Source organism: Castanea sativa, chromosome 5, assembly GCF_040712315.1.
Source record: "Castanea sativa cultivar Marrone di Chiusa Pesio chromosome 5, ASM4071231v1".
NCBI lineage: Eukaryota > Viridiplantae > Streptophyta > Magnoliopsida > Fagales > Fagaceae > Castanea > Castanea sativa.
In genome coordinates, this window is record NC_134017.1 from 54,977,481 (window position 1) to 55,049,359 (window position 71,879).

The 71,879-nt window shown below is 35.1% G+C and overlaps 5 protein-coding genes, 1 long non-coding RNA gene and 2 pseudogenes across 10 annotated transcripts in view; 4 read left to right on the plus strand and 4 right to left on the minus strand.

Annotated features, from left to right (window-relative positions):
* The first annotated feature begins 1,530 nt into the window (after window positions 1-1,530).
* LOC142633859 (uncharacterized) lies at window positions 1,531-7,426 on the plus strand. 2 transcript variants are annotated; one of them, XR_012843980.1, is made up of 8 exons: window positions 1,531-1,838; window positions 1,941-2,105; window positions 3,041-3,144; window positions 3,518-3,598; window positions 4,217-4,320; window positions 4,434-4,520; window positions 5,530-5,571; window positions 7,176-7,426. It is a non-coding gene; the product is annotated as an uncharacterized LOC142633859 (long non-coding RNA). The 2 variants fall into 2 exon arrangements; XR_012843979.1 differs by lacking the exon at window positions 3,041-3,144 and having other exon boundaries at window positions 1,548-1,838.
* Window positions 7,427-21,945: 14,519 nt separating this feature from the next.
* On the plus strand, window positions 21,946-23,343 carry LOC142635432 (uncharacterized). The gene is made up of 2 exons (XM_075809586.1): window positions 21,946-22,570; window positions 22,826-23,343. Exons 1-2 carry the CDS (start codon window positions 21,946-21,948, stop codon window positions 23,341-23,343), a joined length of 1,143 nt encoding a protein of 380 aa, XP_075665701.1.
* Window positions 23,344-27,672: 4,329 nt separating this feature from the next.
* LOC142635433 (transcription factor KUA1-like) lies at window positions 27,673-28,994 on the minus strand. Its single transcript, XM_075809587.1, has 2 exons — window positions 28,809-28,994; window positions 27,673-28,185 (listed from the first exon to the last, which is right to left on the minus strand). The coding sequence occupies exons 1-2, from the start codon at window positions 28,992-28,994 to the stop codon at window positions 27,673-27,675; spliced, it is 699 nt and encodes a 232-aa protein (XP_075665702.1).
* LOC142633527 (O-fucosyltransferase 30-like) lies at window positions 27,995-31,964 on the minus strand (annotated as a pseudogene).
* Window positions 31,965-34,299: 2,335 nt separating this feature from the next.
* On the minus strand, window positions 34,300-36,766 carry LOC142633798 (uncharacterized). Of its 2 annotated transcripts, none has more exons than XM_075808047.1 (3): window positions 36,555-36,766; window positions 36,344-36,417; window positions 34,300-34,995 (listed from the first exon to the last, which is right to left on the minus strand). In XM_075808047.1, the coding sequence occupies exon 3, from the start codon at window positions 34,971-34,973 to the stop codon at window positions 34,635-34,637; it is 339 nt and encodes a 112-aa protein (XP_075664162.1). In that variant the 5' UTR covers window positions 34,974-34,995; window positions 36,344-36,417; window positions 36,555-36,766; the 3' UTR covers window positions 34,300-34,634. The 2 variants fall into 2 exon arrangements, with proteins under 2 accessions (XP_075664162.1, XP_075664161.1); XM_075808046.1 differs by having other exon boundaries at window positions 34,300-35,001.
* A 9,870-nt stretch (window positions 36,767-46,636) lies between these two features.
* On the minus strand, window positions 46,637-46,974 carry LOC142634387 (uncharacterized; annotated as a pseudogene).
* Window positions 46,975-53,154: 6,180 nt separating this feature from the next.
* Window positions 53,155-59,757, plus strand: LOC142636010 (KH domain-containing protein At4g18375-like). The gene is made up of 8 exons (XM_075810070.1): window positions 53,155-53,289; window positions 54,244-54,850; window positions 55,419-55,910; window positions 56,457-56,696; window positions 56,784-57,050; window positions 58,066-58,121; window positions 58,226-58,322; window positions 59,191-59,757. Exons 2-8 carry the CDS (start codon window positions 54,266-54,268, stop codon window positions 59,320-59,322), a joined length of 1,869 nt encoding a protein of 622 aa, XP_075666185.1. The 5' UTR covers window positions 53,155-53,289; window positions 54,244-54,265; the 3' UTR covers window positions 59,323-59,757.
* Window positions 59,758-66,782: 7,025 nt separating this feature from the next.
* LOC142634101 (ornithine aminotransferase, mitochondrial) overlaps window positions 66,783-71,879 on the plus strand; it is a 12,872-nt gene continuing 7,775 nt past the window's right edge. The window contains exons 1-3 of one of the 3 annotated variants that reach the window (XM_075808376.1): window positions 66,783-67,151; window positions 70,501-70,609; window positions 71,078-71,308. In XM_075808376.1, coding sequence (XP_075664491.1) covers window positions 67,003-67,151; window positions 70,501-70,609; window positions 71,078-71,308 — 489 coding nt within the window. In that variant the 5' untranslated portion in view covers window positions 66,783-67,002. Of the gene's footprint in view, window positions 67,152-68,225; window positions 68,340-70,212; window positions 70,324-70,500; window positions 70,610-71,077; window positions 71,309-71,879 lie in introns of those variants that run through there. The other 2 variants (XM_075808377.1, XM_075808379.1) reach the window with 2 other exon arrangements.

Below are 71,879 nucleotides of genomic sequence, written 5' to 3' on the forward strand. Positions count from 1 at the left end.
TAACACCCTTAAAAAAATAATTGACTCACCCGACCCGGGTTGGTGTATGGGTCAGATCTGAACCCATCCCAACTAGAACTGTGTTCAGTCCTAGCAGAATCATAGTCATTCTTTTATACTGATATGTTAAAAGTTTAAACTAAAAACTTAGGCAGAGCATGAGAGTCAGTCCAACAACGATGTAATGTTCTTTTTATAGCAATTAAGGATCCAAACTTAAAATAATGACGATGTCGTTACACTTAAATCACGCTGATACAATACAAGAGACGAGAGCACAGATTCGTAAAGAAACGGTGACGTTTCTATTTAAGTAGTAGTTCCTCTTTTAAAATGAAACACGGATTCACGCGCCTCTCTATTTTTAGTCTATTGAGTTCGTTACTGATGGAATCAACATAAAAAGATATCAAACGACACCATCTTTTTGTTTGATTTTTTTGATACACAATAATGTGGCGTTTGGTACGGAGAATCCACATTACTCCTGGCATCTAGATTCCCAGGAATGTGATTCTTAGGAATCACATTCCTAGGAATATAGCTATTCCTATGTTTGGTTTTATTGGGAGATTCCCAGGAATGTGAGATGATAATGTTTGGTGTATTCCTATGAATCTTAAATGAATTATTTGTTTTTCCCATTTTGTCCTTAGATTTGAATGTGAAGTACCAAGCCCATTAAAAAAAAATCTTCCTTTAAATAAATAATGAAAAAATATATATAAACTATTAATTAGTCATTTAAAAAAATATCTTACTCTAAATAGATAGATAAAAAACATTATATAAACTATCAATTAGCAACACATTCATTAAAACTGTGATCTAACGTTTCAAAATGACAAGAATAATACAAAAATAACTATTAGCAGAGTTATTTATCCTGTTTATGTTGTTTTAGCGGGAAAAGATAAAGACAAGAGAGAAGATATTGATAATTTGTTTTATAGTTTATCTTAATTGCTTAAATGATAAGGAAAAAGGGTTAAAATTGTCAATTTATAAAAAATACAATTTCTTTTAAGTTTGGGAATCTGGATTCCCACCTGTTTTAAAAGGAATCCACATTCCTACTGAGAGGGGTTTAAGGATTCCCCTGGCATCTGATTCCCTAGCATAATTTGCAACCAAACATGGGAATCTTTAAACATTCCTGGGAATCCTAAAACATTACCCCGTACCAAACGCCACCACCAACTTGTTGTCCAATTTGATATCTTCTTAAATACGCACTATAACAAAGTGTAGTTATTTCAACCCTTTTTTATCGAGGGTTTACTAAAATCTGTCGATACAACTTATAAATAAAAATGTAGAGAGCTTTATTACTAAACTTTATTTCAAATGTTATTTGGTCCCTCAAAATAAGTCAAAGCACCCTTGAAATAAATGGGAAAAAAAAAAAACTCACTAATTTTTTCAGCCAACAACCCTTGGTAAAATATTACAAATTTTTCAGCCCTTCAATATATGGGTGCCTGGCTGATGAAATACATCCTCAGAATGCCCTTCGAAAAAAACCCACAACAAAATTTTCAACCCTTGCAAAAAGCCCACAACTAAATTTAAAACTATACCCGTATTATATAAATTTAAAACAAATTAAATAAACAAAACAAAGAGCTTATAACTACTTTCACTCTCAGAGCATAGAAATCGCAGATATTCCAATGGCTAAGTTCTCAGAGCATAGCTCGTCGATCATGGAGATCTCATAGAGCTCGACGATCATCGATTTTGTACGAGTTCATCTCCATTTTGTGACTCTTCATCTCTCTGCCGAGTTCATCTCCATCGATTTTGCTCGACGATCACCGTTTCTCAGCTCCGATTAGGTACGAATCACAAACCCTAATTTCGTCTTTGATTTTTTTGTTTTTTTGGTTTACCCACACTTTTTCATCAATTTCCCCATGATTTCGTTTCATATTTCTCAGAAAACGGAGCTCATCATCGATTTCCCTATAGAAAGCTGTGCAGCACCATCAGGTAATGATATTCCAGCAAACGGCGCGAAGGTTGAAGAAGGTCTCAGCGTCTTCAAGTCCGATAAATTCGATGCCGATTCTTTCGTCCAGTCTCGCTGCTCTCTGAACGAGAAGGTTTTTTTCTTTTTCTTCTTTTTCATCTTAATCTCTGTTTGGTTGCTCAGATAACAAAATCGAATCGGAATTGACTTTCTCTAACAATGAAATTCTGTTCATTTTCCTTTTGTTTAGTTCGGTTTAGGTTTTAACAGCTACAATTAGAATTGCAGTTCCGATTTTATGGATTTTTAGCTTGTTAGGTTTTGATTTCAAGGTTCTGTGCTTGAAATATAATTATACAAGTAGAATTTAGAAGTTCATCTCTGCGAAATTTTCTCTAGCATTGGCAATTTTCACGAAAATTGTGTTAAAAAGAGTTCTTTGGCATGTTGATTTTTGGCGTTGTTGTGAAGCTGTTTGTGATTAGAGAACAGAACTAAATATGATCTTTTCTTATACACACAAGATCGATATTTGTGTATCCGTGGCTGTTTTGGCCTCATCTTCACATTCCAATTCAAGTGATCAAGCTAGATGAACTCAAATTTAGTAGTCTCCCATATAGATTTTCGGAACAATCTGCATTGTTCGGTTGAAAATTTCATATTGGTTGTCTTCTACTGCCTGTGTGTATGACCGGTACAATGCATTTGTCAAAGCATTGAACATTTGCTTATCACCTTTGGATTAGACATCCATTTGTTTACTTCATTTTATACATCTATCAATAAGTCTACGGACACAACTTTGTTGACATGGTGTATTGTGATTGGTGCATAATAAGAGTGTTGTCATGGTGGACCTAGGTGAAAGTGATGTTGCTCTAACTATAACAGGCTATGTTGATAGTTGTAAAAAAATGATATTTTATTTTTGATAAGTAAATAGCTGTGAAACAAAGTTGTGTTCCTAGCATTATGTGTTTTTTTTTTTTTTTTTTGGGTTTCATCATAGACTATACTAACAGGAAAGAATGGGGAACTAAAGCAAATCTAATCTTATCCATTTAGAGACATCAAGCAAGAGCAGTGAAAGTCTTCTCCAGATAGTGACATGGAATCCTAATAATGCTTTTTTGTTTCAATATCTCAATTTGCTGCTCCTCCTCAGCATGGTAATATTCTTATATGTGATTAGTGTTATTGATGTGGTAATTGTTTTCTATTTAAAATTAAAAGGCTAGTAGGCAGTGTGCAAAGATCCATCTTCTGCAAGGTCTGGGAGACGTGGTTTCTTGGTTTATATGCAACATCACTCAAACCCCCCGAGTCATTTTTTTGGGGCAGAGGGCACTTGCTTTGGCAATGTGATCTATTTAAATTGCCTTTATAAACTATAGGATTGGTCTCTGATTCCGTAGGTTGGTTGAACAAAGTAAATTTGCGGATTTTGTTAGTGCTAGAATTAGTATTCTTATGGTTTGCAAGCGATTGTGTTTGACAATCTAGAGAGCTATTGACCATTTTGTCTTTTTGAATTTATTACAGAACTTGCATTTGCATTTGTGTATCGAGAAGTTCTGGCGTCCACACCCGTGACAGATGGTGCAGCTGCAAAAAGAAAAGCAGGTATATTATTGATGAGCAGGGGCGGAACTAGAATTTTAAGAGTGAGGGGGCCAAAGTAATAACAAAAATAAAATTTATCCAATTTAAGAATGCTACATGGGAATTATGTGAGATTAGGGCCTCAATGATTATCCACCAAAGAGAAGAGAGAAGGAATTAGGCAAATGCATAAGTGACATGAATCCAAATGCGATTCCTTGATAATTGAGAATGATTAAGTTTAGAGGTGATGAGTGGCTTTTATTAATAAATAATAAGTATTGGGTTGTTGTTGCATTGCTGTTGTAGATACTCCCTTAATACTATTCTTATTTTATTTTTAAAAAAGTTGTAGATGCTTCATTAACATCACTGTATCAAGACAACTAAGTTCCAGTTCCAGTATCAGTATCAGTAGGTTGAATTGTCAGAAATGACCATGGCTTAGGTGGAAAATTTGTAAGTTTGGTGCTATTGTATGCTCATTTGCCCATTAGATCAATCAAGTCTTCTGTATGATGTTGGCTGTTTGCATTTTAGTTTGAGTTGATGGCTTGAAATTTGGACGTTTTAGAGAATTTGATATATTGAATGATACTTACAGGATTTGTTCGTTTATTTCTTTTTGTTTCTGTGCAGAGGATTTTGTTTCTGAAAACAAGAGATTTAAAGGTATTGGCATTGGTGCTCCTGAGGGTCCAATCTCTCTTGATGATTTTCGAAGCCTCCAGCGTTCAAACAAGGTATCTTTATTTGGGTTACTGTTATGATTGACTATGGAAATAACTTCAGTTATGGAGTTAGATAAAAGGTCTTTGTTACATAATTTATTCACATCAAATATTCCATTAAGCAGGAACTGAGGAAGCAGTTGGAAAGTCAGGGCCTTACAATTGATACATTGCGCAATGAGAATCGTGCGTCTGCTCAGCATCATGAAAATGTAAGTGGTGCTGGTGGATTGAGACTCTCTCTCTTATGTGTGTGCTAGGATGTGTTCAGTTGTCACAAGTGAGCGAGTGCATATGCTTGTGCTCATGTTAATCTCTTCCAGTAAAAAACTTGTGTTTTTTCTTACAGCATGAATCATAAGGCCTATGAATCGAAAACTCCAGAAAGAAGATAAGGCCTATGAATCTATGATAGGTTAAAAGCCAGTATAAAATTTACACTATTATGTACATTAGTACATAGATAATTAATAGATCCACTATAGATACACAATGGGATGTTCCTCCTGTTAACTCCCTAGCTACAATAGAGTCTAACCATGGAGATGACAGAATAAGAGACCCCTTAGATGAGTTGATGGATACACAACTTCCTTCTTTGAACACCAACATTCCCTCCTTCTCAACTAGACCATCATGGCAACCTCCACCAAAATCCACCAAAATCTAATTTAATTTAAAAAGATTCCCAAGAAAAAATGCAACTTCTCAATTTAAGAAGAAAAAAAAAATAAAAATTATCAACTTCTCAATAAGTTGCTATTTTTAATTTGCTGGTTTCTTTTTAAAAATTATTTTTCAGAAAGAATTGTCTAAATTTATGTTATCTCTGTGGATTCAAGAAAAGGGCAGCAGCCAAGTCTCAAAGATTCAGTCAGATGGCTTCAAATAAAAAAAAGATTTGATTTTTACAGCTTTTAATTCTATTTTCATACAATTTCTGTATGTTTAACTACTCTATATATGATAACTGCTTTAACTTGTACTTATTTTCTACATGCCTGTGTATCAAAGTTCTCAACTTTTTGTACCATACCTCAAGGGGTGGTGTTGATCAAAGTTATTATCCAAATATTTTGGAAGAAGAAAGTGCCTTTTGAGCTGGAGCTCATTGGCTGTTATTGATTTACAATTGCTCGTGTTTGGGCATTATAGCTTATTCTTTTAAAGCCTTTTCTACCATAAGTAACCTCGCTCATACTAGTCATTTTTTCTGTGCAGGACCTACGTTCTTAGCTGGAGGAGTTGATTCCTGAGCAACAGGTATGCGTTACCAATTTTTAATTTTGATTCCCTTTTCCTCTTTGCTCGTGCAATTAAGTTATTATTATTATTTATGTTTTGGGGGGAAATTGTGAGAAAAGGATGGTCTGCCTTGGAGGTGGAAAGCCCCTGTTTGGTTCCATTTTGGTGGTTGGATTAACTATTTGAGTGACAATGTTTGCCTTGCTTATTCTCTATTGAAGTATGAATATCAATAGTCATTTAACTAAAGTTTAACTAAAGTTTTAACTAAAGTTTTTCAGCGACCCCAAATGGCGGAAAATGTTGGACAATGTTTTTTTAGGCTGATACAAATGTGGCCTAAGTGTTTATCTGCATACAGTTGAATGAAAGGAACTTATAATAGGTTGATTTTTACCCAATACTGGCTATCTTATCTGTATTGGCAGAATCTATTTACCTAATTAAGAAGGGATTTAGGTGTTTGGCTTTTGGGAGAGACTGATTATTTGATTCTTAAGTAACATCGCTGTTTTAGGAATTTGAAAGTGAACAAAAAATAACCAAAACATCTATGTTTTGGACAGAACCATCCAAACTGTTCTGACCCGCAAATGGTTCTACAAATTTACCTGTTGAGCCATTGAGTTGAGAATTTTAACAATAATTTTACTAGAACAGTTTTAGGGGGTGTGTTGAACCATTACACTGATTACAGAGACCAGTTCATGGTTGGCGGTCCAGGCCGTTTGTTTTTTCAAACACTGGTCATAACATTTTAAAGGCGGCTTTTGAACCTTTCTCTTTAATCAATGTGTATGTATTACACAAGGTAATTGGATTAGAAATCTGTGTATGTATCTGTGTTAGCATAGATTGATACCCAAGGTAATTAATTTAGAGTTTTCAATACTGTAGAAACTCTTTGGAAACCTTATAGGTAACTCTTTTAAACTTATATTCTCTTACACTACTTAATAGTTAATATAGTTGATCTATATAATAATCAAGTTTGTATAAGTCAATAATTATCTACTTATACCTCTGTTAGGTATACAAGATTAGGTAGGTATATATATATATATATATTCAACCCGTAGCACCCAATATAGAGATCAGCTTTTACCCTAAAATAACAGTTTAAAATACAGTTGATTTTAAATAATATATTTTTAAACTTTACAAACCCCAAGTTGTATTCATGGGCTAGGCTCTAGAATGAAAGTAAAAGCCCAATCACATTATGAAGATCACTGCGGAGCTTGAGAATCTCACAAACCTTCAGCCCCAAGGTGGCTGTGACGACCCAAACTTCTCTTTCCTCTTTAAGGTCTTCTTCAATTTCTTTGTTCCATTTCTTAGGGATTTTAGTCTTGACTATTTCTTGTAGTTTTACTTTTAATCGTCCAATTTCTTCATTGTGTTACTTCATTATAGTTACAAATATGTACTCTTTTGGGACTTTAGCTTTTCACAATTCACAATTCACAATCATAGATTTTAGTTTAGCTTGTAACTCACAATTGCCTTGTGGTTGTGTTCAAAGTGTAAATTCAGCCAATCACATTATGCCAATCACATTATGCTCATGTTGTTATCAAGTTCTTTCCAATATGGCTCACAAGCAATTGATTGTTTTACAGGTTCCTCCTGGGCTGGACAGCAAGGCTAGCACAGCCATAAACAAGGGGAGGATATACATATCCAAGGCCAGCCCACAAAACGTCTTAGATTCATACCTTTATAAGAATCATCGAGGGATTTGTGTAGTTTTTGATTCTGCTAAACTGATAAGTGATAGGCCTAGACCTGTGTGTCTGTTAAAGCAATGGTATATTGAAATTTTCCGGAAGGATTTTATAGATGCTTCTCTCCCCTAATGATTGTTTGATCATACAGGATTGTTGATACTTTTCACTTTGTGTATTTGGGTTCTTGTGCAGTCCTTTAATTTCTTGTTTTAAGCTTTCTTAATCAATTGCCAGGTTTATGGTTGGCATCAATTTGCCACCACTTGCTACCATGTCTAACTTCATGAATGTATATATATATATATATATATAGAGTGCATGATTGTGGTTTTTTTTATAAATAAAATAAAATTTTATTTTGAGGGTCAAGAGACCCTTTAAATAACATTATTTATCAAGGGTTATAAGTATAAATCTTTTAAACCTTGGTAAAAGGTTATTTAAGGGTCTTTTGACCCTCAAAATAAGATTAGAGCACTTGTTTTGAGGGGCACGAAGGCTCTCAAAATTTTTTTTTCGACGCTATATGTTTCAAAGGTTATCAAGGGTCGGTTGGACTCTTAAAATAATTTCTTTCAAGGTTTTTTACTACTTTTTTTAGGGGTTTTGACCCTTTTTTTAGGGGTTTTGACCCTTGAAAAAAGTCTAATTTGTTGTAGTGACGGTAAATACAAAATCTGACACGTGGCTTGCTACATGTCACAACAATACAATTCAGCTAAAGAGAAAATAAGTTGGCATTAAATGCATTAACCAATACCATTAGCATTGACACCTCTGCATAAAGAAAATATCACAAATTGATATGCTCATCATCCAATTCCCAAACTTGTGAATTAATGTATCAGATGCCTACATATCAAATTTAGAAGAAAATACTGTTTACATAAAAGAGAAGAGAGTAGTCTTATACTTTTAGAAGAACCAAACTATTTATACAGAAGAAGAGCTAGAGAAAAAGTAAAACTAGCATATATAAATTACTACAACAAAAAATATTTATTACAAAAAAAAAATAAACCGTTGCAATAACATCAGAGTCATTGCAATAATTTATGCGAAGTGTTGCAATAAAATTTGAGGTAATAGGTTTGTACTACAAAAGTATTTTGTTGCAATAAACCTTAAATATTTTAATGACAATTTTGATGTAATAATATATTTTCTGTTGCAATAAATAATTTACTACATCGAATATCTTGTAGCAATAGGCTATTATTTCACGAATTTTATTGCAATAAATTGCAAAGAATTGACAAAAATAATTTTGGTCAAATTATTCCAACGGTATCTTTATTGTAATAGATAATTGTTTTATATTTTTTATTACAATAGATTGTAAAATAATTAGTATTAGATCATTGTAATGATATATCCATGGCAGTTTTATGTTTGTTATTGCAGTAGATTGTAAAATAATTGATATTTTGTTATTGCAATGTTATATTTGTTACAATAAGTTGTCTTTTTTACATTTCTATTGCAATATATCACAAAATAATTGGTATCAAGTTATTACAATGGTTTCTTCAATATAAGTTATTGAAATTTTTTTTTAATTTTTTCAATTTAAGTTATTTCAAAAAAATTTCTAAATTCAACTTAGTATTTAAGCCTCTATTGCAAGAGCCTTAGCTCTTGCATCCTTGATGCTATTTGCTACTGCTTCTGAAAGCTCACATTATTTTATTCAGATGAAAGACTTTGAAAAAGCTGAAAATGCTTTTAAAAGGACTAGAGGTAGACTAATAGTTGCTGAATTTGACAAATTGGTAGCAGAGAGTGAGGAGTTTATAGTTCCTTGTTTCATCCCTTTAGCCTTTAGTATATGCCATATCTATTTATTGCATGTGTACGAAAGATGTTCATGCAAATGATGGGAATTTTTGCCATAAACTTCTTTGCCCCAGTATTTTTAACTTCTGTTGGTGTGTCTACCTCTACTTCTTATATTTCTTCCATGGCAGTTGAGTATACAAATTTCATTATGCTAATTTTGGGAGCTATGTTAGTTGGTCGATACAAAAGACGGGTAGTATTGTGATCTTCTGCATCTATGATGGCCTTCACATTATTTATGATATTTGGTCTGCTGCCATTGAATGACTATAGTGTAGTGTACTTTGAAGTGGATGTTGTTGTTGCCAATTCTGTTTACATGTTTTTCTATGCGGGTGGGTACGCAGTGATCGGTGGACGACTAGGATGGCTTAGTGTTCCTTTACCTCAGAGAGCTAAATATATGGGATCTGTTTTGACATTGACAATTCCCATGTTACTCTTGAAGAAATCAAATTTTTTTTGCAATAATTTGATACCAATTATTTTGAAACAGTTGTAATAATTTGATACCAATTATTTTGCAATATATTACAATAAAAATTTCAAAGAGATAGCTTATTACAACAAATATATCATTGAAATAATTAAATATTAATTATTTTACAATCTATTGCAATAACAAACATGAAGCTGCAATAAATATATCATTATAATAATCTAATACTTATTTTACAATCTATTATATTGAAAAATATGAAAAAATTATCTATTACAATAAAGATACCGTTGCAATAATTTGACCCAAATTATTTTTGCCAATTCTTTGCAATAAAATTCGTGAGATAATAACTTATTGCTGTAAGATATTCTAAGTAGTAAATTGTTTATTGCAACAACAAAAATATTATTACATCAAAATTGTCATTAAAATATTTAAGGTTTATTGTAACAAAATTTTTTTAGCACAAACTTATTGCCTCAAATTTTATTACAACACTTCGTGGAAACTATTGCAATGATTTTGATGTTATTGCAACAATTGTTTTTGTAATAATAAATATTTTTTGTTGTAGTATATCCTATATGTCAGATTAAGATTGACTGTCAATTACTTTTATATAGATCCACTATTTTTTTCACCACTCACAATCTGTTACATGGACAATTTTAACAAAAATTATGCTTTCATCTAAAACTAATTCATCTTTCAATTTAGTACTCGGAAAAAAAAAAAAAAAACCCCTCTTTGTATAGGAAATAGCCTACATATATTACTATGTATTACCAAAAAAGAATACCAGAGTTACAGAGTAAAGGACTCACTGACTATACATGTAAAGAAGGTATGAAAATTTGTTAATATATCTGTTACTTACAACCATCCAGATTTTCCCACTTGTCCCTCTCCTTACAACCATCCAGATTTTCTAGTAGTCCCTCTCTTTACAACCAACTCTTTAGCTTTCTAATTTAACATACCTATAACCCGTGCCATATACAGAAACTTTTCTTTATTATTTATTTTTAATTTTGTTGTCAACAAAACTTGTAATGTCCCTTTATTTGCAAGGCAAATAGCTAAAATCACGATGAAATCCTATTAATAGAAAAATGCATTAGATTATACTTTTAAGGATAATTTTGAATGCATTAGATTATATTGATATGAATGAATTTTTGTGGTTTTCAGATTATATGGATTTGTGGATCCTTGATGAATTTCAGATTTGGTTGCTTGGATTAGATACCAAAGTTTGTGTGTGTGTGTGTGTGTGTGTGAGAGAGAGAGAGAGAGAGAGATAAATTTCCCATTAATTTTTGTACTTAAAGATTAATGGGACAACTAAATTAAATAAAGTCGAAACTTAGAGATTTTTTTTTTGTTGAAAATTTTAGAGAACTTTTTCTTAATGAAACAAAAGTTACAAGATTTAATTAAGTTTTAGATGAAATTAAAAGATGCAATTTGTAATTTAAGCAATAAATTAATATGGTAAACAAATGACAAAAACGGAATGGAACACTGTGTTTCCTTCTATTATGATGACTTACTAACAATACAGCCAAACTTGTAGTAAGAGAAGAAATGGCACGTTAAAGTTGACACACTTACATTTATGCTTCTATATTGAATTTCACCACTTACCATTAATTTATATGTTTTGCTCATATTTGTCAAATATTAAGATGATCAAAGACTAAAAACTATTTCACCTATAAATGATTCAAATTTTAGTTGTATTTTTTCCCTCAAATATACTAAGGAATAAAATTATGAACTAGATAGTAAATAATTTTTTAATTAATATGAAATTTGTGATACATCATAATAAGTTCATGGAGAACATGTAATTTATCAGTGTGATTGACACAGTATTAATCTATTTTTTTTCTATGGTATATTATAGATAAGATGGTTTTTATTTTATAATTCTCAATCTTAATATTTGATGAGTACTAAGAAAACATATAATCTAATCAAACTAATATGGGCACAGGTTAAAAGACGAAATTATTGGTAAATACTTAACCAATAATTTAACTATACTTTAGTCAAAATATGGGTTAAATTATAACAATAATTAGTAAGGAATTAAACTGAATTTTACCCAATAATTAAAGGACCAAATTAGTAAGGAATTAAGCTGAATTTTAATATATTTTTTTTTAATTTCAATATCAGCCATTGTCAAACTCAAAAAGAAATTGTACTTATCGTGATTGTTCATGCTTTGGAATTTGGATAAGGAAATCGGATAAGTTAATTGCTTTCCAAATCAGTAACAAATGACCCACCTGATCCGTTCCATGGGGTTGGGCCCCAAATGGTCAACCCAAAGCCCATAATTCCTCCATTACCTCCATACCCAATCCACGCCTTCTACTGCACATGGACCTCATATACCCAGCCCACAATCTTCTAAAAACTCATGGACCAAACTACGACGTTCAAATTCTGCATACCCAATTAACCCAACCTTGATAAAGACTTTTACACGCATTGAAAGCTTGATGTTCATTTCTCAAAATGTCAGCTCAAAATGTACAATTAACAGAAGTAAAATGAACCCCCCCCCCCCCCCCCGGGGGGGAAAAAAAACAGAAGTAAAATGAGCTAAGAAGCATCAAAGCATGTACAATCACGATAAGTACAATTTCTTTTTGAGTTTGACAATGGCTGATATTGAAATTTAAAACAATATTAAAAGTTACGAAGGATCATGGAATGAAATTTAGAAGCTTTTGTACTCCAAAAAGCATCAACTATGTCATCTCAGCAAAGGGAGAACATATTAGTCTGAAATCATTTTTTTTAGGAAGTTGGCTTGTTCAAGTTTCTTGGATGTGCCTAGTATTTGGATAAAAAACACAATAATCATTATTGGTAAAAATGCAAAACTAACCCTCTAACTTTCACCGTTTTTCATTTCAGTCCTCTAACTTTCATTTTTGTCAATTTAGTCCTCTAACTTTCAATTTTTTGTCAATTCAAGGCTCCGTTACTGGTTTATTACTGCTGCCAACAGACCCACTAAAACGAAGCCGTTTTGGTTGTGTTTTTTTTTTTTATTAATTTGGAATTAAAATAAGAAAAAATTAAGGGGAACGACGAGTTGTTCCCCTTCCCCTGAAATCAAAAGAAAACCCGGGTACCCAAATCCCTAACCCGTGAAACTTTGAGAGAGAGAGAGAGAGAGACTGAGTTCACCACCAGCACCCCACCGTAAAATTCGCCGTGTAAACCACCACCACCCTCTTTGCTCTGCCTCAACTGAATCAGTGATGGGTGTGCTCTGCCTTGCCTTACCATAGCTCCTCCTCGCCTGTCCTTCATGGCTGAGATGCTTTTGGATCATCCCTTTCTTGCCGGCGTGGATGAATCTGAGCTACCCGCTGTTCTTAGTTCTTCTTGCATGTTTTTTCAGTGTAGCAGAACAATGATTTTGTGCATCGTTTTGATAGCCTTTGTGCATCGTTGCTGAACTGATAATGTTGGCATCGTTCTACATCGTTCTGATAGCCTTTGTGCATCTCTCTTTTTCTTTTTCTTTTTTAAAATTTCTCTGTATCTGTTTCTTTAATGATTGGAATTTGGTTTGAACAACTTATGATTTATCTTTTGTTGAATACTGTTATGATATATGGTTTTGTTGAACTCAGTCTCTCTCTCTCTCTCTCTCAAACCGGCTCACTCTCTCTCTCTCAAAGTTTCACGGGTTAGGGATTTGGGTACCTGGGTTTTCTTTTGATTACAAGGGAAGGGAAACGACGTCGTCATTCCCCTTAATGTTTTCTTTTTCTTTTTCTTTTTTCAGATTTTTCTTATTTTAATTCCGATTTTAAAAAAAAAACAACCAAAACAACATCGTTTTAATGGGTCTAACGGCAGTAGTAACAGAATAGTAACGAAGCCTTGAATTGACAAAAAATTGAAAGTTAGAGGACTGAATTGACAAAAATGAAAGTTAAAGGATTGAAAAGAAAAACGGTAAAAGTTAGAGGGTCAGTTTTGCATTTTTGCCAAAATTATTTTCAAACAAATATGAAATATATGATCTAATGCATCTTAATTAGAAAGATTTGTCTTTAATCCTTCATTATTATATATATTGCATACATTATTACAATTTTTTCAATTCAATAGTTGGGAGTGGGTGATTTTGAATCTTGGATATTTTCATTAGAAAGAAACACCAGAATGTGTCAATTAGTAGAGATACAAGGTTCTTGGCAATTATTACGTATTGATCCCACTGTCATGCATCAATTTGAGTAGTATAAGCCTTTAAATAAAATGTCATCGGGATAAGATAAACTCTAATCTTAAATTCTTGTATTTAATTTAAGAAATAAATTTAAAATAAATGTCTGTGACTAAATGTATATTTCTATAAAATCCATAATAACAAACATTATTTTATATTGACATAACAACAAATATATTTGACTATAAATTGATCTTAAAACAATTAAATTTATGGAACGATTATAAAATGAGATCAGTAGTTCTAAGCTCCTTCTTTTCGTATATCAATTTCATTCAAAGTGCAAATATTTCCATGCTTACCTACTTGCAAATAAGAGGAAGGTGTTGAATTTGATAAATGTCTTAATTTTGCTTTTAATAATTTGATAATTGAGGAAGGGAGATTAAACCTTGAACATCTCTATTAAATATTGATCTATTAAGGAGTACCGTTAAGCTAAAGGCTCTAAAATAAAATTTCTTAATTAAAAATTTTTCATAAATCTTTGTAAACTCAATGCACATTGCACAATGATAAGACCATAACGAACTTTATCTTTGACGTTTCTATGCCACTCCTTGAGTTGTTGTCATTTTATCATTTTATTTGTGGTTTAAAATGGGGGAGAGTTAGTAAAAATCTAACCGACCCGCTCAACAAACAAAAGATTGAAAAGAAGGAAAAAAAATTATTCGACATTGTTAAACCTTCCTTTTCAATTCATTTCATATGCAGATATTTGTGGCATGAACCCGGCCATATACATGAACCCGATGGTCTCTGAATACTTCTAGACCTAGACGCAGAAAACAAACCCCTCAGTCTATACTCCAAACTGAGTGGTGCCTTTTACAGCCACTTAGCCCACTACCAAGCCAAGTCTACAACCGCCCCGGCCCAGCCCCAACCATGGCAGAGTTTCCTCTTTCATTAACCTTGGCTTTGCCATCTATTTGTTAATTTTATTTTTTTCGTGATGGTAAATTTGGTTTAATCATTTTTAAGTTACTATTGCAACGACTTTTAATTTGTAAATGTGGGCTAGAGCATACATGGCAAAAAGGAGAACAACATATTCCTTGTAGGTGCATCCAACGGGCACTGATATGTAGGCCATTAAGCTCAAGAGTAACATGGAAATTGTCAATGTCAAAACAAATCCCATACATTTAGCTCTCCGATGTAAAGGAATACTAAGCCATCCTAGTGGTCCACTGATCACTACATATCCACCCACATAGTAAAACACGTAAACAGAAATGACAATAACAACATCCACTTCAAAGTACACCACATTATAGTCATGCAATCACAATAGACCAAACATCATAAATATTGTGAAGGCCATCACATATGCAGAAAATCACAGCACTACCTGTCTTTTGTATCGACCAACTAACATAACTCCCAAAATTAACATAATGAAATTTGTATACTCAACTGCCATGGATGAAATATAAGAAGTAGAGGCAGACACACCAGCAGAAGTTAAAAATACTGGGGCGAAGAAGTTTATGGCAAAAATTCCCGTCATTTGCATGAACATCTCTTGTACACATGCAATAAATAGATATGGCATATACTGGAGGCTAAAGGAATGAAACAATAAACTATAAACTCCCTCTCTCTGTTACCAATTTGTCAAATTCAACAACTATTAGTCTACCTCTACTCCTTTGAAAAGCATTTTCAGCCCTTTCAATGTCTTTCATCTCAATAAAATAATGTGGACTTTCAAGAGCAGTAGTAAATAGCATCAAGGATGCAAGAGCTAAAGCTCCTGAAAGACCAAAAGACCACCTCTAGCCTGACTTGGTCTCTGCCACTAAATAATTTATGGTTGATGACACAACGAATCCCCCCAAATTAAAACCATAGACATATTTAGTAGCTAAGGAGTTTGCATACTCAGCTAGAGCCTGGAGCAGATTCTGAAATATAGATAGGAAGAATCTACAATAGAATGTAATAGTTTACACACATCACATTGTCAACGTTCATGAAAAAATCATTATAATTAGTTGCAATAGTAACTTCAAAGTAGTAAATTATTATATTAATAATAATTAGTTGCAATAATTTATAATTTTCAGTTGTAATAGAGGCTTTAAAAATAAATTGAATTAAATTTTTTTTTTGCAATAACTTAAATTGAAGAAATCAAATTTTTTTTGCAATAACTTATATTGAAGAAACCATTTTAATAACTTAATACCAATTATTTTGCAATACATTACAATAGAAATTTTAAAGAGACAGCTTATCGTAACAAATATAACATTGCAGTAACTAAATATCAATTATTTTACAATCTATTGAATGACAAACATGAAGTTGCAATGAATATATTATTATAATGATCTAATACCAATTATATTACAATCTATTATGATAAAAAAAATATGAGACAATTATCTATTACAATAAAGATACCATTGCAATAATTTGACTTAAATTATTTTTGTCAATTCTTTGTTAGTCTACCTCTAGTCCTTTTAAAAGCATTTTTAGCTCTTTCAATGTCTTTCATCTCAATAAAATAATGTCGACTTTTAGGAGCAGTAGCAAATAGTATCAAGGATGCAAGAGCTAAGGCTCCTAAAAGACCAAAAGACCACCTCCATCCTAACTTGGTCTCTGCCACTAAATAATTTATGGTTGATGACACAACGAATGCCCCCAAATTAAAACCATAGGCATGTTTAGTATCTAAAGAGTCTGCATACTCAGCTGGAATAGATCTGAAATATAGACAAGAAGAATCTACAATAGAACGTAATAGTTTACATACATCACATTGTCAACATTCATGAAAAAATTATTTTCTCATAATCATACACAAACATCACGTACGTTAATTTTTAAAATTCTAAAATAAGAAGTAATACTTGTAGAATACTTCCTACTCCAAAACCACAAATGATTCGACTAATGGATAGGGTAGGAAGGTTCTTTACTGTTAAGAGTATGGATCCCACCAACACGAATCTGAAACCAATAACAACCAATAGCCTTCTACCATATAGCTTAGAACATACAAATGCAGGGAGGATTGACATAGCAGCAGCAAAGTATAGGCATGCAACCAAACTATTAATTTTATTGTCATAAAACGACCAATAATTGGTTGTCTTTGTAAATTGCATTTCTCGGTAAACACCAGAAAGTATGAGTGATTCCTTCGTGTTAGCAACACCTCCTAGAATCAAAATAACTAATATTAAACCCATATTCAAATGTATATATCATTTCTTTCGATGTAAAACATTTTGCTTAGCATTATTTTCCTATATTTCACTACACTAAAATTAGTCTATTACATCAAGTGTTAATTCAAAAAAATTAGTATAGTGGTATTAGACATAATATCACATTTAAAAATTAAAAGTCGTTGCAATAGTAACTTAAAAGTAGTAGATTATTACATTAATAATAATTAGTTGCAATAATTTATAATTTTCAGTTGCAATAGAGGCTTTAATACTTAATTGAATTTAGAAAATTTTATGCAATAACTTAAATTGAAGAAATCAAAAAAAATTTACAATAACTTATATTGAAGAAACTGTTGTAATAACTTGATACCAATTATTTTGCGACATATTACAATAGGAATTTCAAAGAGACAACTTATTGCAACAAATATAACATTGCAATAACTAAATATCAATCATTTTACCATTTATTGCAATGACAAATATGAAGCTGCAATGAATATATTATTATAATGATCTAATACCAATTATCTTACAATCTATTGTAATAAAAAATATTAAACAATTATTTATTACAATAAAGATACCATTGCAATAATTTGACCTAAATTATTTTTGTTAGTCTACCTTTAGTCCTTTTAAAAGCATTTTCACCTCTTTCAATGTCTTTCATCTTAATAAAAAATGTGGACTTTTAGGAGCAGTAGCAAATAGTATCAAGGATGCAAGAGCTAAGGCTCTTGAAAGACCAAAAGACCACCTCCACCCTGACTTGGTCTCTACTCTCTGCCACTAAATAATTTATGGTTGATAACACAACGAATTTCCCCAAATTAAAATCATAGACATATTAAGTAGCTAAGGAGTTTGCATACACAGCTAGAGCAGATTCTGAAATATAGACAGGAAGAACCTACAATAGAATGTAATAGTTTACACACATCACATTGTCAACATTCATGAAAAAATCATTTTCTTATAATCATATACAAACATCACATACGTTAATTTTTAAAATTCTAAAATAAGAAGTAATACCTGTAGAATACATCCTACTTCAAAACTACAAATGGTTCGACCAACGAATAGGGTAGGAAAGTTCTTTACTGTTGAGAGTATGGATCCCACCAACACGAGTTCAAAGCCAATAACAACCAATAGCCTTCTACCATATCGCTTAGAGCATATAAATGCAAGGAGGATTGACATAGCAGCAGCAAAGTAAAGGCATGCAACCAAACTATTAACTTTATTGTCATAAAATGAACAATAATTGGTTGTCTTTGTAATTGCATTTCTCGGTAAACATTAAAAAGTGTGAGCGATTCCTTTGTGTTAGCAACACCTCCTAGAATCAAAATAACAAATATTAAACCCATATTCAAATGTATATTTCATTTCTTTTGGTGTAAAACATTTTGCTTAACATTATTTTCCTAAAATAAGTCTATTACATTAGGTGTTAATACAAAAAAATTAGTGTAGTGGTATTAGATATAATATCACATCTAAAATTAAGAGTCGTTGCAATAGTAACTTAAAAGTAGTAAATTATTACATTAATAATAATTAGTTGCATAGAGTCTTTTTATACTAAATTGAATTTAGAAATTTTTTTGCAATAACTTAAATTGAAGAAAAAAAAATTCAATAACTTTTTATACCAATTAAGATTGCCACCCCTCTTGCCAATCAAATTTGTCACCCTCTCTTACCAATTAAATTGCCTGGTTTCACTATCAAAAACTTGTCAAAATATGAGTTCTATTGTAATATATAGATATAGAGATATCTAAGAATCTATAGTGTAGAATAGATGACCACTTTACTAAACGAATTCTATCTATATTATCTTTATGTATAGATTTTTTATCTTACCTATTTCTTTTACTTTACTACATGCTACTTATTCTTACGGCATGATGATCCAAATTATCCAATGGGCTTTATATTGTACTCCACCATTTATTTGGCGGCTCTGTACAGCTAGTGCCACTGAATTCCTTCTCCCTCACGGAATTGGGGGTTAGGTAGAACCTCTAGGAACTCCATAAAAAACGTTCAAATTTCAAATTACATGAATGCCTTCAAAATGTGCACATCGAATACTCTAGAATTTCAGTATTTCACGTCTTCACCTTTAAAAGCAAACGAAATATCTAAAAAAGTTCTCTTTCTCTCCCTTGTAGGAGCCTGTTCTCTCGTCAAAGTCTCTTTCTCCCACACGTTTTCCTTCGTCTGGGTTTCTTTCTCCCACACGTCCTTCTGCCGTCTGGGTTTTTCTCGAAGGGTTTCGGCCCTTTTCTCTTCCATCACTACCATGGATCAATTGGTAGTGGAGGGTTTACTTAATCTGCGTCTCACTAAAGAGGAAGAAGAGGAAATATCAATAAAATCAAGGTGTAAATCTGATCTACTTGATGAATGTTCTCTTATGGCCTGTTTGGGAGTTTAGAGAGGGAGGAGAGTAGAGGGGAGTAGAGGGGAGGGGAGTAGTGGGGAGGAGAGTAGAGGAGAATGATTACCCTCCACCTTGTTTGAATGTTTTTATAATTAGTAAGGGGGAAGGGAGTAATTAGCCCTTCCCCTTGTTTTTAACATTGTAATTTTATAAATATAATAAGGGTAAATTAGGTAATTTACTTTATAAATAATTTTATGTGCTCTACTTTCCCTCCAAATCTCTCCAATTTGGGGGAATTAAAAATGAGGGGGTTGGAGGTAGTTGAAACCCCTCCAAATCCCTCCCCCTCCTTCCTTAAAAAACTCCCAAACAAGGTAATTGAATTACTCCCCTTCCCTCTACTCTACTCCCCCTCCTTTTTTAAACATCCAAACATGCCATTAGTCTCTTTGGTAGGCTATTAACAGATAGGAACCAAAATCAGAGGGCTTTGAAGAATACGATGAGATTGGCGTGGAAGATGGGCTCGGATCTTCAGATTGTGGATGTGGGAAATAATGTCCTGCAGTTCAAATTTGGGTCTGAGTATCAACTGAAATGGGTAGAACAAAATGGGCCATGGAATTTTGACAACAACTTGTTGTTGTTGTGCAGATGGAGAAGGGGGCTTTCAGCTGCAAACATTAAGTTCACCCATTCCCCTTTTTGAGTTCAAATATGGGGACTCCCCTTTGAGCTCATGTCAGAGGAGGTGGGCAGAGAGCTTGGCAATAGCATCGGGAGGTTTATTGAAATGGATCGGCGAGCAAGGCAGTCTAAACAAGCTAAATTTATGAGAATCAGAGTTGATCTTCAGCTAGATAAACCTCTAAGGAGAGGAGGAAGAGTGGCTAGTGTTGAAGGGGAGAAATGTTGGGTAAGCTTTAGGTATGAAAGGCTCCCTGTATTCTGTTTTCAGTGTGGTAAATTGGGACATGATGAGAGGCATTGTATGGAGCCTCCAGACCAGCAAAATCCTAAACAATATGGGGATTGGCTTCGGGCTCAAGGGAATATAAGGATGGGAACAGAGAGGCCTAAGTCAACTAGCAGTGGAGAAAGAGATGGTGGTAGTAAGGATAGGACGAATGAAAATGAAAATGTTGCAACTAAGTTCTCTGCTGGTTCAGTCTCCAACGGTGGGGAGAATCACTCCGGTGATACAGGCTACCAGAAAAATTCAAATGAAGGGAGTACGGGGCAGTGTGAAGTCAAAGCAAGTGATAGTCTGCAGGGTGCAACACGTGATTTTACTGTTCAGATGGGACTGAAGGCTACAGCGAATCTAGAGTCACGTGAAATGGATCTCGTCCCCCCAACTAGCTCCCCACGTGACATAGACGAAAATAAGGGCTTTGAAGATGCATTCTCTTTAGTGGGCCAGAAAGCCCATGCAGGAAAGGAGCATCAGGAAGTGACTAGCCCAATGAAGTGCAATGCTGGGCTTAATGAAAAAGAAAGATGCTCAACTGAGCCCACGAATAAAGAAACGGTAAGGAAAGCAAAGGCAAAGGCAAATTGGAAAAGAATCGCTAGAGAGAAAGGGAAGAGTAAAAGCCCAAAACCAAATATCCAGTTTTTAAGTACTAGCTCAAAGAGGGCAGGGAAACTTGTCTTTGAGGAAGATGAGACAGAAGCACCACAGAAGAAGCAATGTACTGAAACAGTTACAACACAGAACCAATCTGATGAGGGATCGGCAGTGGCTGCATGGCAGCACCGCCGGGAGCCATGAATCCCATAAGTTGGAACTGCCGAGGACTTGGGAACCCCTGGTCAGTTCGAGCGTTGCACGACATGGTGCGACGATGGAATCCCAAAGTAGTTTTTCTAATAAAGACTAAGGCGAAAGTCCGATGAATGGAAAGAATAAAATGCAGGCTGGGTCTTGCTAACGGTCTCATTGTCCCCTGTGTTGGCCGGAAGGGTGGTCTTGCTATGCTATGGGCTAGGGAAGTAGACCTGGAGATAAAGAGTTACACTCAGAATCATATTGATGCAGTAATCAGTGATATAGAAAGGAATTTCAAGTGGAGACTAACAGGTATCTATGGCCATCCAGAGACACATCGAAGGTATGAATCTTGGCACCTCCTTGCTTTTCTAAATAATCAAATGCAGCTACCATGGTTATGCCTAGGTGATTTTAATGAGATTTCATCTAACACAGAAAAATCAGGGGGGGCTATTCGGTCTCAACATCAAATGGATGGTTTTAGGAAAGTTGTGGATTACTGTGGCTTTAAGGATTTGGGATACTATGATTCTAATTTTACATGGAGCAACATGCAGGGGGGGATGACAGAATATATCTAAGGTTAGATAAGGCTTTTGCCAACTTAGAGTGGTGTGAGAAGTTTGGGGATATGAGAGTGCATCACTTACCTGATTCAACTTCTAATTATTGTGCACTTCTTGTTTCCGCTTTTGTAACTTAAAGACAACCCTGAGCAAAGCGTTTCCACTTCGAGGCAATGTGGGTTAAAAATGCTGAATGCAAATATATAATTGAAAATTCTTGGGGTGTGGATTTTGATCTTGGTACTCCAGAGGGGGTGATGGCCAATCTCAGTAGATGTGCTACAGAATTATTGAAATGGAGCTCTAATGTTTTTGGGCAAATTCCAAAGAAGATCCAAGCAAAAAGAAATGAGCTGAACTCCCTAACTCTCCAAGATAAGGATGGAGCATTAAGTACAGAGATCAATAGTTTAAGAAAGGAAGTAAACGATTTGCTTGATGATGAGGAGATATATTGGGGTCAAAGGGCTAAGGCACACTGGCTTAAGGAGGGCGATAAGAACACAAAGTTTTTTCACACCCAAGCTTCAGAGCGTCGTAAGCAAAACACAATTTTGGGAATCGAAGATAGCCAAGGCAGATGGTGTAACGAAAGGGACAGTATTGCTCAAGTTGCCGTTGAATATTTTGAGACTATATATGAGACGAACTCCCCAACTCTGATTCATGAGATAATTGCTGCTATTCCCACTAAGGTGATTGCTGAGATGAATGAAAGCCTCAATAAGAACTTCACAAGAAAGGAGGTAGTCATGGCACTTAAGCAGATTCATCCCACAAAAGCGCCCGGCCCCGATGGTATGTCGGCAATTTTTTATCTTAAATACTGGAATATTATAGGGTGTAGCATTACTAATATGGTTCTAAATGTACTAAATGGTAATTTGCCTATGGCTAGTCTTAATAGAACAAACATTGCTCTCATCCCAAAGATTAATAATCCCAAAAGAATGACTGATTTTCGACCTATAAGCCTTTGTAACGTTGTGTATAAACTCATATAAAAAACCATTGCAAATAGATTTAAGGCTCTCCTTCCTCATATTATCTCAGAAAACCAAGGTGCTTTCACTTCTGACAGGTTGATAACTGACAATGTCCTTGTAGCGTTTGAGTTAATGCACTTTCTAAATTACAAAAATGTAGGGAATGAGGGATATATGGCGGCGAAACTTGATGTGAGTAAGGCGTTTGACAGAGTAGAGTGGTGCTTCATTCAGGCAGTTATGCAGAAACTGGGGTTCAACCCCAAGTGGGTAAATCTGGTTATGAGATGCATCACCTCGGTGTCATACTTAGTCTTAATAAATGGTGCTGCCTATGGGAATATTACCCCAACCCGAGGCCTCAGGCAAGGGGACCCTCTCTCCCCAACACTCTTTCTCATTTGTACTGAGGGACTTTCTGCCCTTATTCACGAGGCAGCCCGAAACCAGCTTTGGACAGGAATTTCTATAAGTAGGGGCTGCCTAAGAGTCACCTACCTTTTTTTTGCGGATGATAGCATCCTCTTCTGCAAAGCTAGTGCTGAGGAATGTCGGGGTTTTGAAGCACATCCTCCAAAAATATGAGGAGGCCTCAAGTTAGAAAATTAACACGGAGAAATCCTCTGTTTTCTTCAGTCCCAACACATCTCAAGAAGTCAAGGATGAGATTTTTGCTACCTTAGGCCCTATGCAAGACTCTAGACACACAAGATATTTGGGCCTCCCATCCCTCATTGGAAGATCGAAGAAGCAAGTGTTTGCTATTCTTAAAGAGAGGATTGGGCAAAAATTAGTTGGCTGGAAGAGTAAACTTCTATCTATGGGGGGGAAGGAAATTCTTATAAAAGCGGTAGCACAAGCAATTCCCGCGTACACTATGGGGTGTTTTCTTCTTCCTCAAAGCCTTTGTGAAGATATTGAAAATATGATGAGAAATTTCTGGTGGGGACAGAAACAGCAAGAAAATAAAATGAGTTGGGTCAGCTGGAAAACTATGTGTAAGCAGAAAGCAAATGTGGAATGGGCTTTAGGAATCTACATACTTTTAACAAGGCCATGCTAGCTAAGCAATCATGGAGGATTTTACAAAATCCAAACTCTTTGGTGGCAAAGGTTCTCAAATCTAGATACTTTCCTACCGGGGACATCCCAAATGCTAAACTTGGTAACACCCCATCATACTCTTGGAGAAGCATCCATAGCAACCTGGATATTATTAGAGAGGGCACTCGTTGGAGAGTGGGTAACGAGAAGCTAATCTACATTTGGGATGACAAATGGCTGCCAACCCCTTCCACTTACAAGGTAATTTCGCCTCCAAATGATACCCCCTAATTCCCAATGGTCTCATCTCTTATTGATCCTATAAAAAGGTGGTGGAATGTGGACTTGATAAGAGCATCCTTTCTGCCATTTGAGGCGGACACAATCTTGAGAATTCCACTAAGTCACACTCTTCCGGATGACAAAATAATCTAGATTGGAAATAAACGAGGTGAGTTCTCAGTCAAAAGTGCCTAACACATTGCATATAACATGATTGAGTCAAATGATCAAGGAGAAAGTTCATCTAGGGATCCATGCAAACCTTTATGGAAAAGGCTCTGGCACCTCAACTTGCCGCCAAAAATCAAGGTTTTTGCTTGGAGAGCATGTGTAAATGGTCTCCCTACTATGGAAGCCTTTGTTAGAAAAGGAATTTCTCAAAATAAGACTTGCCTTATTTGTGGCAATGAAGCTGAAAATATTGATCATGCTCTTATTGGCTGTGGTTTTGCTTCCTTGGTTTAGAACCTTTGGCCTGAAAATCCTCTTCGTACGCTCAGCTTTGGAAAGTCTTTCCTGGATTCTGCACTATTTATTCTTTCTCACTCAACGTCTCAAGACCTGGAGTTATTCTTTGCCATGGCTTGGGCCTTATGGTCAAACAGAAACAGAATTGTGCACAAGGAAGATAGCCTCTCCCCACTTCAGGTTTGGCATATGGCAAAAAACACTGTGGATGACTACTCATGCTATACCAATTGGAAGCTCGGCCTAACAAGACCAGCCCTCTCTAAATGGATTCCGCCCCCTCTTGGATCCCACAAAGTGAATGTTGACGGTGCATCTTCAGATCAGGAAAATCACTCTAGTGTGGGAGTTGTAATTAGGGACTGCAAGGGCCAAGTTGTGGCTGCCCTTAGCTTGCCACTTCAAGCTTATTATTCTGCTGAGCTTACAGAAATTTTTGCACTTGAGCAAGGTGTCCTCCTCGCTCAAGAACTACAGCTGCCTTGGGTTATAATTGAGTCTGACTCTCTGGCAGCCATTTAAACACTCAATGAAAAGGCTACGGGAAGCACCTTCGGGCACCTTATTCAGGGAATTCTTTGGGTATGTGATTCGTTTGAGTCTTATCATTTTAAGCACTTAAGTAGAAGCTATAATGCAGTAGCTCATGAACTTGCTCAATATGCTAGAAGATCTGGAAACTACCAAATTTGGAAAGGAGCTGCTCCCTCCTTTGTCTTACCGTTTCTGCTTACTGATATGATGTACTGAACTTGTTTCTCTTCCCTGCTTAGCAGGTCTCATTGTATTGACAGTTATTGTTTTAATGAAATGTTATTCCCTTTCAAAAAAAAAAAAAGCAAACAAAATGTTTTTGGGACCATATGAAGGAAAAATTCTGGTTTTGTATCTCATACAAAACACATAGCGGAAGCAACGAACAAGGATCTATTTCATTCATAGTTGATAACGTGCACTATGTAAATTTCAGAATTTAAGAACAAGATAGCGTACCTTGGTGTGGAGAAATTCAAAACCAAGATTGGAAGCACTTGGGAACACTTTTAATCTCTTCAAAATAAAAATTCTATATGTTTCTCCCTTTATAACTAACTGATTATCTAATTGGGCTGACCTATTGGGCCTTTCCAATTGGGCTTTAGTATGTGGCTTGGAGTGGGACCAAAAGGGACCAATAAGACACTAGCTCCAATGGGCCTTGGGCTTTTCCGTCAACTCTTGACAAGTCCAAAGTTACCATTAATTATATTTAATACCACTATATAAATATAATTGCACTCTAGGCCTTATTAATAAATTATATCCCAAGACTTTATTATACACGTAACCCCTTCATAAAATATTCGTAGTAACACAAAGTCATAAATGTAGACTGCCACTTTGTAAATTACTACATCTTATCCTTGAGTACCCGGTTTAATTCTTTAAAGTTATTCATTATATATTTATGAAATCCAATTTCATAAATATATATACTTTAGTAATTTCTTACTAAAGTGGTTAGGCCTAACTCTCTGAATAACTGAAACCATTAAACTTATCTCAAGGGAATATTTTATATCTCCATCAAGAGACTATGAATTCCATCTTGAGAATATATGTTCTATTAACACTAAATGTGGCTGCCCAACATACTGAGGTTTTGACCGTCACTTCAAGTCTCACTCCTGATATATCAAAGCAACCTACACTTCATGATCAGGTCCATTATTCTCTCAGGATTAAGAGTTCATGCAAATAGAAGTCGTGAGATTTATTATTCATTTGACAGTCGTTAGGAAAATAATAAATCTCACAGCGGTCCTGTTCAATATATTTTAACTCTTAAAACATATCAACATATCAATTAGAAGTTTCCACTTCCATGATCAAGACAAATCATCTTAGTTGACACGTTATAGTGTTCGCAGATAAAATGCCCAATTTCATCACCGACTACGAACTATAAATTCTGAGTTTACAAAGAACTTGTAATTTACATCTTCTGTGACTTTTCACATAAATCACATACAATGCATCTCATGGACTATATGATAATGTCCCATATTTATGTTACTATTATTTTAGATAATAATAAAATAACTTTATCAACCACAATATTAAGTCATACATCATGTCGTACATAATGTCATACATAATATCATACATAACATCACACAATAGGATTTAAGGGCACTAATCCTAACACCATATATTTGGTGCGTAAACTTCGAATCATACCTTTTAAATATTCCATTGTTTGGAAGTGCCAAAGGATTCAAAACCAGTAAACCACCATAATCCCAATGGCTCAGGGAGCGGAATCCAATTGTTTGGGATGGTGTTAATAATTAGAAGTTTCTCTTCGTGATTTTGCTGGCTAATCAGTTTCAAATGTGCACTGAAGACATTGGAATTTCGACTTTGTGATTCGAAATTATGTATTAAAACTATTCCAAGCGCTAGAATTGTTTTGGCAGTTTCCAAATAAAATACATCGCTGGCCACAAGGCAAAACTCTCCATACTGAAGTGCCATAAAAAAGATCACATCTGATCCTACTAGATGCAGAAGTCTCAGCTGGGAATTCAGCAAGGGAACAACTTCAGAACCATTTCCCTCAAGTCCCAATATACAACGGCCAAATCCTTTCCTAAACTTTGTAAATGCCTCACTTACACTAGACTCCCTAGTCCAATAACTCTTTTTATATTTGTGTTACTAGCTAATTGAATTAGTCACAAAGAGATGGATTAAATATATTTTCTGTGAATTACACATAATTAGCCACAACATCTATATGTTCGGATGTTTAGTAGTAGTACCATGCACCTAAGTCGAATGGTTGAATAGAGTAGACTGTCACACACGATCAATATTGAAGTACTGAGGAGAAAAACAAATAATATAAGACACAAAATTCAAGGACTCGAACAATGTCTCTAATGGTGGATACACTAAGATGCTGTGACCTACAAGCTAAGAACTGAATTTAGTTAATTAATTTAATTAAAAACAACCTTAATAGTCCAAAACTAAACCAAACCAAACTGCACATTATCAGTCCTGTATTAACAGTAAACTGTCAAGCTCATCCATCATCGAGCTAACCCATGATCTTGAGATCAGAAATGCCGTCCATCAAACTGCATGGATTGGCCTGCTACTTGAATTGATGTTTGAACTTCCAGAGGCTGGATTTGCATGAAAGGCAGACTGCCTAGAAGATCCTTCAAGCAGCTTTAGTGAAAGAGAGGATGGACCAGCATGACCAATAGATTCTCCTAAGCTCAGTTTTGACATGCCAACCAGCTCATCAACATTGATTGGGCTCTTCAAATGTACTGCAGTTGGCTTGAGAACCCTATGTGTCTCCTCCTTCTTAGTTGCCTCTAGAGTGTTGTATCCTGACCAATATGGCAAAGGAAAGGGGAAGTATGGAGAGATATAAGCAGGATATACCACTGGGTAGCAAGGTTGTGAGCTCTCTGTCTTCGGAGGAATAGGATCTCCATCACTGGAGTTGATAGATTCCATCGATTCACATTCTTCGTCCAGGGCAGGAGGAGCAGGCAATGGAGGATTGCTCTGTGTTTCAGCCTGTGAGTCATTGACAGATAAGAAGTCAAGAGGTACCATCGGAGTGTCGGCTGACTGCAGACATATTAATAGGAATTATATCAGATACCTAGAAGGGAGTTTATAAAGATATATTTAAAAAAAATTTTATTAAAAAAAAGGAAAAAGAAAAAGAACTTCAACTTATAAAGATTTTGTTCAAGTGTGCATCACAAGTAAAAGGCAATAGTTGTCTCTAAAGACAGTCAAATAGCACAATCACACAAAGAATGGAGTTGGATTGGACCTGAGAATTGGAAGAGTTTGACAAGCTTTAACAACTCAATAATCCTATAACAAAATAAAGGTACACACATATTGTTTGCACAAAGCCAGTAAAAGATCATTTTAATAACCAGGGGAAAAGGGTATATCCTCACTTCCAGGACAAAAACCATTTAAAAACTGGCCCATCCATGTAATACGCCTTGCTGTGCCGTCTTAGTTCTCTGTTACTGATGCATGAAGGGTCGAAAAACCAACCAAAACTTATATGCCAGTAACAAATGACAGTGAGTGCATACCAGACAATGTTATCTACAGGCCTATAGAAGCTTCATGCAGCTTTTTTGTCTCCGCTTTCATGTTTAGTGAGTCAATGTATGCATGTGGATACAGTATACTAGTTTATAACATCAGATGGAAAGAAAGGAACTAACTTCATCTGATATAATATCAAACAGGCCGGAACGTCTCTTTCTCCGAGATACATTGGTTTGCCTGATGAAATATTTTTGAGCATGGCTGGCCACTTGAGTAGGTGTCCTTGATATAACATAATTGGGAGCTATTCCACGCCAATCACCTTTGCCAAGCTTCTGTAGTCCAAGTAATCCTATGTTCATCTTCAGTCCATGGAACACCTGCAGAACCAATAACTAGTCATTTTATAGACAAACGGGGCAAGTACAGTACAACCAACACATAGAGATAAGATTAAAAGCATCTCAAGAGGTCATAGCCTAAGAACCACAGATATGGACATGAATAAGAACACAACACTACAACAACACAGCAATTACTATATATATATATTGAATTTTTATTCTTTTTTTTTTTTTAATAATTTGATAGTTACAACAATGGGGGATAAGAGATTTGAATCCTGGATATCTCTGTTATAAACACTAAGAGGTGCCAGGGAATTAGAAAGTGAAACCGAAAGGAAATAAAAAGAATTTGGAGTGATGTGAGATCAAGACAACAATAGACACCTATAAGAGCTCGCATAATTTATAGCCACAACTGCTCCAAATGAGTGGTTAAGTAATTGGTAAACAGTAAGACAGCGATTAACGCCGATTGCTGTACCAGGCCAAGAGAGAGAGAGGTTGATCTAAAGGTCGACCCATTGAGTAAGAATTTGGAAGAAGCAACAGATCACATCCTTGCCATGCTTTAATCGAGTAGACAGCCATGTACTGGAAGAGGAAAAAAGAGATCAACAATGAACTTTAATCGGAACTGATCTAACTGTTCTGAGTGGATGGAGATCAAATGGGAGAGAGCAGATCACATGGCAAATCTGAGAAGTATCCTCTTTCTTCTCCTTGAGACTGTAAGATATTTACATTGACCTTCAATAAACTGCAACCTCAGTGGAGTTGAATCCTGACATGAGGAAATTTCTTCCTTAACAGTTTTCTGTGCCTTCAACAAACAGCAGATTTGGATGAAATGCTGGCTGGATCACAAGAATCGCAAGAACACATAAAAAATATCCAAAGACTGCTGGTCCCATCATCTTTTACTGCAAGACTATTCAAGTGGAAGGCTTGTAAAGCATACTTCTACAACCCTTAACCATAGAAATTTCTTCTCATAAACTAATACCACCTTCAATGAGTTTAGTTTTTACTTTTTATCATACCAAGCCACTTGTCACAATGCAGTCAGACTTTGGCTTGCACATGTGCCAAATTTTCTCATAAGCTCTACACTCTCTGCAATAGTAGACCCCGCAGTCCCAACAAAACCAAGTGAAGCACAGCTGCAAACAGCTTCCTCTATGAATAGAAGTACATCAGGTAATCTCTCAGAAGGGCAATGTTTTTTTAGTCCACCCATGCTCTCTGGAACAAATGCAAACCTCAGGCTATGCTTAGCAGCCACAACTTTTTTGGATGTTTTTATCACTAACTCTTCTTCTTCTCTCAGAAAATGCAGCTTAAAATGACGTGAATCGCTAGCCAAATCCCCCAAGTAACTTCCAGTCCAATTACCTTTGGGAAGATCAGTCATCACAAAAATATGAATAGGGAGTGGACACTCTCCCAAAGATTCTACTTTCTGTTTTAAACTCAGAAAAGTAGCTTTCCAATGATTCTTGAACTGCCCATCTAACAATCTGAGCTGTGCACAAAGAAAATGGGCATTTATGTTCTTATCAGCAAACTCCTTTCCTGCACTCAAAATTTCAGGGACAAAATGAAGAAATTCAATCTTTTTAATCAAAGACTGTATCCGCTGATCTCTTGGAGCTTCATGAATATCGATGTACAGCTCTGAACCTCTATATGGAGAGGTGAAAAGACTTCCAAATGCCAGCAGAGTGGCTGATTCAGCTGCAGAACTGGGTCCAAGAGTCTGATATACATCTCTTCGCCTCCTAACATATGAAATTTTCTTCTTCATCTTGAGCTTTTCATCAGGTTGGAATGAATCTAATACCCCATCCTTTTCACCAATTTGGTAAGTCCAAACTGTAGTCCTACAATCTTCACCTACTGCATGTACACATTTATCAACATTACCATTTAGCCCAGATAGTAGAGATCCACATTGCTTTAGGCTATCAAACAAAGACAACCGCTCATTTGATTCATTGAAACAATCGAAATCTTTCACCCCACACCATAGGGATGCAAAAACCCTGAAATCTATCGTTTGAATAACAGATGAAGACACTAACGACGAAATATCAATAATGTCAGCCATTGAGACATACCTGCAGCAAGAGGTTCATATAAAGCTATAATTTACAAAAGGATAATAAAAATAGGAAGCCATCCAATAATAAGATGCCAAACATGAAATTTGATAGCAAAAGGGAATGCCAAATAGACCCAAATTCTAGTTTTTCATAATACACAATTAAAACCAAGTTTAGACTCAAGTTGGTAACTTTTACTTAGATTTTAGAGAACAAAAACCGCTATTCCACAAAGCCTAATAAGACCATTGTCCTAGTAATGGAGACAGTTTCAACATTCATTCTCTCACCAACCAAACAAAAAAGTTGTTTGTATGCCACAATACAAACATGAAAATCAAAAGAAACCCAATAGAACCCACATTCTAATCTGATCAAATTCACACACTCACACAGAACGAGTGATCAAAGTGACTCACCTGCCAGTCCTGAGGAGCTCAACCACATGGTTCCAAACGTCAACCCGAATTTGATTGGGATCGGAAACCCGAAACTTGGGGCCGCTTCCGAGAGCAACAGCGTGGTGATCGAGAACCGGAGGAACAATCAAGGTCCGGTTGAGAATGGCGGCCATTAAGATAGCATTCTTGAACTCGGAAACCTGGTTGCTGAAGCCACTGTGGGGCGCGTACCAGAGGAATTTTTGGGCTAATTGGGAAATGGGGCATTGGGGGAATTGGGTTTTTGTAGAGGGTGAGATGTGGTAATTGGGGGTGAGGGAATGGTAGGAGAGGAAGAAGAGAAGAGTGAGGAGAGAGAGAGAGAGAGGAGAGGGGATCTGTGTGAGGGCTTTTTAAGGGGCCATGGTTTAGGAGTGGGTCTGTTGGAGTTGAGGAACTGGTTCATGGCTCACTGGTGGTGGCGGTGGGCAAAGATGGTGGATTTGGATTAAGATTACCTAGAGTTTCTAGGCTATTCTACCAAGTATATTTCATTAAATCCTAACCACTCTTTAATGATTTAATGGTCTAGATTCTGTCATGTCAACATTTCATTAATAATTATCTTAATTGTTTTGTTTATAACATTATTTTATTATTTTAAGAATATTATTAATAAAATACTGATATGACAAAATCTAAACCATTAAATCATTAAAGAGTAGTTAAGATTTAATGAACTCTACTTGGTAGAGTACCTAAGAACTCTAGAGGATCTGAATCCGGTGAATTTTGATCACTATTGCTAATGATCTAAGTTCCCACTCTATTTATTTTTGAAGTGAAAAAAGAAAAAAAAAAAAAAAATTTTTTTTTTTTTGAGAAACAGAAAAAATAAAAATCTCATAACACAATTCTATGTATCATATTGGGAGATGGTGGAGAAAAAAATACTGATTATATGTGAAATTAATAAATAGTCATTCACAATTAGATGCATCAAAAGTTGTGACAAAAAAAAAAAGTGTTCTTAAAACAGTTGCAATGTGTTCTTGTTTCAATGTGTTATATGTTTGATTATAATTTTTAATTTTATTTTTACCTATGGTGAGTTGTTTGTTGTGTCATAATGTACCTCTGGTTTTTAGTTAGATTCAATCCTACGTAGTTGTAGTAAAAAATGTGTTATTTTCCCGATGACACTTAAGTTCAATTATATGACTTTAGTCATATGGTAGAATATAATTAGAGAATTTAGATACAATATCTAAGGAGTCTATATAAGTTTTGTACAAAACCATAACTCCCTAAAAATATTCTCAAAGGCTAAAAAAAATTATTGCATCCCTTTAATTTTCCAAAAAAAAAAAAGAGAGGAGGGTTTCTATAAAGTCCTTATTAGTATTTTCAAATTTATAAAAATAAGCATAGATATTATCAAATAGGCTATTCTTCTGTCCTACTTTTCCTGCTCCACTCTATACTCCACTAATAAAAACTTGTCACGTGTTCACCTAATTAATTAAATACTATTATTAATTAATAACAGTAGTATTAATAAATCAATAATGATAATATTTAATTAATTAGGTAAACACGTGGCAAGTTTTTATTGGTGGAGTATAGAATGGAGCAGGAAAAGTGGGACAGAAGATTTGGACTCATTCTTATATACTACATCTAGGTGTGGACCATGTGGTATCTAATATCTATTATCTATTAAAATTTGAATCGTTTATAGCTTAGCCTTTTATTTATATTTATAAAAGGAACGGTGGAAATTAAAACACCCAAAAATACATAATTATGATTTTATTTTTTGTAGATTGGATTTGGAATGTATAAAGTATGTCTTGCATAGACGTGCACTAAATCACACATCAATATAAACTATTTAAATGATTATAAGGAACATTAAATATTTTTATGATTAACACCAATAGACATTTATTTATATATAAAATAATGGATTCAGATCCTCTAGAGTTTCTAGGGTACTCTACCAGTAGAGTTCATTAAATCCTAACCACTCTTTAATGATTTAATGGTTTAGATTCGCATTGCATTTCATTAATAATATTCTTGAAATAATAAAATAATGTTGTAAACAAAACAATTAAGATGATTGTTTATGAAATTCCGACATGGCAAAATCTAGACCATTAAATCATTAAAGTGGTTGATTTAATGAACTCTTTAAATGCGCAAACTTAGATGATCGAATCCTAAAATAATTGGAGATGGGAAGATTCAAACACGAGTTTTCCCTGTACAAAAACAAGGCTTCACAAAAGGCTAATAGAATTTCTATGTCCTCAAATCTAAGATACTAAAATAATCAAACGTCATTGTAGTACTCATCATTGAGTTCTCAATGAATCCATCTGTCATAATTTGTTCTTGGCTTTACATCTATGAGCTGACCATGTTAAGTGCCTAATCTATCACCTTCAAACATCCCATGATAGTTTGGAAGATCTAGAATTATCATCTTATTTTAGATTTCAATAAAACCTATCGGATTTGAACAATACCAATTTAAATATCTCAGAAAAAGGTACTTAAGAGTTAAAATTGACAATTAAACTTATTTTATCAAGTTGGTTTTCATGCATAAAAATGAGCATGTAACTGTCAGGAAGGAACTAACATGCAAATAACAAAACCAAAAGCTTATATCAATTTCTTGTTTTTCTTGGGTTATCAGTATATCAAGCCTTTTCAATTAAAATGATCTATTTTCTTTAAACATCAAAATAGTTCCAAATAGGAGACAAAAATCAAAACCAACAATAGCTCTTAATGGTGAACATAAATCAAATTTCAACACAAACTGTGTAAATGGTCTAATTCAAAACCTCAATTGTAGAAGCAACTTTGTTTCAAGTATAAAGTTCATAATTAAACCATAGTACAAAATATTCTAAACACTCATATCACCAACCACCTATGGAAAAGCAAAATAAACAACAAAACAAACACTTGTGTGGAGGCAGACAGAGAACACCTGGAAGATAATAAGTCATACTGTCTGATTCATCACATCATTTTAAGCTAAAATTCCATGGTAAACTCAAATCAAATCTCCAATAATCATAAACAAGAAGAATGTCACATTTTTTATCAGATCGATTTAAGCAGAGAAGTTCTGAAATTCAGAATGTTTTTGATTTCTATAAATTTAGCAGAGACAATTGCTCTTCAATAGAACAACCAACATGACAAGATGAACGACAGGAGGAAGGAATGAGAATAAGACCAAGGCACCGCTGTTCCATTGGAGAAGTAGAGGAGCGTCGGGTGCTACGGTACTCCACAGCATCTTGGAGAATGATGTTTCCTTGCTTGTCTATGCAGTGGAAGGTGCCCAAGAAAAATCTTCCATCTCTAATTCCCACCAACATTCGGCGAAACAGCAGTTTCCTTACACGAGCTACAAGATCTGAACTGTTTGAGTTTGGCCCATCAGAACTCTCAGCCTGAATCAAGGATTTCTCTGGCTCTAGTTCCATAACCGTGCACTTGAATCTATAACTATTTCTGACAAATAAACAGAAAAAGAAATTGTAACTCTGTTGCTTGCTGATAAGCCAAGTTAATTAACTAAATAAAAACAAGCTTAAGCTTGTTTCACAAAATCACTACTGGTAATGTCCAGCCCTGGAAGCTACTTTCATGGAAGGTTACAAAATACTCAATTGACAAGTTCTATTAGTGACTAGGATTATTGAAGAAAGAAAGGTTCCCCTTTCTAATATTTAAGAAACAGATTTTTATATTTTGCTCCTCATAAACCATCCTTACAGCATGAGAAGTAAAAATTAAGTGTCAATTTAAAAATAAGTGCCAACCAATAAAACATTCATAAGAGATATAGTGGCTGATAGAAGCTGAAAAAATGTTGGCCCTATAGAAATAAAGCCCACCAAGAGGCTGCATGAGAATCAGCTAGGCTGAAGTAGTATTATATCAAAAAAGGAAGATTTGATTTTCAATTCAACAAAGATATATATCGCCTTCATTTTATCAACCACTTACAGGAGACAAGGGAATAGGGAATTCCTTGAGAGATTCCAAATATATAGAGGACTGCCAATGTGTATGCAAAAAGCCATTGAACCCCAAGTAGCATAAATTGATTCAGGTAAGAATGACTAACTCAGTAGTGGAGTAGTAAAGTTGTTGGCATGTAGAAAAGGGTCCAGTACGCATCATAGAGCAAGAATTGGCATGTTTTTCGTTTTGGCAAGAACAAAATGCTCTAGTAGCAGGGGACTTTTAGTGATCAAGTTGCTGTTTCTATTTCTTAGATCCCTTTATGAGTAAAGTAGTATCCCCTTTTCTTCATTCTGGGACTTTTGTATCATTTTAAACTCTAGATTTTGGTCCTAATTTTTTTTTTTTCATTTAATCTTTCTTATGGAATTTCTCTTATTTACTTCCCATGTACTTGGGCAACACCTTTGTTGCACTTTTTGATGAATTCTATTACATCTATAAAAATAAATTAAGAAAGAAAGTACACCCAACTCCTCTGTAGACAGATACTTTGTTGTTAGTAACTATGGAGAATAAGAACAAGAAAATAAATTTCATACGGAACTCATAATACATTAAATCCTAGATTTTTAACTTTGGCATCTGAAAAAGAAATTCACTAAAAAAAATTGACATTGGTTCCTATTTCAACTCTAAACAGATAAATGAAAAGATCGAATTTGAAGTAAATACAAAAAATAAATAAAAAATAAATAAAATAAAAAAAGAAGAAGAAGAAGAGGAAACTGGAAATTGTTTACTTTGATAATATAGACAGCGACAAACAGCTCAACAAGGCCAGTTTTTTGGTATCATCAAGGATTCAAGGCAAGCATGGTCTTACCTCACACAAGGATAAGGCCAGTTCAAAGTAGAATGGTGAGTGCTTCAATTAGACCAAACAGATGCTATAAATTCCTGAAAAATGCAAAATAAATTGCTAGACTAGATCAGGCATTTTTCACCAAGTATAATAGATTGGGTCTTAGCCCAGTAATTGCACCAGCAACAACAATCCAAAAAGGCTAAGAAAGATAATTATCAGTAAGTAGTACCGGAAGGAAGGAAGGAAAATTGGAGAGGCTTTGGATTGCTCCGGAGACTCTTGCCGTTAAACTGGCCCCAAAGAATCTATCTGGGATTGAACATAAAGCCTCCAAATCATTTGTGAAAGGCCGACGAGTTGAATCCAAAACACACAGGCTGGCAGCGGCGGAGAGCAACTCTGGTAAGGAGAAAGAAAGCACAGATTGATTTGGGGCGAAGAAGATCACGTCTGGAATTGTTTCAAACGGAACTGAAGGTGGGTTGGGTTGATTATGGCTGGAACGTGGGCCTCATGGTAAGTGGGGGATTAGCTGGTCCAAGGTTCTTGAGGTGGACTCTTCGGTTGGCCATGTTCCAAACCCAGAGCCCATTAACAATAATAATAAGCCCAAACAAAAACCTGTTTTTAAGTGGCAGCCCAGACCATCCCAGCCCATTATCCCTTCCATTTTGGCACAAAATCAGACCCACCCACACGCTAAGAACATTCTCATCATGTATTGCATACCAAATGCCATTTTCACACATAAAAACCTACATTTTTTCTATTTTAACACACCATTTTACAATACATCATTTAACAGATATTCTATTCTTCCCTTCAACACATTAAAATAATATATACAACATATTAAAATAATCTAAAATAACTCTTACAGGTTACAACTCCACCGCCACAGATCACCCCACCACAGCCCACAACCAACAACCACCTCCACAAGATCAACCAACAACCACCAATATCAGCCACTACTACAACCAAAAAAAAAAAAAACCACCACAACCAATATAAGCCACACCACAAGATCAACCACCGACCACCAATATTAGCCACTGCTACAACAACAACAACAAAAAAAAGCACCACAACAACAACCACCACAATGAATATCAGTTGCTGCACAAAAAAAAAAAAAAAAAAACAACAACAACAACAACAACCACAACGACACGACCGAGATCTTGAGGAGAGGAGATTGAGCGAATCAGTGGCGAGTTCAGAGGAGAGATCGGCAGTGAGATTGAAGGCAAGATTGGATGTCAGTGGCGGCGCGAGGTTGAAAGGTTGGCGGCGTGAGGTTGAGAGAGTGAATGAGTAAGATTGGCTAAGAGGAAGAGAGGTTGAAAATGTCCGATTGGGAGGATCAGTGAAGAGGAAGAGAAGCTTGTGGTCAATGGCGTGGTGAGATTGACAATGGCAAGACGGTGATGAGAGAACCAGATAGAGAAAGAGAGAGAGATGTGTATAGACGGAGAGAGAGATATATGATGGGAGGAGAAAGAAAAGTCAATCAAATAAGCCGAAATATTTTTGGCATTGATATTCGTACCGTCTCATATTTGAGACGGTACTGTAGCTATGTAGCATAATTATTGAGATATGAAATACCTAATGAGGATTAGTTTTTGGTGTATGGTGTGCCAAATGCCAAATATTTGGCATTTGGCACACCTGATGAGAATGCTCTAAGGTGGTGTTTGGATTTTGTGTTTTCCATCACTCATCACTCTAAACTCATCACTTATCACTCAAAATTAGTGGGTCCCACACATGCTACACTTGTTTGGATGAGTTTTTATTTTTTGTTTTCATCACCCAAAACTCACTAAATTGAGTTATGAGTTAGTGAAAACGAAAACAAAAAAAATGGTGTTTTTGAGTTATGAAAACAGAGTTGTGCTGGCATTTTTGTAATTTCACTCAACTAATGGGCCCCACATTTTGTGCGTTGTCAAATCCATGCCCACTTGACTCCCCAGCTCTCTCCTCTCTCATCATACTAGACTTCATTTTTTCTTTGTTTATTGACTTTTTGTGTTCTTCATCATCACTTTGTCGTTTTCTTATTTTATTTTCCTTTTCTTTTCTTCCCTTTTCACGCTGGGTCTGAGCTTTCTTTCTCTATTCTCTTCTTCTTCTTCTTCTTCTTCCTCTTCTTCTTTCCCCTCTTTTCTTTCCTTTTCACATTGGGTTTCTGGGTTGGGTTTCTATTCTTTTTTTTTTTCTCTCTCTCTTTCTTTCCATTCCTTTTCACTGGGTTTCTGGGCTTGGGTTCTTTTTTTTCTTCTTTTTTTTCTTTCTTTCTTTCTTCACTTATCACGATATTTTCTCTTCTCTTTTTTCCCTCTTTTCATTCTTTCTAAGCTTTATAGTGTAATTTGTTGTGGTGTTGGTAGTGTGAATGGCCGGATCTATTATGGTGGATTGGTTTGATGTTTTATGATTTGCACGGTGGTGGGTTTTTTCAATTGGGTGCTGGGTTTTATGTTCTGTTTGCACTGCGCCAACTTAATTTGCGGGTCCCACAAAAAGTTGAGATTTTTGAGCTTTTGGAATGAAAACTCAACTGGGTTTAAGGGCCAAACAGAGCTGGGTATAAGTTGGGGATTTTCATGTGATAAAAAATGAGTTATAGGGTGATAAGTTTTGAGTGATGATTTTTTGGTTATGAGAAATGAAATATCAATCACTCACCATCCAAACAAGGCCTAAGCCTTCCTCGCGTGTTCCTTTCTCTCACCCAAATACTTCGGCATCAACAATAGCTTCTCTAGTGGGTAGCGATAAAATCGATGTTAACCCAACTCCGACCCACATGGCACCAAGAAGCTTTTCTTAATGATCAACAATTCTGATGCTTCCGTGGATAAGTCCCTGTGTTCCGATAGTGATGTAGCCTTGCAATGTGACATCCAAAGGATCATCCAGGAGCATATAGACAACATCATCAAGAAATCGGGTAATTCCGAGCAGTGGGTTCTTGAATTAAGAGATGGGAGGAGGGTGGCAGTTTCGATTAAAATTTCTTTGCCATAGGTAGATTTCATTGACAATGAGGATGACTTGAATTAGTTGGCAATGGTATCGGGGGTGTCATCAAAATGTAAGGAGATAATATTAGGGCAGGAAAAAGGGGATGATGTTGTTGTGTAGGATTGGGCTTCAGATGTCTATTCCAAGGATGCTTTTCTATATATTGAGGGGTCTTCGCTGCCTCTAACTGTTAAACCACTGACTTTCTCTTTGCCTATGAATTTTATGGATAACTGTGAAGGGCTAGCAACTCTGGATGTGGAGAAATTGCTGGGTAAGGACAATTACTTTTCATAGTAAATTCAGTAGGTTTGATGATTTTCTGGGGACATCCCTCAAAGGTTTGGAAGAGCCAACAACCAAGTTTCTGTTGGTTGTTGAAGTTGAGTTACGACAAAGGGCTACTGAGGAAAAAATTCAAAAAACTGTGGAGAGCTCAGGGAGGAAAGGAATAAGGGAATTGAGGGGTTTATTTAGCTCTATCAAATATGGTTCAACTTCAACAAGGCGCAGTGGTAATAGGAAGGAAATGGCTCTAATTGTTTCCCAGTGAACTTGAAGTTTTTATCTTGGAATGTTAAAGGTTTGAATGAGAAGGAAAAACGACTTCATATTCGTAACTTATTACGCACTTAATTAGAGGGCTATATATTTTGTTTGCAAGAGACGAAATTGGAATGGGTTACAATAGGACTTGTTAGAAGTATATAGAGTTATCCTTATATAGATTAGTTATATCTTCAAAGGTTGCTTTTGGTGGAATTCTACTCATGTGAGACTGAAATGGTGGTTGAAAAGATAAAGGAAGCAGTGGGACATTTTTTGGTTTCTTATAGGTTCAAAAATGTCAATGATCAATTTGAATGGGCTTTCACAAGTACCTATGATCCAAATTTGAATAGGAAGTGTCAACTTATATGGGAGGAATTGGCAGGCTTTGACAGCTGATGGAATTTTCCATGGTGTATGGGAGGTGATTTTAATGTTATTTGTTTTCCATTGGAGAGGCTAGGGGTGGGAAGATTTACTCGCTTCATGTATGACTTTGCAGATTTTATATCTCTTCATGGGCTAATGAATAATCCTTTGAAGGGAGCTCTTTACACATGGTCTAAATCTACCTCAGCTTCTAGAATAGATTGGTTTCTCTTCTCTCTGGTTTTGGCAGAGTATTTCATACTTTTCTCCCAAAAAAAAGCTACGTAGAGTGTTATCTGATCACTTTTCAATTCTTTTGGAGAAGTGGGAGTCATCGAAGAGGCCAAATCCCTTTTCGTTTTGAGAATATGTGGTTGAAGGGGGAGGGGTTTGGGGACAAGGTGATGTCCTGGTGGGAGAATTACCATTTTCAAGGGACTCCTAGTTACATACTTGCCAAGAAGTTGACTGCTCTAAAAATGGATCTAAAGAATTGGAATGAAACAGATTTTGGCATATCATAGCCAAGAAACAGCAACTATGGGGTTAATTGAATGCTTTAGATGTTAAAGAGGAGAATCAACCTCTAACAAATGAGGAAAAATGGAAAAGCAACCTGTTGCTTTGAACTTGAGAAGACCACCTTGTTAGAGGAGATTAGCTAGAGACAAAAGTACAAAGTGTTGTACTTAAAGATGGGGACTCCAATATGAGGTTTTTTCATAGGATGACCAACTCTAATAGAAGAAATAAATGTATTGAAAGTCTTATAATTGATTGGGCTTTGTCTTCCAACCAGGATATGATTGCCAACCCTATTGAACAATTCTATATGAATTTATACTCTAAGCAGTAAGATCATCGGCCTTTCCTAGATGTGTTGGATTTTCCAACGATTTTAGGGGATAATGTGGATTGGTTGGAGAGACATTTTGAGGAAATTGATATTTTTGAAGTTATCAGGGATTTTAATGGGGACAAATCACTTGAGAGTATTCCTTCAAGCTTGCTGGGGGATTCTCAAATTAGATATCGTGACTATGTTCCACCATTTCCATGTTACAGGTCAATTTGAAAAAAGCTTGAATGCAGCTTTCATTGCTCTCATTCCTAAAAAAACTACAGCAGTGGAAATAAAGGATTTTCAGCCTATTAGTCTTGTTGTTGGGGGGGGGGGGGGTTATAAAATACTTGCTAAAGTTTTGGCTATTTGACTTTGCATGGCTTTAGGAGATATCATTTTAGAACCTCATAATGCTTTTGTTTTGATTAGACAGATTCTTGATTCCATTCTTATTGCTAATGAATGTCTTGACAGTAGATTGAAGTCTGGTCTACCAGGGTTGTTATGTAAATTGGACATAGAGAAAGCCTTTAATCATGTGAATTGAGGATTTCTTACACGCTTAAGCACTGTGGGTTTCCTAATAATGGAGGCGGTGGATTTCATTTTGTTTATCAACTATTCATTTTTCTATCCTTATTAATAGTTCTCCTTATGGTTTTTTGGGAGTTCAAGGGGGTTGCGGCAAGACGATCCTTTGTCCCTTTTGTTATTTGTGTTGGTTATGGAAATCGTTGATAGAATGTGGATAAGGCTGTTCATGAAGGTCGTCTGTCAAGTTTTCGTGTAAGTGATACCAGGAAGATCTTTGGTGGTTTCTCATCTCCTTTTCGCTAATGATACTCTCATTTTTTGTGATGCTAATCTTGATCAAATGTTTATTCTCCATATGGTGCTCATTTGGTTTGAGGTTGTGTTGGGTCTAAAGATAAACCTGGGTAAGACTGAACTGGTGCCTGGGGGCATTTCATAACATTGAGCTTTTGGTGGCTGTCCTAGGCTGTAAGCAAGGGTTTCTTCCTATGAAATATTTGGGTCTTCCTTTGGCAGCAAAATTCAAGGACAAGACAATTTGAAATCCAATTCTGGAGAAGGTGGAAAGAAATTTAGTAGGTTAGAAAAAATTATATTTATCCAAAGAAGGTAAAGTCACTTTATTAGAAGTACCCTCTCAAGTCTTCCTACTTATTTTGTTTCTTTATTTACTATTCATGCTTCAGTGGCTAATCGAATTGCAAAACTTCAGCGGAACTTTCTATGGGATGGTATAGGGGATGAGCCCAAATTTCATCTTGTTAATTGGGCTACTATTTGTTCTCCACTTTCTTCAGGTAGTGCGGGGATTAGGAACTTGAGAATTTTTAATGTAGCTTTATTAGGGAAGTAGTTATGGAGATTTAGACAAGAAATGGATGCTTTTTGGCGACAAGTGATAGAGGTGGAATATGGTTGTGAAGGTTGGTGTTCTAGCTCATTCTCTAGTCCATATGGAGTTAGTTTGTGGAAAAATAGACGAGGGTGGCCCTCTTTATCTTGTATGAAATTGGAGATGGATCAAAAGTGAAGTTTTGGCTAGATCAATTGTGTGGAACATCTTCTCTTACAGACTGCTATCCTAAATTTTATAGGATTTGTCGAAAGAAAGTAACAAGTGTGGCTAATCTAATGATGTACAACAATGGAGTCTTTCATTGGGATATACATTTTTGTAGGGATGTGCATAATCAGGAATCGGAAGTTTTCTAGAGCTTCATGGATACTATTTATGGCACTCCTGTAAAGGGGATTGGGGAGGATAAGAGATGTTGGTTACCTGACAAGAGTACAGGGTTTATGGTTAGTGCATATTACCATATTCTAGCTAGCCATAGTAAGCAGTTTTTCCCTTGGAAGAGCATTTGGAAGCAAAAGATTCCTTCTAGAGTGGCTTTCATTGTATGGACTACTGCTTTGGGGAAATATCTGACAATTGACTATTTAAGGAAAAGAAAGGTATCCATTTTGGATTGGTGTTATATGTGCAAGTGTAATAGTGAAATTATTGACCATCTATTCCTTCATTGTCTGGTTGCTTTAAAGCTACAATAAAAAATAAAATAAAGAATATTTTCAATAAAAATATCCTCACTTAAAATGGTTACCTTAAGCCTCAAATTGTCTTAATAAAAACATTGTGGTGTATTAAAAAAAAACCATACACACGCATAATCGGCATAGAATATGAAAAGAAAGAAAACACATTAAAAAAAAAAAAATATATATATATATATATATATATATATATATATATATATATAAGGATCTGTTTGGTTGTGTTGTTTAAAAAACACAACACATATTTTCTCAATACTTTTTCTATCACATGTATTTCCACAATACTTAAACAATGTTACTAGAACAACATTGCCGAATGAGATACTTCGAGGTGTTAAACTTGAACATCAATTGCTTTGGAATCAACCAAATGGAAACAACGAGGTAATCATTCTTTCTTCTTTTTCTTTTTATTGTACAAATTGAGATCCTGTGCAATACCAATAGCTCTGATCTCAGCCCTTGAGATAATCTATCAGCTACAATGAAAGGACACGTTAGCGATCCTTGTCACATTAGTTTTTTCTTCATTTTTTTTGCTCCTCTTCTTCTCTTTAGATTTACCAAATTCAAAAAAATCTCTCGCTTCAACCAGAAAAATTTGTGGCTAAGGCTGTGTTTGTTTTGGCTGAAAAGGGTTTCAGGAAATCATTTTACACTCCTCTATGTGTTTGGTAAGCGCTAAAAATTGGGTCAAACGGATTTCAATTTCGGCGTTGACTGTAAAATACCCCTCTTGGCCCGTAAAACCATTTCAGTTGTTATTTTCACTTCAAAGCATTTCCGGGCTCACAGACGCGCAAAGAGAGAGAGAGAGAGAGAGAGAGAGAGAGAGAGAGAGAGAAGAGAGAGTAGAGAGAGTCAAGGAGATCACGCCCCAACCCCAGTCGCGTCGGCGAGATCGCACCCCAACACTAGCGCCGCCTTCGCGATCACGTGATCGCGCCAGTGCTGGGTTTTCGCGATTGCGATCTCGCCTCGCTGGATCTTCCTTCTTCTCTCCCGGATTTTAAGATTTTTTTTTTTGGGTTTTGTTTCTTTTGTGTTTCTCTGTTGAGAAATGATGTTATATATTTGTTTGGGAGCTAAGAAAATGTGAGAAATGTGAGCAAAAGTAGAAAAGTATTTTCTATAATATTTTCAAGATTACAACCAAACACCTGAAAATATTTTCCAAAGTATTTTTTAAAATGCTACCAAACACCTATAAGTATTTTCCTTTCTCAAAAATCTTTTCAGCTGAAAATATTTTACACCCGAAAAATATTTTACACCCAACCAAACGCAGCTTAAATCCTTTTTCTCTTCTTCACCGAATCTCCATGGTTGCACCTAGCAACCACTGAGTCCAGCACACCACCACCTTTAGTGCTATTTGGTCTGGCATTCTCCGCTGCCACCGCTGGCAGCACTTCTCACTGACATCACCACCACTCGTGGTTACCAAGTTCCCTCTCTCTTTCCCTCTAATGTGTTTTCTATTTTCTTTTAGTTTTTGTTTCTCATTTTGTTTGCTTTTTAAACATGATGAAAAGCTGGATTTTGCTTGGGTTTGAAAAATGGTACTATGATTGAATGGAAAATTGCATGCTTGTAGTTGTGTGTAATGTGTATAGGTTTCTTTCCTTTGGCGTTAAGGAATTATGTTGACATCAGATTTATGAATTTTAATTTTCTTTCCTTGATTTCATTACCTAAGACCCATTCATTTCTCTCATTTATGTTTTATAACACTATATATGATCACTTTCTTACTTTCTTTCATTGAAACACTACTCTGCTTTTTAGCTTAATATATTTCTTAGTTTATTGCTATTGTGGTTTGGGTTTCAAAATAGTTCATTGTCTTATTTTAATATTGATTTTGGAAATGCACATAAGATGTTTGTGAAAATTTCTATTCAAAACGTTTGATGTGAGGTTAATTAAATATTATATGCATACTATGCTGTCTTGAGGATGATTCATCAAATTGAGAAATGCACCAAGATACTCTCTGATTGGGCTGATTCCCTTCACTTTCTACTCACAGAAGAGAAGACGGAATGGAAGGATGTAGCTGAGGTGAGGAATAGAGTACAGGAAGATGGTCAAGTTCTTGCATTTTCAATTTCAATTGGCCATTCCAATTTCAATTGGCCATTCCAATTCCAATTTTGGCTGTGGGGAATGCAAGAATTAATTGATGGCTTTTTCAACAATGATGAGGACAGAAAGACAAGTTTTTTGTATTTATCACCGTATATCTTGTGTAAACGGGGAAAGAATGAAGTATGTAATGGACTTGTCCCAACCATTGTGTTGTGCCTTATGTTGTTGCTATGTAATTGAATCATTGAGCAAGTTGCAACTTCATGTTGTAGCTAATTTTGTGTTGATGAATAAATGTATGCAATTTTGTAGGGTTTGCAAAGTGTCAAATAATCAAATGGAGATGATTAACACCAATAGATATTTATTTAAAAATAAAACAAATGGAGATGGGAAGATTCAAACAAGAGTTTTCCAAGTAGAAAAACAAGGCTTCACAAAAGGCTTATAGAATTTCTATGTCCTTAAATCTAAGATACTGAAATAATCAAACGTCACTGTAGTACTCATCATTGAGTTCTCAATGAATCCATCTACCATAATTTGTTCTTGGCTTTACATCCATGAGCTGACCATGTTAAGTGCCTAATCTATCACCTTCAAACATTCTATGATAGTTTGGAAGATCCAGAATTAACATCTTATTTTAGATTTCAATCAAACCTATCGGATTTATATAATACCTATCTAAATATCTCGGAAAAAGGTACTTAAAAGTTAAAACTAACGATTAAACTTATTTCATCAAGTTGGTTTTCATACATAAACATGAGCATGTAAGTGTCAGGAAGGAAACTAACATGCAAATAACAAAACCAAAAGCTTATATCAATTTCTCGTTTTTCTTGGGTTATCAGTATATCAAGCTTTTTCAATTAAAATGATCTATTTTCTTTAAACATCAAACTAGTTCCAAATAGGAGACAAAAATCAAAACCAACGATAGCTCTCAATGGTGAACATATATCAAATTTCAACACAAACTGTGTAAAAGGTCTAATTCAAAACCTCAATTGTAGAAGCAACTTTTCTTCAAGTATAAAGTTCATAATTAAACCATAGTACAAAATATTGTAAACACTCATATCACCAACCACCTATGGAAAAGCAAAATAAACAATGAAACAAACACTTGTGTGGGTGCAGACAGAGAACACCTGGAAGATAATAAGTCATACTGCCTGATTCATCACATCACTTTAAATGGTAAATAATATTTTCTATTAACTTAAATCAAATCTCCAATAATCATAAACAAGAAGAATGTCACAATTTGTATCAGATTGTTTCAAGCAGAAAAGTTCTGAAATTCAAATTGTTTTTTATTTCTATAATTTTAGCAGAGACAATTGCTCTTCAATAGCACAACCCACATGACAAGACAAACGACAAGAGGAAGGAATGAGAATAAGACCAAGGCACCGCTGTTCCATTGGAGAAGTAGAGGAGCGTCGGGTGCTACGGTACTCACAGCATCTTGGAGAATGATGTTTTCTTGCTTGTCCATGCAGTGGAAGGTGCCCAAGAAAAATCTTCCATCTCTAATTCCCACCAACATTCGGCGAAACAGTAGTTTCCTTACACGAGCTACAAGATCTGAACTATTTGAGTTTGGCCCATCAGAACTCTCTGCCTGAATCAAGGATTTCTCTGCCTCTAGTTCCATAACCATGCACTTGAATCTATAAATAATTCTGACAAATAAACAGAAAAAGAAATTGTAACTTTGTTGCTTGCTGATAAGCCAAGTTAATTAATTAAATAAAAACAAGATTAAGCTTGTTTCACAAAATCACTATTGGTAATGTGCATCCTCGGAAACTACTTTCATGGCAGGTTACAAAATACTCAACCAACAAGTACTATAATTTACTAGGATTATTGAAAAAAGAAAGGTCCCCTCTTTCTAATATTTAAGTGATGAGGGTAAAACTAACATGACGGTCTTGCTGGTATGATTAAATTAAGGTGACGGGCAATATGGTCTAAAGAAGACGGATTGGTGGTAGTCGGACGGAACGAATTTATGCATCGCTCTCCAGGCTACCTCAAACCACGCCATGAAATTAGGGCTGACATGGCCTTGAGTGTGATTCACGCAAACGTAAGTACGAAGAATTCTTGCGCTACACATTAGCCTTAATCCAAAGAATTTTATAAGGAAAGGAATTCTTGAAGGTACGAGAATGGAAAGAGTTTTGATCATGAAAGGAAAGAGCTTGGTAATCAAGGAAGAGAAGGCCGACTCTACGCCCCTATAAATACATCCAAAACCCCCATGACTAAAGGTACGCACATTTGACCCAACTCTAACACTTTAGGGTTGAGAAGAAATTCTAACTTGACCTTCGGAGGGTTTTTGGCCGGCACCACACCGGTGCTCTCTTTTAGGTCTCTTTGTTTTCTTTTGCAGGTTTGATTCGAATTGGAGAGTGCTTGCAACTTACTGGTGATATTCTCCACATCATCATTAAGAAACAGATTTTTATATTTTGCTTCTCATTAACTATCCTTACAGCATGAGAAGTAAAACTTAAGTGTCAATTTAAAAATAAGTGTCGATCAATAAAAACTTCATAAGAGATATATTGGCTAATAGAAGCTGAATAATTGTTGGCTTAAAGAAATAAAGCCCACCTAGAGGCTGCATGAGAATCGACTAGGCTGATGTAGTATTATATTAAAAATAGAAATATTTGATTTTCAATTCAACAAGATATATTTTGTCTTCATTTTATCAACCACCTTCAGGAGACAAGAAAAAATGGATTTCATTGAGAGATTCCAATTATTTAGAGGACTGCCAGTCTCCCATCATGTATGCTAAAAGCCATTGAACCCCAAGTAGCATAAATTAAATCAAGTAAGAATGACTAGCTCATTAGCATAGGTAGTACAGTTGTTGGCATGTAGGAAATGCTTTGGCAGCATCATAGAGCAAGATTTTGCATGTTGTTCCCTTTTGGCAAGAGCAAGATGCTCTAGTGGCAGGGGGCTTTTAACGATCAAATTGTTGTCTCTATTTCTTAGACCTCTTTACTAGTGGTCAACATCGTCAAGAGAGTATCTCCTTTTCTTCATTCTGGGACTTTTGTTTCATTTAAACTCTAGATTTCGGTCCTAAATTTTTTCATTTAATCTTTCTTATGAAAGCATACCTAACTCCTCCATAGAAAGATACTTTGTTTTAATAACTATGAAGAATAGGAACAAGAAAATAAATTTCTTCAAAAGTAGCTATTTCATACAGAACTCTAAATCATCAAATCCTAGATGTTTATCTTGACCGGTATTTACCATTCGTATCTAAGAGAGAAATGCATAAAAAAATTGACATTGATTTGTATTACCCCTCAGAATAGAGAAATGCAAGAATGAATTTGAATTAAATACATTAAAAAAAAAGTAGAAGAGGAAACCAGAGTAAATAGATTGTTTTGGTAGTATAGACAGCAGCAAACAGCACATAATGCCAGTCTCTTGGTATCAAGGCAAGAACTTTCTTACCTCACACTATCTATACCAAGTATAAGGGATCAATGATGTCACAACCAGCCCAAGTAGAATGGACATATTCTGGCAATTGGTATTGGAGTGCTTAAATTATAGTGTATATTAGACCGAACAAGTAACATAAGAGGGTTGATCAAGCAACATTATGCTATTAATTCCTGACAAATTCAATACACTTACTACAACTGACTAGATCAGGTACTTATCATCAAGTACATTACATTAATTTCCAGAATAATAGATTGGGTCTTAGGCCGATACTTGCAAGGTATAAAATTAAAAAAAGAATAAGGACTAGCAATAACAATCCAAAACGGCTAAGAGAGAAGCATATTAAGAACATGATTTTAGCCCTAAGAATTAAAAAGCAAAGAGAATTATCAGTAAGTTTCCAATAGGAGTGGACAGTCTTATGTCCTGAAAAATTCTTCTACTTCTTTCCTTCCACAGATATCACATAAAACAAAGAGGTTTGACTTATCATATATCTTTGCTTAAAATTTTCAAATTATTGAACCCAAGTTTTAATGTGTATTAACTAGATTGCAACATGCTTGAACTCCACAAGTTCATGAGTTCAAGACCTACCTAATGCGTGTGTGTAACTTATCAATTAATTCAAAATTTAATGTAGTGGGTAGAGTAAGAAAGAGAGGAATATGGAAATTTTAAGCAAACAGACTTGTCTTTGCATCACTGCTTCAAGAAGTTGACAAATCCATCGGAGAATTCATTTCACTCACAGCCTTCTCAATTCAAAAATCACATTTTTAAAGAAAGTTAATAAGCCATAATATCCTACTCCATAAAACATGACTAGTATAGCACACAACATATACTTTCTCATCACTAAGAGCTTTGCAGCTCAGTGGCACAACCTGCTCTCCTTTATTAGAAGACCCATGGATCAAATCCCCCCTCTCCCATTGTTGTAAATATCGAATAATTAAAAAAGAAAAATAAAAGATATTTTCTTCTCAACCAAAAATTTATGGAAATTCACAAAACAATCCAGTAGAACCGCCCTAAACCACGGCGACCCTATTCTACTCCAATTGCTAGGTCCTCTCCTATCTCTCCCCTTCCGGGGATCATAGTTCTATCTATGCACAAGCAGTTAAACCAATACATACCCAGTTCAAACACAAAATAAAAAGACTAAATAAGATAATTCTTAGAGTGCATTAGGAAAATCCTCGTGCTTCAATATGCAAAAGCCCCACTAAGATTACATACATAGCCTATGCTATTTTTTTCAGTCTCATCTTTACAGTGGTAATGAAAAGCTCTCAAACACTTGCATATTCATCACTTTTAACCAAATGGGGTGCCCATAAACGAGCCCTGTATCTATTCCATTATGATTTTGTTAACCAATTAATAAAATTAGAAAAAAATACATAGAACAAAGAAAAAAACTGACCCCCCCCCCCAAAAAAAAGGAAAAAACTTGTGTATGAATTTCATTGAAATAACAAATCAAAATCAATAATATTAGTAAGGTGGATTTACCTTCAATTTGCTTTTGTTTTTTCAGAGAGAGAGAGAGATAACAAAGTTTGGTAATTCTATGCCTGGTTTCCACACGTGTAACAATCATGTGTAGGAGGTGACAAAATAGGGAGCTTTAATCCCCTGCATCTCACAACAAATAAGAGATGCCCCCTTTTTTTTTTTTTTTTGCCTTCGATACCTGCTTAGTTATGCGGGGCCCAATAAGCTCAAAGCTATTCAACGGTCTTGATTGTTTTTAACTCTTTGATAAGATACTGATGAAAACACATAATAAAAACACTGTTTTTACGTCTTCATTTTATCAACCACTATCAAGAGACAAGGAAAAATGGATTTCATTGAGAGATTCCAATTATTTAGAGGACTGCCAGCCTCCCATCATGTATGCAAAAAGCCATTGAACCCCAAGTAGTATAAATTAAATCAAGTAAGAATGACTAACTCATTAGCATAGTCAGTATAGTTGTTGGCATGTAGGAAATGCTTTGGTAGCATCATAGAGCAAGATTTAGCATGTTGTTCCCTTTTGGCAAGAACAAGATGCTATAGTGGCAGGGGGTTTTTAGTGATCAAATTGTTGTCTCTATTTCTTAGACCTCTTTACGAGTGGTCAACATCGTCAAGAAAGTATTTCCTTTTCTTCATTCTGGGACTTTTGTATCATTTAAACTCTAGATTTTGGCCCTAAATTTTTTCATTTAATCTTTCTTATGAAAGCATACCTTACTCCTCCATAGAAAGATACTTTGTTTTAATAACTATGAAGAATAGGAACAAGAAAATAAATTTCTTCAAAAGTAGCTATTTCATATAGAACTCAAAATCATCAAATCCTAGATGTTTATCTAGATCGGTATTTACCTTTGGTATCTAAGAGAGAAACGCATAAAAAAATTGATATTGATTTGTATTACCCCTTAGAACTGAAAAATGCAAGAATGAATTTGAATTAAATACATAAAAAAAGAAGAAGAAGAAGAGGAAACCAGAGTAAATAGATTGTTTTTGGTAGTATAGACAGTAGCAAACAGCACATAATGCCAGTCTTTTGGTATCAAGGCAAGAGCTTTCTTACCTCACACAATCTATACCAAGTATAAGGGGTGAATGATGTCACAACCAACCCAAGTAGAATGGACATATTCTGGCAATTGGTACTGGAGTGCTTAAATTATAGTGTATATTAGACCGAACAGGTAACATAAGAGGGTTAATCAAGCAGCATTATGCTATTGATTCTTGACAAATTCAAAACACTTACTACAGTTGACTAGATCAAGTATTTATCTTCAAGTACATTACATTAATTTCCAGAATAATAGATTGGGTCTTAGGTCGATACTTGCAAGGTATAAAATTAAAAAAATAATAAGGACCAGCAATAACAGTCCAAAACGGCTAAGAGAGAAGCATATTAAGAACATGATTTTAGCCATAAGAATTAAAAAGCAAAGAGAATTATTAGTAAGTTTCCAATAGGAGTGGACAGTCTTATATTCTGAAAAATTCTTCTACTTCTTTCCTTCCACAGATATCACATAAAACAAAGAGGTTTAACTTATCATATATCTTTGCTTAAAATTTTCAAATTATTGAACCCAAGTTTTAATGTGTATTAACTAGATTGCAACATGCTTGAACTCCACAAGCTCATGAGTTCAAGACCTACCTAATGCGTGCGTGTAACTTATCAATTAAAACAAAATTTAATGTAGTGGGTAGAGTAAGAAAGAGAGGAATATGGAAATTTTAAGCAAACAGACTTGTCTTTGCATCCCTGCTTCAAGAAGTTGACAAATCCATCGGAGAATTCATTTCACTCACAGCCTTCTCAATTCAAAAATCACATTTTTATAGAAAGTTAATAAGCCATAATATCCTACTCCATAAAACATGACTAGTATAGCACACAACAGATACTTTCTCATCACTAAGAGCTTTGCAGCTCAGTGGCACAACTTGCTCTCCTTTATTAGAAGACCCATGGATCAAATCCCCCCTCCCCCATTGTTGTAAATATCGAATAATTAAAAAAGAAAAATAAAAGATAGCTTCTTCTCAACCAAAAATTTATGGAAATTCACAAAACAATCCAGTAGAACTGCCCTAAACCACGGCGACCCTATTCTACTCCAATTGCTAGGTCCTCTCCTATCTCTCCCCTGCCGGAGATCACAGTTCTATCTATGCACAAGTAGTTAAACCAATACATACCCAATTCAAACACAAAATAAAAAGACTAACTAAGATAATTCTTAGAGTGCATTAGGAAAATCCTTGTGCTTCAATATGCAAAAGCCCCACTAAGATTACATACATAGCCTATGTTGTTTTTTTCAATCTCATCTTTACAGTGATAACGAAAAGCTCTCAAACACTTGCATATTCATCACTTTTAACCAAATGGGGTGCCCTCAGACGATCCCCGGATCTATTCTACTATGATTTTGTTAACCAATTAATAAAATTAGAAAAAAATACACAGAACAAAGAAAAAAACTGACCCCTCCAAAACAGAAAAACTTGTGTATGAATTTCATTGAAATAATAAATCAAAATCAATAATATCAGTAAGGTGGATTTGCCTTCAATTCGCTTTTGTTTTTTAAAAGAGAGAGACGACAAAGTTTGGGTAATTCTATGCAGGTGGTGACAAAATAGGGGCTTTAATCCCCTGCATCTCACAACAAAAAAGAGATGCTTTCTTTATTTTTTTGCCTTCAATCTTAGTCATGTGGGGTCCAATAAGCTCAAAGCTATTTGACGGTCCTGATTGTTTATAAATCTTTGATAAGATGCTGACGAAAACACGTAATAAAAACAGTCTTTACTCTAAAAAAAAAAAAAAAAACACTAGTACTACAATATAGTGCGTTTCCGAAGAGAGTTAAACGGAAAACACAGCTCTCTCTCTCTCTCTCTCTAGGGTTTTTCTTTTGCTCTAATCTGAAAGGTGAGCTTTCTTTCTTGGTTTTTTTATCTATTAATCATTCTCGTTCCTGAAACTATTACTATTGATTTAGCTTTATCTTCTAGTACTTCTGAAACACTTTGCAATTAGGTTATTTATTTATTTATTTATTTTATAAAAGATAGTATTTTTTTTTTCCTGTTCTTGAAGGCAATATTGTGGGGTTTTGATTTTTGTTTATTTTTTGAATCTGGGTTTTTTTTTTGGTTTATCTTTTCTTGGGAAAGCAATTACTATATCAAAGGTATAACTGTGCTGGTTTATCCGAGCAAGAGGAAAAGGTTAAGGTTATTCTATTCTGAGCCTTTGGCAAATTTTTTTGGGTGAAAGTTTTGGTAAAATGTTCTTGGTCTCTCTTTTTTTAATACCCATAATATAGTTATTTTTTTCTTGGTTTCTTTCCATGTTATTTTGTATAAGTTTTTGTGTGGGCAACATGTTACAGATGTTGCTTTGTGTGGTTTTTCAATTTGTTCATGTTTGAATGCTGAAAAACAAGAAATGAATGAACTTTGCATTTTGGTAAAATGTTCTTGGTCTCTCTTTTTTTAATACCCATAATATAGTTATTTTTTTCTTGGTTTCTTTCCATGTTATTTTGTATAAGTTTTTGTGTGGGCAACATGTTACAGATGTAGCTTTGTGTGGTTTTTCAATTTGTTCATGTTTGAATGCTGAAAAACAAGAAATGAATGAACTTTGCATTTTGACATTAAGTATTATGACTTGGGTTCAAAAGAAACTCAAGTTTTACTATGATGGATTTAATTTGTCTGATAAGGTATGTAATTTATTAAATTGAAGCAAGGGTGAATTTTGCTTTTCCATGACCTTTTGTGCAGCATGAATTTTTTTGTGAAAATTGTTAAATGGCTTAGGTGCATTTAGGTTGAGTAGGAAAAAGTATATAAACTTAGACTGATTTTACACTTTCAGGAGCCAAGTTGAAATTAGAAAAATGGGTGAGACTGGGAAGCGATATCGTGGGCAGAGGGACTATGATGGGGATAAGAATCAGAGGAGACGGATGAATGACAAAGATGAAAAGGGGAATGATGAAGTGGTTGTTTATAGAATACTTTGCCCAGATGCTGTCATTGGTAGTGTTATTGGCAAGAGTGGGAAAGTCATAAATTCTATTAGGCAAGAGACGAGGGCAAAAGTTAAGGTTGTGGATCCATATCCAGGTGCTAAGGACCGTGTCATAACAATCTACTGCTATATTAAGGAAAAGGCGGAGGTTGAAATTGATGATGAGTTCAGTAACAGGGAACCTTTATGTGCTGCTCAGGATGCTCTTCTCAGAGTTCATGCTGCCATTGCAAATGCTATGGCTTCCATTGGAGATTCTGACAAGAAGCGGAAGGATAGGGAGGAATGTCAAATTCTTGTTCCATCTAGCCAATCTGCAAATATCATTGGTAAGGCTGGGGCAACAATAAAAAAACTGAGAGGTAAGACGAGGACAAACATTAAGGTCACAGCCAAGGATGCCACTGACCCAACTCACTCCTGTGCTTTCGACTTCGACAATTTTCTCATGGTTAGTATTACTATACCTTTTTATTCCCTTGATATTATCAATCCTTTTACTTACAAAAAAAAGTATTACTATAACTCATTCAATTGCTTTTTATTTTTATTTTTATTGAAGTTTGTTATAGATTATTCAGATTACAAAATGTTGTCCTGGTTACTATTTACTGTGGAACAGTCAATGACTTTTTCATTTTTTTTACATGCCAAGTTCTATCACTGTTAATTGGGTATTGTGCATGGATAAAATATGTAGTACAATTTATTTAGTTCTTGAATAAAATTTCCTTTACTTTTCAAAAAAAAAAAAAATATATGTAGTACAATTTATGCCCTTCATTATGATTTTTCTGTCAAGGTTCACTTTCATCTTTACAAAATTTATTTTCCAGAATGCTTTCTGTGGTTTAATTAGCCAATGATTTCTAGTTTAATGGCATCTACTCCCTTGTAAGAGCAAGGTGAGAGTGAGGTGGTGGGTTGAAGACCCTTCGATGCATCATCCATGTGTTACTTAACTTATCAATTAGAAAAAGGCTTTTTGGGTTTTAATTATTCTCTTATCATATGATTAGATTGCTGGTGAACCAGAGGCAGTGAAGAAAGCGCTGTTTGCAGTTTCTGCAATTATGTACAAGTTCACTCCTAGAGAAGAGATTCCTCTTGAGACAACTGTACAAGAAGCTCCTCCAAGTATTATCATCCCATCAGATGTCCCTATTTATCCATCAGGTGGATTGTTTCCAAGTGCAGATGCTATCGCCGCTAGATCTGTTCCTCCAATCATAGCTGCGTCAAATGTACAGGATCTCCCTGTTTATACTGAATCAGGGAATACATGGCCCCTTTATTCATCTACTCTTCCTATGATGTCTGGATTCAGTGGTGCCTCACGATCTGAGGAGTTAATTGTAAGAGTATTGTGTCCCTTTGACAAGATCGGGCGTGTCATTGGCAAGGGAGGTGGTACAATTAAAAATATAAGGCAGGCTAGTGGTGCTCGTATTGAGGTTGATGATACCAAGGAGGATCGTGATGAGTGTATCATCACAATTGCAGCAACAGAGGTATGTGCTTTACTTCCTCAACTTTTTTAAAAATAATAATAATGATTTATTCTTCAGAATTTCTCAAACTAGATGGAGCATGGGATGCCGTGTTGCCCTCTGATTCTTCTGGTGTGGTTTTTTTTTATTTTAGAAATCTAATTACATAGATGCATCTATTATGCCTTGTTTCATAGTTGATAATCTTTAAAATAGATGGTTAGATAATGGGGAAGTTCTATGTTTTGACAACACTTGTATGGGAAAATTTGTGGGAGGAAATTTTTGGCAATTTTCAATATTCCCTGTACCTTACAGAGGGCATGCTTTTAATTTATTTATTTTTTTGTCTTACTGATTTTGATATTTATTTTTTTGCAAATAGAAAGTAGATATATCTGTTATAACATAAATATGTTCAAGATCATAGCAAGAGTAGCCGTCTCTACTTGATTGTCCATGTTTGTGTTGTTCATTGGTGAATTACGACTCCACTTTATCAATGTGCTGCACAATAGTATCCATCTTGAAAACTAGTTGATAATGCCAAGTTTCCCTTGTTTTCAGTCTCCCGATGATCTGAAATCCATGGCAGTTGAAGCTGTTCTGTTGCTCCAAGGGAAGATTAGTGATGAAGAAGATGACACTGTATCAATTAGACTCCTTGTTCCATCTAAGGTTATTGGGTGTATCATTGGAAAAAGTGGCTCTATTATAAATGAGATTCGTAAGAGAACCAAAGCTGATGTCCGAATCTCGAAAGGTGATAAGCCTAAGTGTGCTGATGGAAGCGATGAACTTGTGGAGGTTTGTTTTCTAGAAGTCTGTCAGATTTGTTGTTTACTATTTCTTATTCATAGGTCATATATTATAATTAAATTGCTCCTCATTTAGGTGCTTGGAGAAGTTGGTAGTGTTAGAGATGCACTTATCCAGATTGTTTTAAGGCTTCGGGATGATGTTTTGAGAGATAGAGATGCTGGCCATAACCCTAGTGTCAGTGCTGATTCCTTGTTCTCAGCTGGCACTGGTCTTTCAGTTCCATCTGTCCTGCCTTCTGTTCCCCCTGCTGGTTCATTGGGTTATGATCAGAGGGTCGAAAGTGGAAGTGGACTGGGAATTCTTTCTTCAAGTGGCCTCTATGGATATGGATCTTTGTCGGTATGCTGATACTGTTATTTTTACTTCTTTTATTTTTTATTTTTTATTTTTATCATATAGCCGCTGAAACCACAACTTTGTTCACCATCATAATATATGTTCGTCATGATCAGTGCTAGTAATTACTGTAATTCCTTCTACTCATCTAGGTGTGTACCATCAGTCAATTCATGGAGCGAAGTGATTATCTTACTAAAATGATGTTTAGCATTATGACATGTTACTTGCTTCAACTATTTTTTGCACTTCTCAGTGCTTTTTATTGATATATATTTTTTAATCAATACATTTAATGTATGGCTCAAGCAGTTTGCCACTTGCCTATGAAAGAGACAAGTTCTATTTATATATGTATATATATATCCCCCCCCTCCCCCCCCTCTTTCCCTTTCTCTTAAACCATTGTTTGATACTATTAGTTCCTCTATCCTCTTCTCACTTTGTTTCACGAGAGGAAAAATTCTAACTTGTTCTCTATTAAGTAGGTTGGAAATTTGCCAAGGTAGTAAAATCTGGCATGATTTTGAAAGCCCTTGTTGGTTTTTTCTAATATGTGCCTTTGATTTAGACTCTTTTTTTTATGATTTGAGCTTTCTAGTTAATTCAGGGTCTGTTTGGATATCGCTTATTGCTGAAAACTGAAAATACTGTAGCAAAATAATTTTTAAATGTGTAAATAGTGCCGTGGGACCTAGTTTTAAAATTGATTTTGCTGAAAAAAAAAAAAATACTTGTGGGTCCCGTGAACAGTGCACAGGACCCCCAGAAATGAAATGCAGATGCGCAACGCCAGGCCTAAAACGCTATCCAAACTAACGCTCAATCTGAGACGGGTTTATGATTTTTTTTTTTTTGGTGGTGGTTGTTTTATTCAGTTAGTTGCAATTTGCAAGTGTTAAACTGAATCCTAATTACTGTGGTTCAGTTGTTCTATTTGATGTTTGTTTCTCGTTCAAGTGGGGACATATTTCTTCCTTTTTGTAACATTCATTTTCCTTTTCTTTCTTCATGATAGATGGGTGAAAATGGTTATGGATCCTTGCCCACATATTCATCCAAGCTGTATGGAGGGTTAGTATATTATTATCTTGTGATTTGCTCTTGAACAATTGTCCTTTGGCTTTATTTACTTATTTTTAATCTGGGTCTGCTTTTAATTCCATGTGCCTATGCAGGTTGCCTCCCCCTTCAACACTTGAGATTTTGGTCCCTGCCAATGCAGTGGGTAAAGTGATGGGTAAGGGAGGGACCAATATAGCAAACCTTCGGAAGGTTGGTTCATCTTCCTGTTTAAGATTTTATTTTCTGACCATTAGTTAGCATGCTTTAATGTTTAATCTATATAAGGGAATCTAAAGTGTTATTGTGGAGTTCCATTTCTGTGACCTTTAAATTTGTGTGATGTAGAAAATGGTTCCTTCAACTCTTGCTTAGGCATTTGCCAAGATGGCTGTATTTTGAATCTCAATTTTCAGAATTGTTGGATAGGGGCATAGAATCTATATTTTTTGGTTACTTAAATATTTATAATATTTAGTTGCTTATATAATGGTGGGAAGGAGGTGATAACATGTTTAAGAAATCAAGTCATTGGACTTAGGGCCAAAAATCCCTTGCAGTTTACCCTGATTCTTTGTATTACTTTTGTTCATATTTGCTACAGCTTGTTCACATTCTGAAATATATCCTTTAAGATGCTGGTAGGCATCCAAGATTCATATGTTTCCCAGCAATGGCATTGTTCCTTCTATATTGTTGAAGGGGACGATTTTCTAATATTTCATACTTATTTTGGCATTACATCAAATAAGTTTGACTCTTCGAACTCAAATAAATAAATGTCTATTCACCATGTTCTTTTGTTTTCCTAGCCAGTGGGCTATAGCTCAAGGCACTTCCTTCTCCCATAATAATGGGATGGAGGATGAGGTCATAGGTTCAAGACCCACTAGGTGCACGTGTAACTTACCAATAAAAAAAAAAAATGTTCTTTTGTGTACCTAATTTAACCTAATGCCTTATGTTTTGATTTTATCTCTAAATTTGGCTGTCTTGGAACATCATATACAGTACATCTTAACATATTGAACGAATTTGTTTGATTGAATGACATTTTAACACCTACTTGTTTTCCCTCCAGATATCAGGTGCAATGATAGAGATTTCTGATTCCAAATCTTCCCGTGGTGATCGTATTGCTCTTATATCAGGCACACCTGAACAGAAGCGTGCAGCTGAAAACTTGATTCAGGCATTTATAATGTCCACCTGAGTTTTAAGGAGCATCTAGATGTTGAAGGTGAATAGTTATAATCTTGGAATTCTTTCCCTTATGGTTCTTCTCCTTAGTTCCTTTAGGTTTGGTTCTGGAGAGGGCTTCTCTTCTAGGCTCCTTCAACTGGAATCCTCCTGTTCTTCCATGGCAGTGACTATCAAGATTGTGCAGGAAGATCTGGTGGTGGTTTTATGTTTAACCGTATAGGCTTCCATCTGTCAATCTATTCTCCATCTGCAGTATCTTAGAACTACTAGGACCTTTCTTTCTTTCCTTTCGTGTTATATAATCTGGTCATGTCTTTGACTAGTGTGGAGTCCCTCTTATTTCCAATGCTGTCATACTCTATAAAATTGATGTTCATGCCCAAAAATGTTTTCAAGGATGACCATAATTGTCAAACTTTTAATATATGTGTTGCTTTTCTGGCCATTCAACATCTCACTCTCAGCTTCTTGCTAGAAGAATCTTTTCTATCGGTGACAAGTGCAGTGCTGCGGTGATGATACCTTATTTCAATATTCTCCTTGGTTTACATTTATAGTGTGGTGGGAAAAGAGGCTCAACTTCTGCAATTAAATAAACTACATGATATACTCTCTCCCTCTGCATAATTCTATATTGTGCCTTATCCTAGGTTTATGATAGTTTGTTGCAAAGCTAAATCATGAAATCATCGTTTCTCAAGTATATATATAATTTCTGGGCTTCTCTACATGCTCTATTACATTTAGTGCAGTAAGTTTCATATCACATCTGACAAGTCGGCATATGCTTTGTATCTGAAAAGCCTATAAGATATAATTTTTGGAATTATATCTCCTCAACGTGTTATATGCGTTCCACCTTCTGGTCTACTTTCATACATATCTCAAGATCACAACTTTTAGTACCCTGCTGGCTCTCATTACTCTCCTTTCAAAGATAATTCTGTACTTCTCCTTGGTCCTGACTAAGGGAAGAGATGTTCAGCTTGAGTGGCTATTGGATTTTTCATAGTTGCCAAACCTATCTGTTAATCATCATCTCCTCTGACTGATGAATATTTTGGCACTTCAAAAATGCAGCTAAGCTTTAGTATTAGGGTTAACTTAGTTCTGGAAATGAGCCATGCATTGACAAGATTCTTATTTTTACAAAGCAAAATGATATTGTCACTACTTGTTTTTTTTTTTTGGAGCTTTTTGCAAAGGCAAACTACTCCATTTTATTGAGTTTGCTTTCTAGGATATAGTCTGGTTGGTCTATCCATTTTTATTGAATTTGTGTTGACAATATTCTTATTTTAACAAAGCAAAATGATATTATTTCACCATATAAATATATTGTTTTTTGGGGATCTCTTTGCTAAGGCAAACTACTCTGTTTTTATTGAGTTTGCTTTCTAGGATATAGTCTGGTTGTCCATCCTGATCTGCCAAGAGCCTTTAGCTCAACTAACACCTCCAAATATTTTCAATGGAAATCTTCAAGGTTCAAATACCCCCTCCCTCGTTATAACCTATCGAATTATCAATAAGGTTAATCCTAATCATATCATAGTATACAAATTTTCATAATTATCGTAGTATACTAGCATCTCTGTTGTTGATGCTGCCCTCCGAGTGTCGACTGCACTTTCTCTCATGTTCCCATACTATCTATTTTGGTTGAAACTATCATGTCCAACCTTTTTAATTATCTGTCTTGCAAAGGGTCTATGGCACCTTACCTGTTGGAATTTCTGGTTCATGGTGTAGATAAATCATCTTGTTTACATGATGGTGTACATGGCTCTGCTTAGCATATGATTGATGGCATATGCGGATGATCCAGTCAAAAACTATCATTCCTGCTTCAATCTTTGTTAATGAAAACCCCAATATAGGATACACAAATTTCATTGTGCCTTGCACTATTTATAGGATTCTTAGCCAACCTAGGTGAGTAGAAAATATATCCTTGATATATTGTTGAGCTTTCTCCTACTATTTCTCTTGTGAATTTCTATGTTTTCTGTGCCATACATTCCAATTGATTTCATCATTGTGGTTGTCCGGATGACCAATTAAGTTGGTGTGTATGGTAATCACTGAGGATTTGGTGTTATGGCAGCACATTGTAACATTGGTGTTAGTGGATATCTGAATTGACCAGTGATGTTATGCATGGTGGTGAAATTGTTGGAAGGTGTGTATATGTTATGATTAGCAGTGGAGTAGTACTGAATTACATGTCTTTACGCTTGTAAACAGTGCTATAAATTAATTTACTTGTAATATAAGCTTCAGGGATCAAAATTTAGAATGCAATGAATTTGCTTGCTTTCTGCATTTCCAACATTCTATATATTTTTCCTTTTTGGGGGGAGAGGAGTAGGGCATTAATGCAGGACAATTTTTTTTGAGAATATGAAAAATCCGCATTAAAGGCAGTCACAAATTCATACTAGTACCTCTAGAATAATGGAAAAATGAACACTGATTGTGACGCGTCCAAAAATTTCTTCCACCATCTCTCACATGTCCAATATTGTGTATCTTATATGTCCACGTTGGAAATGTCACAGTTTAAATCCCAATTATATATATATATATATATATTGAATAAATGTTGAAAACAATTATACATTTGCATAACATTTATGTTTATTTTAACCTAAGAACTTCATTTTTTTTTTATGCTCACTTTTTAAAACACTTAGCATCAGATTATCCATTCATATGACATTTTATTAAAATAGCAAAATTCTTGATTTTCTATTTGTTCTTTTTTTTTTTTCACACACAACAATTACCATACATTTCCTTTCATCATCTTCAAGATATGAAAAGGAAGCATAAAATCATAAATGCAAAATGAATAGCGTTAGTGTAAATTTATATAGTTATTATAGTAGTAATGCATCTTTATACAACTTTACATGGTCTGATATGGGTAAATTTTGGGTTTGGTTGGCTAAATTTTGGTTATTTTTCTATTATACAAGCACTAGTAGGAGTGCTTAGAGGTACTAATTGAGTTTCAAGAGTTTCATTGATAATTATTTCTATGAATGATATTGGATTTGGACAATTAACCACTAATATTAATTTCAATCTAAATTTGTGGATTATCTTGAATTTAGAGTAGAGGGGGTGGGGGTGAGTGTTTCATTTGCGGTATCTCATCAAGAATTGGAGAGGGTACACTGGCGTCACTATAAGAAATTATTAGGTCCATCGTAGGACTATTGAAATGATCATCTCAATCAATAAAATGTTGTTATTTATGTAAGCGTGATATCACCTGGTGGTTTATTATTTTGTTTTCTTATGCTGATTAAGAAGTTGGCTCACATACTTGTATAAGTTACATCATTTTATTGGTTGGGAGTAATACTTCAGCAATCTTTCTAGTGAACCTAATAATTTTTCCGTCATAGCACAGCTGACTAGGGAGGTGAGCCCAACCCATGGGCTGTACTCTACCAGAGGAACTAATGCATATCAGTGTAGTAGTGGGTCCATCCAATTATGGGATGATTGTACAAAATTGGATATAACTTAAGGTTGCAATTTTATACAATAAAATAAATATTACTACATATTTTGAAAATCTAATCATTGAATTGTATGTTCTTTACATTCTTAATACAAATTTCAAATTTTATGTCAATCGGATATTACATACTACAAAATCTATAAGCTTATATTTTATGCATAATTTTAAACTACAAAAATTAACAATTCAAATAATTTATTAATGACATAGCTATTGATCTTTAATTTTCTTAAAATTTTTCAAGTGTGGAGAATATAAAAAGAAAGAATATAATCTAATAGTGGAATTTTCAAAATTTATCTCTAATAAAAGATATTGTATAAGGTTGGGCAGAGCAAAATGAAAATGACGACACCAAAACGTGGAAATGATCTTTCATTGGTTGATTCGTTGTTGTATACTTGTATATAATATATAGGGTTTATGTGTTGTCTACCACTTCATTTCTAAGAAATTGTCAAGTGGTCCAATAATGTGTGTGGTTTTTCACTTGCGGCGGAGTAATGGAGTGTGACTCATTTTTGTAGCTTTCTTAATATTAAAAGCGTTTAGAGAGAGAACGTTGTTTAACTACAAAGTCACGACAAGAGAGGTCTTATTTAGAGTCCATTTGGCTGGAGAAGTGGAAAAGTAGGAGGATGAAAAATTAGTGGGAGGATGGAAAAATGGAAGGATAGAAAAAATTTAGTTTACCCTCATGCGTGGTTTGGAGGAGTGAAAAACTTTTTTGTTTGGTTGGAGAGAAAAATGGGAGGATGAAAAATATAGTTTATATAAATTAACTATTATGTTCTTGTTATATAATAGTGGGAAAGTGAGAGGGGTAGGTGAGTGCAATAAAGTGAGGGTATTTGTGTAAATTATATCATTCATCATCTTTTCATCCCCATTTTCCTTCCAAATTGGGAGGATAAAAAAGTGTGGTCCTAGAGAGATTATTTTCCTCCCCATTTTCTATCTTTCTTGTTTTCTTTCTTAAACCAAATGGTGGAAAATGTCATTTTCCACCCTATTTTTCTCTCCCTATTTTTCACCCTCCATATTTTCACCACAACAAAACATACCCTTACTGTACTTGTTAACAAGAAAATCAGGGTGGACATCATTCCTCCCATTATTTTATTTTAACTCTCGATTTTAAAAATAAATACTAAGAAAAAAACCCAAATCAAAACAAAACTAGAAGATTGTCCCAAAATGGTGGTGCTTTATTGGATAGGCTTTCACTGGTGGGGGGGATAATGGGCTTTGGTTCTGGTGTTGTGGGAAATATATTAGAAAAATAAAAGGGAAATAATAAAAGAATTAATGCAAATGTGGATTTTTCTTTTTTTACATTAACAAAACACCTTGGCTTTGATGCATTAAAACTATGTTGTTTTGAGATGAGGTGGCAGTTGATGGATACATTATCAACGGATATAAGTAGAAAGGTTTGAATTAAAGTGGAGTATATAACACTAGGCATACCTAATTTTAAATTTCTAAACGTGAGACAAAATCAAAATAATCCCAAATTTTAAGGGTGTGAATTATTATTTAGTTAAAATAGAAAAAAAAAATAAAGCCAAACACACTTCCATTGGAATTTTTTAATTGAGGGAGAGAGAGAGAGACAGAGAGAGAGAGATCAAACACACAATCATTTGGTTTTTTACCAAAAACAATTTGATACCGATAACACTTAGGGCTTTGTTACATTTTAAAAAAAAAAAAATCTTTTGGGAGGGACCAGCAACCACAAGAATGGAGTGGATGAACATTTTATTTTCTAGGCTCTTTGGAAACATCTAAAATTTTTTTGGAGTGAAATATAATTATTGACCCAAAGTTTAAAATTTTATAAATCTATTATACTATTTTATGTTATTTTTAAATTTAAAGAGGGCTATGGCTAGACTTGGCAAAGGGTCAGGTTGATCGTGTTTGGGTTCGAGTTCGACTTGATTGGTTTGAATTAGAAATGGGTCATTCTAAACAGGTTGCAAAATTTATGAACTTACTCGTTGTTTTCATAGTCAGGTCAATTGATATGACACATGTTAATAGTCTATCTTTATCTTTTTTTTAATAAAAATAAAAGAACAAACGAGCAAAAACACTCAAACATAAAAAGGCTAAAATTAGGTTGATCTTGGTTCTACCTGTTTTTCATCGATCTAAAAAATGGTAGCTACCCCATATTCATATTTTCCCTTAAAGTTTGGACATGCTATCACATTTGGGCCAATTGTATTATGATCCTAGTGTTCCACACTGCTTAAGTGCATGTTTAAACATGTATAGATAAGCTCTTGGACACTCTCCTCTTACAAGTATCATGATATCTTGGGTTGGTAGAGATACCTCTTGAAATGTATCAAATAAAATACCCCCTGTATTGGGGGTGTTTGGGTGTTTTCATATAAGACTTTAAGGTGGCGTTTGGTATGGGGTAATGTTTTAGGATTCCTAGGAATGTTTAAAGATTCCCATGTTTGGTTGCAAATTACGCTAGGGAATCAGATGCCAGGAGAATCCTTAAACCCCTCTCAGTAGGAATGTGGATTCCTTTTAAAACAGGTGGGAATCCAGATTCCCAAACTTAAAAGAAATTGTATTTTTTATAAATTGACAATTTTAACCCTTTTTCCTTATCATTTAAGCAATTAAGATAAACTATAAAACAAATTATCAATATCTTATCTCTTGTCTTTATCTTTTCCCGCCAAAACAACATAAACAGGATAAATAACTCTGCTAATAGTTATTTTTGTATTATTCTTGTCATTTTGAAATGTTAGATCACAGTTTTAATGAATGTGTTGCTAATTGATAGTTTATATAATGTTTTTTATCTATCTATTTAGAGTAAGATATTTTTTTAAATGACTAATTAATAGTTTATATATTTTTTCATTATTTATTTAAAGGAAGATTTTTTTTTAATGGGCTTGGTACTTCACATTCAAATCTAAGGACAAAATGGGAAAAACAAATAATTCATTTAAGATTCCTGGGAATACACCAAACATTATCATCTCACATTCCTGGGAATCTCACAATGAAACCAAACATAGGAATAGCTACATTCCTAGGAATGTGATTCCTAGGAATCACATTCCTGGGAATTTAGATGCCAGGAGTAATGTGGATTCCCCGTACCAAACGCCACATAAGATGCTTGTTTTGTGCAAATTTGTCTTTTTCTTATTTTTTAATGTGTGTTGTTGTTGTTGAGAATGTGTTTGTTTGTTTGTTTGTTTGATTACATATCTAACTGCACATGATCAGAATCCTTTTAGATGTAAGTAAAAAAAAAAAAAAAAAAAAAGGACTACTTTAAGCGGATATCATCAAACACTGAGCTTTACACGCTGTTGGGTTTATTACCTAACATTGTGCAAAGGTTGGTGAGAAGAAAGAGAAGGATGCAAGGATTTTAGGACCAAACTTTTCTACAAAGTCCAAGAAAACATTACAAATGTCAGAATTTTACCCCTACAAAAAACTATATATATATATATTTTTAGTAACTCTCAATTGAATCTACTGGTACTTTACTATTCTTATTTAGTGGGAAAATACTGCGTTTGATTCCTCATTACTTTCACCTAAATAAAGAGTAGTGGTTAGTATAAATTGTGCTCCGTTCCAACTCACAAAAAAGGAAGCTAATGGTTACCATTCCTTTCACAAAATTATTCATCAAAAAAAAGTTTAAACTTATATTAGATTACCTACCATATTATAGCATGTGGGATAGTCAAGGATATGCTTTGGAAAGCGTAACGAATTGCCGCGTGCGTGACGCACAACACAATACAATGACAATGAAAGGGAACGGTTGAGAGGGAAAGAAAGAAAGGAAGACCCAATACGCAGCATCTATCTATCTTTTTTGTTTTTGAGCAATAGCATCTATCTATCTATCTATATTCCAAATATTCCAATATGGCAATATATAATAGATAAGGATAAAGAGGAGCATGATGATGAAACTGTGTGTGCGCGTGTAAGCAATAGTTAAATATAAAAAGAACATCATTCCCGACATTTTTTAGATTAGATTCCATGAGCGTGTGTTGTGTTGTGTTGTGTTGTGTTGTGTTTGTGTGTCAGTGTTAAAAGACTAGAAACTAGAATCTAGGACAGAGATCTGAACAAGCTTCTTCCATGGCGAGCAGGAGAGGTTTGCAATCAATATTGTCACAAAGGATTTGCAGGGGGGGGAGGAATTTTGGTGCTGTCCCTGAAGCTACTACTGCTGCTGGTTCCTCCTCTCAAAAGCTCATCAACTTTGAGCATGAATATAGTGCCCACAAGTGTGCTCTCTCCCTTTTTTTCTCTATCTACATCAAACTTCAGTTTTTGATCTCTTTTTGATGTTTTGCTTTCTGGGTTTTGCTTATTTTCGTCTAATTCTGGACTCCGAATTTGTATATACGCGTGGTGAATTATATAACACGGTCAAGACTCGTGCTTTCTGTGCTGATTTATTGTTGTTGATACTCATGAAATGAGAAGATTAGCTGTCTCGAAGTAATTAGAACTATTTAATTTATCTGGGAGAGATGTGTGATAGACAAAACACAGGATCATATAGCCTGATTCAATTCCTTGAAGATCTGAATTTTTGTCTTTTTGGTTGGAAAAAGTTAAACACACCTAATGGGTTTTGAACCCACGACCTCACCATCTGCTTTCCAGTTGAGATGGAGCTCATTGGTGAAGGTCTGAACACTTATAACTGATTGTAAAGAAATTTGATTTTTATCATGCTATGTTCTGAAGGGCATTCTAAGACTACCTCAGATTTATAAGCCTTAAGGCAGATGAAAACTGGCAATTATCTAGAAAGTCAGTAACCCCCCCCCCCCCCCCCCCCCTCTCTCTCTCTCTCTCTCTCTCGGTATATAACCCAAACACAGTGCAAGGCAGTTGGTAAAATCATTGTCCACATGGTGTCTGCCCACCTTTGTTGGCCTTAGCTCTCACAAGGCAGGGCCTTCTTCTTGCTGAAGATGGTTGGGACTAGAGTTACCTTACGTGCCTTGTGATATGTGCATGCAGAGGAAGTAGGAAGGAAGTGTAGTGTTTTGCTTGAATAGGCGAAACCTTATCTTTTTGCTAGACATGGTACTGAGTCTTGAGTCCTAAGATGAGTTAGCGGTGAGTTGGTTCATGGTTTTTGGATAGTTGAGTAAACTCTAATCTGGAGGCTGGATTTCCTTGAATTAATCCAGCTCTTACTTGCTTCTTTGTATAACTCTCTTTCAAGACACACAATAGGGAAGGAAACTCCTTTGTATGTACCAAAGTGATATCAAAGATAGAGAATGGATCAATGAGTGGAGCATTTGGAGCAAAATGGCAGATCACTTCGTACCAACCAACTACAAATTCTTGAGATGATCACTGAGCTTTTTCATTCACTCTGCACCATGAAGAAGGTGAGAGCTTGCAAGCCCCTCCTTGTGGACACCATGGAGTAATGTGGAGTCTCCGGTTAGGTACAACACTCACTCTTATTCTCCTAGATTGGTCAAAATGGATTTCACACATTTCTTAACAATTTCATGGGAAGATTTATTTCAAGGTGAGGATTTTGTGTTTATTGCAAAAGGACAATAACAGCGAATTCCATGACAGTTCACATGAAGGTTTCCCATAAGTCATTACATTGATTCTGATCCAACTTCTATTGGACGAAGATGAGAGAACATATCAAACAATTCATCTGAGATTGTGAAGTTTTTCTACAACATAAATTAGAGCAACTGTCACATGCTGATCTCTTGCAACATTTGCCTATGCCAGATTGGTTATGCATGGATATCTCAATGGACTTCATTGATGATTTACCTATTTCTCAATAAAATCTACTATATTTGTTGTTGTTGTTGTTGATTCTCCATGTACTCCCACTTAATATCAATTGCACATCCTTACGCAGCAGTTAGTATTGCCCAAGTTTTCTTTGATATCATTTTAAAATTTCATGGGATGCCTTGAACCATTTTAAACAATTCATTAGATAATTCGATTTCAGTCCATCCTGTCTCCCTCAGGCTGACAGGCAAACTGAGGTAGTCAATTGAACTGTGGAAATGTATTTGAGGTGTTTTTACTAGCTCCAAACCAAAGCAGTGGGCGAAATGGTTGTCTTGGGCCGAGTTCTGCTACAACATAAGTTGGCATTCTGCAATCAAAAGAACACCATTTAAGGTCGTGTATGGTAGAAAGCCAACTTCATTGTTAAGTTATATCAGAGGCACAACAAAGGCTGTGGCAGTTGAGCAAGAGCTACTGCACAGGGACCATATTGTTAAATACTTGAAGGTAAACCCTAAGGAGGCTCAAGCTCAGATAAACAAGTCTACTATTTGCAACACTAAGAAAAGTGGGTGACTGGGTCTATTTGAGGTTGCAGACCTATAGGCGAGCCTCAGTATCTTTGAAATGAAACCTCAAGCTAGTTCCACAATGTTATGGTCCATTTAGAGTCTTTCAGCAAATTGGCCAGGTAAAGTACAAGGTTGAGCTACCCCCTGAGTCACAAGTGCATCCTATATTTCATGTGTCCTTGCTCAAAGAGAAGATTGGAGCTTAAGTGTCCTCTCCACGTTAGTTACTGTCGGTATTGGATACAGACAATAATCTGGTGATCAGGCTTCAAGCTGTCTTATATCAGCAGATGTGGATTGTTTGGACATCCATGTGAATTGGCGAGGATTATCTCTAGCAGAGGCCATGTGGGAGAGTCTTGATCATATGAAGTTGCAATTTTAGAATTATGCCCTTGAGGACAAGGGTCATCCTAACGGGGGAGGGAGGATTATGTGCATGCAGAGGAAGTAGGAAGGGAATGTAGTGTTTTGTTTGAATAAGAAAAACCTTAGTTGTTAGTTAGATGTGGTAGTCGTGGTTGTAAGGGACTACTGAGTCTCAATTCCTGTGTTGAGTTAATGGTGAGTTGGTCCATGTTTTTAGGATGGCTGGGTCCTGTTTTTCAGCATTTGAACATTAAGTATCTTTGTAGAAATTGTAAGCTTTCCATTGGAATAATATCATTGCGTTTATTCTAAATTAAAATCTAATCTGATGGCCGGATTTCCTTGAATTAATCCAACTCTTACTTGCTGGTCTATAAAACTCTCTTCCAAGAGACAAAATATGGAAATAAGCTCCTCTGTATGTACCACCTTGATGGTTGCATAGGGTGAATGTCGTACTCTTAAGTCGTTTGCATTGTTGAAAATGAAAAGTGCATAGTGTATAGTAAAGATGATGGATGCCTAGTCGGTGGATCATTTCATTGTCCATCATGCAGCTTTTAATGGAACCTTGATGGTTGTATAGGAAAAATGTCGTACTCTTAAGTCTTCTGGATTGTTGAAATTTGAAAATGAAAAAGTACAAGGCATATGGTAAAGTTGATGGATGCATAGTCGGTGGACCATCACATTCTCCATCATGCAGTTTTTAATGGATTCTGTAAGTTATGAATTTGTTTTTATTTATATTTTTTATGATTGTTGTTTACTCCAGAAGTCTGCAGTGAGCTATGTTCTGGCTGATTTTCACGAATAATACCCTTCTGTTGGAGTGATTTATTGAGTATTTCCTCCTGAGAACTTACTTAACTCATCCACTTTTCTGAATCAACTGCAGTTACCACCCAGTCCCCATCGTTTTTTCACAAGCAAAGGGATCATCTGTATGGGATCCAGAGGGCAACAGATATCTGGATTTCCTTGCAGCCTACTCTGCAGTTAATCAGGTAAGAAGATTGAAATTTATGATAACGTATATCACTGCACCATTGAATCAACAGTGCTTTATCTCTACTATTTCATAAACAAGCAATCTCAAAAGTTGAGATATGGAAAATTTCATCTGCCTTTGTAAGTTATCAAATGCCATAAATTTTTCTTGCCAAAATTCATTTCCAAGTTGAAATATGGAAGGTTCCCATTAATTGTATACATGACAGTATCATTGTTGTGCTTGGTATTTCAAAATCCTATTTTTGTCTGATTTTTGCAATCACCGGCAGAAGCTTTTTGCCTCTACACCTGAATATACCACAATGCCATTGGAGTTTATGAAACTTAGAAGTCCTTAAGAAGTGACCAATGCCTCTTCTTTTTTTTTTGGTATCTGTATCTGTATCTGTATCTGTATCCATATCTATATTTGATTTGAAATGGAATTCTTGTTATTCAACTCCGTAGCTTCACTGCTGTAGGGTCATTGTCATCCAAAGATCATGAAAGCGTTGAAAGAACAGGCAGAAAGGCTTACTCTCAGCTCTCGAGCCTTCTATAATGATAAATTTCCAATATTTGCCAAGTATCTGCAGAGTATGTTTGGCTATGACATGGTACTTCCTATGAACACTGGTGCTGAAGGTGTGGAAACAGCTCTAAAGTTGGCAAGGAAATGGGGTTATGAGAAGAAAAAAATTCCCAAAGATGAGGTAGATGCCAGGATAATTACGCTTATTTTGATAACTATCTTAATATTCTGCTTTCATTATTTCAAATTATTGGATATTGAGGCAAGTGAACTCCTTTACCTGAATTAAGGTTACTGAGTACTACAGTTGTTTTTGTCTGTCTGACTTTTTTATTTGTAAGGTTTTTGTCCGTCTTTACTTGATTGCTAGTAAATGCCTAATGTAATATGTACGGGTTGGGAGTGATCTGATGTATGATGTCAAGTCATACATGGAAAAGACAAGTAGAGGAAGCTTAGGCTAGAAAATTTGAGGTTTTCCTTTTTTTACTGCTAATGATCTTTCAGACGGCAAGCAGCAGTGGCAAAGCATCTTAGGTTGTGGGAAGGAATAAGATATTACGGAATTCCAAATATATTTGTTAATATTAGTTTTAAATATAGAAAGTATAAGTAATTAATAAATATATTGAGTTGTTACCTACTGCGTTTTGTGTGTCAATATCTTAATGTCTAGTTGCTCTAGTGTACTTTTTAGTTTGACAAATCATTTTTTTTTTAAAGATTTTAAATCTTAACCAGAGATTAAGACT

What these genes read in the sequence shown, in the direction of transcription:
- LOC142635432 (XM_075809586.1), top strand. Translation starts at nt 21,946, where the DNA reads ATGTGGGTTAAAAATGCTGAATGCAAATATATAATTGAAAATTCTTGG. An exon ending in AAAAGCGCCCGGCCCCGATG is followed by an intron (nt 22,571 to 22,825) that starts GTATGTCGGCAA and finishes ATATTATCTCAG; the next exon opens with AAAACCAAGGTGCTTTCACT.
- LOC142635433 (XM_075809587.1), bottom strand. Translation starts at nt 28,994, where the DNA reads ATGAACATAGGATTACTTGGACTACAGAAGCTTGGCAAAGGTGATTGG. An exon ending in TTGATATTATATCAGATGAA is followed by an intron (nt 28,186 to 28,808) that starts GTTAGTTCCTTT and finishes ATATGTCTGCAG; the next exon opens with TCAGCCGACACTCCGATGGT.
- LOC142633798 (XM_075808047.1), bottom strand. Translation starts at nt 34,973, where the DNA reads ATGGAACTAGAGCCAGAGAAATCCTTGATTCAGGCTGAGAGTTCTGAT.
- LOC142636010 (XM_075810070.1), top strand. Translation starts at nt 54,266, where the DNA reads ATGGGTGAGACTGGGAAGCGATATCGTGGGCAGAGGGACTATGATGGG. An exon ending in GAAGCGATGAACTTGTGGAG is followed by an intron (nt 56,697 to 56,783) that starts GTTTGTTTTCTA and finishes CTCCTCATTTAG; the next exon opens with GTGCTTGGAGAAGTTGGTAG. An exon ending in ATATAGCAAACCTTCGGAAG is followed by an intron (nt 58,323 to 59,190) that starts GTTGGTTCATCT and finishes TTTTCCCTCCAG; the next exon opens with ATATCAGGTGCAATGATAGA.